Here is a 67,607-nt window from a genome sequence, read left to right on the forward strand (position 1 = left end):
TAAAATCTTTCTCCAGTTACTGCTTTCCTGAGCCACTTGGCATGAAATGTTAACTTGACTTCTACTTACTATTATCATAAAAACCACAGGGGTTTCTTCTTGCTGCTACTTGTTTTGTCAAAGATCCAGTAATTGGTAACATGTGAATTAACGTTTTGCAGTAACAGAAGAGTGCACCAACAAGGATGAGAAGTGGTGTTCTGAAAAGTCACTTGAGCATTTAAACCTACAGCAAGCATCAGGGCTAGGAAACCACAATCTTTAAGAAGCAATGAACTTTTACACATCAAATAGCTTACATTTCTCCTGGTGGTAACCACCTATGTGAATATTTACAACTAAAATGGAAACGTGATAAAAAATTAATAGTCATCGCAGATCCTTTTATGTGATGCTTATATTTTTGTAAATCTTTCCAGTAAATTCTGTTGTATCTTCATACTGGAAGAGTTTTATACTTGGTTTGCATGTTTTGCAATATTATGTACACTGCTTTGTTAGAATTTTAGTTATTGGCAACATGTTTAGCTTAGTTTGGTGCACTACAAATTATGTGTGTGCTCCATGATGTTGATTGTGACACATAGTGAACAACTAACCACACTAGAAAAAGAACGAAAAAGAAAAATCAGAATCAAAACACCCTGTAAAGTCTTAAGGTACTTTTTAAAAGATTGATGAATTCTCCAGCCTCCTGTGGGTTACCTCTAATATACGGGCTGGTGAATTACTTGGATCATCTTCTCCCTCGTATCCTTGACTTAATTGAGCTGTAGTGTGAGAAACATTCATTCAACAACTGCAGGCGCTGACGCGGCGGGGGAGCTCTTCAGCTGGGCTGGAAAGCGAGGACTGCAAGATTCAGAGATTGTTCAATACAGCCGCTAAGACACAGCAATGGATAAAGCCTTCTTGAAACCTCTGAGTCATTGGATAGATCTTTTGATTCGATATCTTTTTGAACTAGGGTCACCTATGGTTCCTTTGCAGCTCTCAGCCTCACCGTTGCATAAAAGAGGCCTTCAAATTTCACCCGTTTTGTCTGACGAGATCCTTCTTTCAGCGTTCATCCTTCATGACCACAATTCAATCATTTAAGATGACAAAAAACACCTAACAGTGGGTTCTCAATTGTAATGGAGTCATTTTTAGCTGGTATTGTTAGTAATAAAGTAAAAAAGGAACACAGGGTTTCAAATTAAAAGCAACCTGGTACTTTTAAGAAGCTATTCTAGATAACCAAATGAGCAGTGCCAAAGAAATGGAAGGAAATTTAAATTTTGTCCTTGCAAGATACTTTAATTCACTATTTATAGTAACACTGTAACATCAGGACTGTCAGAGAAAGAGCTCTGTAACTGAAAGTGGAAACTCTCTGGTTCCAGAGCTGGCCCTGCTTTGTGACAGTAAGCATATCGCTTAATTACGTTGCCTTGGTGTCCTCTGGTTTTGATGCTGGTATGAGAAGCACCTACGAGTAAGGCTGAATGTACCTATGCTACAGAAGAGAAGAGACGGAGCAACCAGTTCTCTTTCTGGCACGAAGCGCTCCCTGCGGCAGGTGGAGCTGGGGGACTGAGTGTGCAGTCCTCTTTGCCCCTCCGGTAAACCCAGTCCACACTGGTGACCCGAGAATCGCTGTAAACAGCGAACTTTGAACTGTTCATAGGGAGGATATTATAGAAAGCCAATAAACCATGGCTGGGATATGCAGTTAGCAGAGTGAATTTTTCCACAAAAACCTCAAAGAGATTTCCAGTGTAATGTTTTTAGCTTTGAAAATATAATCCAACTTTTTCATTTTTAGGTCTCTGACCGTTATCCTCTGGTCTCAGCAGAACAGCAGCAGCGTATTTAACAGCTTCATTAATGCCAGAGTAACAATTGTCTACTGCAGGAGTGGCTATCGCGTCAGGAATTTTTATACCAGAACTGCAGCAGCATCCTGATTCTTCAGAACTCGGGAGCAACTTTTGTAAAGGTACAAAATTAGTGAAAAGGATTATGTAATCTGAATCTAAAACAATACCAATATATTAAAAAAGAGAAAATGGGAGCCTGCGAGCTGGCTGCACTGCAGAACTGGTAGCATACGCAGAATGGTGTTAGTTACAGCTGCTCAGAGTAACTGTTTCATCCTCCACCCCTTCACAGGAAAGGCTACGGCAAAAGTGCAAGCTATTGGCTGGGCTGAGTAATTAATCCACAGGGAATGGCTTACCCAATGAGTCCACTTTGTACATAGATTTGAGTTATAACAGTATTTGAAATTATGTATTTTCATTTGTTTCCTTGCTACAACATGATCGTAAGTTACCTGCTGTGGATTTTTTTCAGTGCAATATTCAGAACCGTGTGTTTCCTATTTAAAATTGGCCAAATAATCCAGATGCCAGTTTCTGTTTTCTTTGTGATTAGTTGTGTTTATTACATTTATATATATAAATGTAGTATCTAAATATTCTCAGAGTTATCATACTAGATTTCAAAGCATGCACAAAGCAATAACGAAACTAAATTAAAAAAATTTACAGAATCTTGGAGTATTTGCTGATTTATAAAAGACAAAGATCACTAACTATGTGTGAATCACACAGGTGGGAAAAACAGATCATCTATCATGTTTCCTTCCTCTGGTTCTTGAAAACAGAAACTGGAGCTGGGTCAAGGGTGCACTGCAAGAAATGCATTTCTCTTTCAGAGACACTTACTTAGGGAAACAAAGAGAGAAATGCGAAGCTTTGCACATACTTACGAACTCTTTTCATCTTAATTATGAGCATCTGAGACCTTACAAATTTTTCAAGCATCAGGATGGTATAGTGATGTTATTTTATAGCAAGGCCTGTATAATTATAGTTAGAATTCACATGCCCATTTTCACATAGTCCCTAGGTACCTGGTTAATCAGTTGGGTCCCTTAGTGACTCTCTTCTAAGATTCGGGTTAGTTTCGGAAGTGTAACATTTCCAGAGCCTTCCCACCGTTCTGCCTATTAACATTTTTAAAATGACACTTTAATTTGGTATTTAATTATTGTCCAGCCTGGAAAGGAGGGAGCCAGGGTGGAGGGTTTGAGGCGGCTGCTGAGGGCTGCGGCTGGACCGGCCGCAGGGCCTTGCATCCTGGCACTTACCTGTCTTCATCCTCAGATCACCTGTCAGGTCGCAGCCAAGCTGTCTTTGTGCTCCCAAGATCTTGGCTTAAATATTATTTATGCCTTTTCTTGTAACTTGGCCAATCTGCATAGAACCCGGCTAGGGAAGTTGGGGTGTGCTTTATAAATCGCCTGTAAAGCTACAGCATGTGGCAGCAGCGTGAAGTTTTCCTCTGCCCCCTCTCCCCATCGCATATGGAGAAAAGACCAGTAAACGTGGGTAGAGCAGAGGCAAGGAGCTTTCATGCCCTGGCCCATTACATCACTTCGGCACTGCCCGCTGGTTATTTGCTCTCTATATCACTTCCCCCCAGGGGGCTCACAGAAATCAGCAGATCTCCCCCAGCAGAGCTACGAATCCCTAGTCCAATTCATTAAGGCGCAGCGGGACAGCCAGGGATTAATCAGAGGGGGAATGCTGTGAATTCCTGCGTGCTCTTTCTTTCCCCAGCGCAGCTGGTGGCGGGGACACTGCCAGATGAAAGCGGGGCTGTCAGCATCCATCAGCCTGGCTCCGGCGGCTGCATTCCAGGGGATGGACTGGCCTCAGCTGGTAGCTCCGGTGCCGCTTCCCTCTGCTAGGTTAGACGTGGGAGGAATCCAAATTCAAGTACACCTCGCTCTTCCAGCTTTTGATCTGTTTTTAGGAGTTACCAACTTCTCTAAGACAAAATGAGAATGGAGATATTTTTGAATGTTAGGCCACAGCATCACAGAAACCAGGGATAGGAGAATTTATTGACAGCCCATCTTCTTGCCACTTCGGAGTTGTTCTCTTTCTGATCTGAAATTTCCTAAATGAGGTTTCCGTGATGTAGCAGGGAAGCTATTCTTAAGGAGCTTTTTATGGGGAATTCTGTTTTCTCTAGGATGTCATTGTTCAGGTACAACTTAATGTAGTAGTTCTTCACAGTGGTAAAATACCCACTGATAGAGCTGAATTTTTCTTTTTTTTTCTTCACAGAATTCCACTATATGTATTAATCATCTTCTGTTCTTCAGCCCCCACACCATTGTCCACGTGTATTACCATTACATAGCTGTGCTGCGATCATACATAGGACTCACTGGGTGGGAGCCTGTGTTGTTTATTGTTGCATTTTTATCTGAAGAGTGCTCAACTGCATTGCAAACAGTAAACAAGTATCAGAAATACTGTGATAAATGAATGTTAGAACAGCACAGCACGAAGCAGTGGCCCAGCAGCCTCACTGCTAGGTCTTACCATAAAATCAGGCACTCATTAGGTCTGCCGTATTACTGGAAATGTGTCCCCCCAGGTTTCCTCCCATGAAGACAGTGATTCCCAGTAATCCCCTGCTGTGCTGACCGCCAGCGATCTGCCACATCACAGTCAGCAGCCTGCAGCTGGCCAGCAGAATCATTTTCTATACAATAATGATGGTCTGTGAGAAATGTTAAGGAAGGGGAAAAAATTGGAAACCATTGCTTTTAAGACAATTTAAGTTCAAGGGCCAGCCTGTGCCAAGACTAATCCCAAATGTGGCAAAAACTAATATGCCATCTTTTACGAATATGAGAATCAATTTATTTGTAACATAGTTTATAATACTATTAATTAAATTTGTGAGTACATATGATTTTAAGTAGTAGCATACTCATGTTAAAAGTCTTTATTTAGAAATTTGGGATTTAGGGATTTGTTTACATTTTAGCATATATAATTCCAAAAATCGTAATTCTCTTTCATTGCTATTTGCCATTCTTCAACTATTTTTTCTTTCCTTCTTTGATTTGAAAGGCAAGGCCATTTCAGGTCCACTTCAGCACCTGTCTTTGCAGAACAGAGCATTTACCACTTGGCCATGCAAACGGTTGTGCCAGGGTGGCACAAGGCTGGGGATAAGCAGTCAGAGATGGTAAAGAGGTTTTACCTTAAGCCAGTGCTGCTGTTAAAAACTGATTCATGAAACACAACTGGGGGGAGGGAGGTGGAAAAATGAGCATGGGGATGAAGGTGAATGACATGGGGGAAGAAATTCTTAAATCAGCATTGCCACTGGAAAAATCGTATTTTTATCCATTTCAACTGTATCCTTAGTGTCCTCAGGCTCCTGAACTTTGGATGTGAAGGGCTGAACAGGCCTATTTGCTATTCAGTACCTTTTCATGCTTTTCTGTGATTCTCTGAATATATTTATCTTGTACATGCATATGTAAAAGTCTGTTATTTTAGTTATTGTTTTCCTTCCCGACCTAAAGCTTGTATTCCTACTAGTAAAGACTTGCTGGAGACTAAGTAGGCATTGTTTAAACACTTCCCATCTAGCTCCACTGGGATGTTCAATCTGTCTTGCTAAAGAGAAAAAAAGATTTATCATTCTTAGGGTTTGTTTTTTTTTTTTTTTAGAATACCTGATTCTGACAATGAAAGCAATTTGTGTGGCTTAACTGTGATGCAGACACTTTCCTCCTGTTGTTTGAGTCATACTATCTTATTTTATCCAAGTTCTTAGAAATAACTCGCTGAAAGGTCAATCTTAGTTTAGTAATTGGGATTTTGGGGGTTTGGTAGGAACAATCTAGTTCCAAATAATTAACCTGGACAGCATGTCATTCAAGGAAGAAAAAAATAACTCTCTCATTTCTCTGCTTTCTTCTTACATCTCTGCACAGGTTACCAAGCCCTAGGGTCTCGGTGTGCAGTTGTACAGTGCATCTGTTCACCTGTTTATTCCTCTTGAGAGGTGAGGAATGAGCAGAACGTGTCTGAATTCCTTCTGCGCAGGATAGCTGAGCTGGGGGTAATAATTTACTGCAGATACAGACCGACAATAAATTGGTACGCCCCCAAGAGTCTGGAAGAAACAGAGGAGGAGCAGTGACTCATTTCTGAGTCATAGAGCCTCCCCGGATTTATCCTGGGATGATGTACTGTATGCACCACTCCTTGATCTGGTCTGTCTCGAAAGGACAACCGAGCCCTCAACAGCCCTGAATATAATTGTGGAAAAATAAATGCTAGCAGCAATCATTCCTTGGCAGGAGCAGACTTTATTATGTTCTGTAAGATCTTCCCTATATCAGGTCAGTATTTTGATAAGAAATGATGAAAAACACACAGGGCAGATTGGTTTGGCTGATCAGGCAGCCTGCAATCAGAACTTGTCAGATGACCCCTCTGCAACCCTTGGCACGAGTTACAGGAGCTGCTTTGGGGTGTATCAGGGATCAGTCAGAGGTCCTTACATTGTTAAAGTGGTGGGCAGCCATGCAGCAGCTGAGACAAGGCTTATTGTGCTTTTTCTTTCTCCTCGGTTTCTTCTAAAGGTTCTTTCTACTGAGAGCATTTTCAGTTTAGCATTGTTTCATGCCTGAGGCTGCATCAATCTCCCACCCAGCCCCGATCCCCGTGGCTGCCCGCCACGGGTGTGCTCAGGGACCTGCCCTTCTTCTCAGCACTGATTCCTAACGGCAGGGGAGTATGGAGGTTTCAGACCTCTGGCACAAACAAGGCGTCCTGTAATCAAAACCATCTGGGTTTATATGGGTCCTTTTGAATTGGGTGGAAACCACCACTTGAGAATACCAATTGTACCAGAAGCTCTCTCGGCCAAATAAAACTCATGTAAGGGATTTGTACCAGTCCTGTGCTCATTCGTGGGGTGTACGAGACGATAGGAGCAGAGGTATCTGGAAAGCCCTGCAGTATTCTGTGGTTGGGGCTCCGGTGTAATTACAGCAACTTCAGACCCTTGTACGGCACAGCATATAGGAACTGTAAAGCTTCCCTAAAGTCATGGTCCCTGTTCTTTGCCAAAGCACAAGAATAGAACCGCTGAAAATCTGGAGTTTAGACTTTGACAAAATCTGTTCTGAGGCGGGAGCAGTTCTAATTCCTTATAATCTTGTCAGGACTGTTTACACCATGTTTCCATCCTAGAGCTGTGGCTGCATTTGTCTTACCAGGCACCAAAATCAAGATTTGAACCCCTGTTTATGAAGTATTTTGGTTGAAGGCACTTTAATCTCTTTGCAGTGCTGACTACTAGCTGGCAGAATAGCTGTGCTAGTTGGACTGTGGACTGTTTGTTGCTAATTTTCACAGATTCTTCTTTTTACAGATCACAGAGACTTTGTGTGTGATTTGATGAGCAATCTAAAAGGAGGAGGTTGTATTCCCTCTTTTTTCTATTTTCCCTTTAGTCCAAGGCTTATGGTTCCACTTCCACTCTATTATTCAAAGCATCCCACTCATTAGACCTTTTGGTGAGCTGATTTAACTCCCCGTCTGGCAAGAAACTGTTAGCTTTGCAAGATAAAAAGTGTGCTTTCTGCTTGGTTAGCAGTTGGAGGGGCCCAACAAGCATCAGAGCCAGCACATGATAAGCTTCAGGAATGCATGGCTGTGAGGAAGAGGAATGGTTCCTCCCCCTTTAAGGATCAGAGAGCTATCAGATCAGCTCGCTCCATCTCCTGTAACTTCACCCTGAACCTCCCACCATGTTCCAAATTTGAACAGTCAACAGGTTAGGAAAAAGTGAACAGGCTTTCAAACTCAGACACTGGTGCAGGATGAGGGGACCAGCAAGCTAAAAACAACCACAGAAACTCAACTGACAGCACAAATGGGACAGGAGAGTTCTTATTTCTCTGTATCTGTCTAACAGACCTCTTTTGGCTTATTATATCTATTTCCTTGTGAAAGTTTTATGAATAATGTATCTTAAGTCCATTAAGTGTCAAGATATTTTGGCAGGGGTCCATCTGAATGACAGTTCTGTTTTAAAGATGATGAATGTCCACTGTAAAAAATTAATTCTTCTTCCTGTTGACTGAGATAGGTATTGATAACAGTCTGAGAAGATGAAGCCTTCAGTCACTAAATGGTCATAAACATTAAAAATGTATGTAAAGAAATAAATTTCTCTTATTTCTATTTCTTTTGCACACATCAAAGATGGTATACAATGAGAGGTTTGGGTTAAAGATTAGTGCTAAGTTTGATTTGAGACGATCTAATGAACTGTAATAGACACCATGCTGAACCATACAGCATCGCCAGTAGTGAATATACCTAGATAGAAAGGCAAAATTCATTAGAAACATCATTGCACAAGAAGGAATATTTATTTCTGTGACTTCTCTATCTTTCTGTCAAATGGAGTCATTTCATGGGCAATTCTTGCTTCCTGCTGTATGAGCAGTCCTCATTGCAGGTGCATAGGCAGTTCTAATCATCCTAACACTATTAGGCAGTAAGAAGCTCTCAGAAACAGTACAAGGATGTAACTCGACATTACATATATATATTCAAATAATTTTATTAAGCACAGTTTAGGAAGCTTGGCTGCTATTTTTTTAAAATAACTGAATGCAAAATAAGTTGCTACACCTATAAAAATAGCAGTTACAGATAGACCTCCCGATCGGAATGTTATTCACAACATTAGACTTGTGATCAATATCTGTGAGAGAGTGTTGCTACTAATAGTCATGCCCTGTAAACGTACATGGCGTTTGCTTCCTGCTAGCTCAGAACAGTTCATGCCCCAGTCATGTTGCAAAGTTTCTACTGGATTTTATCTTCAAGTACATACAGAAGAAACAAAGCCACTCGACTCATTGGAGAACAAAAAAATCCTCCACGTTCTTAGATTGCATAGCAGTATCATGTACTCACTGAAAGGAAATGACCACTAGCTCTGCCTTTGCCTTATGAGGTTATATTTTCATTCCAAGAAGACTTGCATTTATGCAACTATAAATTAGCAGATTAGAAACAGGAGGAAAGCTTTGCCTGCGTACGTGTTCCGCAGTATGTGGGGGGTTTATTGTAAATCAACAAACTGGTCCTCCAGACACAAATCTCTTTTTGAACGCAATTGTGAAGTTTGTATCTGGATCTGATGCTGCCACCTGGTGTCTAGGTGATGCTTTAGGCTGGCCCCAACCAGCAGGTGAGGGCAATCCCTGGCCACAGGGCTGTTGCCATCCTAGATCATATAAGGGCCTGGGGTAAGAGGACCAGGGATAAAACGGGCTTGTAAGCCTAGCTGCACCTAAGGATCAGCCGGATTATCTCCAACTCCACAAAACGCTGATTCCATCTACCATGCTGTCTGCAGCGGCCAGTGAGGAGGAACCTGGGTTGTGAAAGTTCTCAGCAGTAGCTCTGGTAGGGGGGAACTGGGATTCTTCTGTCTGGAGCAATCTGGCAAATTGTTATCTTCCCAGCAGCAGCAGGCAGGAGAGTGTCCCTGGAGGCAGGACGATCCCCACAGAGGGGTCCAGGGCTTTAGGATGGGTAAGCGCCAGAGTCAAAAGACATCTTTTAGGAAGCAGAGCCGGAGGACTTCACAGTAGCTTTCCATTTACGAGATCAGCTGTACAAAGTGAGCAGGACAAGAGAGACCCGGGCCCTGGAGGGTGGGACAGTTTGGCCAAGCTGGCGTGTAGGGTGGCTCTGCTGCCATTGCGCTCAGCTGCATCGCAGGGCGGCTGCGGTGGAGGGGCACTGCCTTTGATAACAGTGATTAATTACGCAGCCCTCCTGCTTTTTCTTGTGTCATAGCATGATATCGGTAAAGCTGTTTGTGTAGCCATGCTGTGAATTAGGTTAGAAACACCCACCACCCCCCTGTTTATTTTTAACATGGATGAATTCCTCATCCAGTTCACTCTGCAAAAACACTTGTACAAGAATTTGCACGGCCTCTTGACGAACCGGATGGGAAATCAGTCCAGCTGGAAAAACAAAAATCTACATCCCCATTCCGACAAAAAAAAATTATCTCCCGGCCAAATCAGTTCCTCAGTCTGTGCCATGCTGTGCAGAGACAGGACAAAGCACCCGTGTGAGGTACAGTTTAAGCAACCCAGCCTTTGAATGTGAGACACTCTAAGGCTACAAGTGGAAACAATTTCCTCTCCACCTCTTTTTCGTTCTCTCTCTCTCTCTTTCTTTCTTTCTCTGCAGCATGCCTTTTAGCTTGGTTTCACTATACAGCACGGCTTTACCAGCATGGAGCAGGGCTAATTCATATGCCCAGTGCTGGGGAGAGGAGAGGCTGCCTGAGCTGATGCTGCTGCCAACAGAATGTCTGGAACTGGGGCCAAGTAATCAGGTAAAATGCTTTCTGTCTGCCTATGCCAAGCAGTGTCTTTTTCTATTCTCCAAATATTTATGTCTTTGCAAAATAGATAAACATTGCAACAGTGGTCTCTTTAGCATTTATTTCCAGCACTTAATGTGAAGTTGCTGTTTCCATGCCCCTGAACCTCCTTCAATATGACTAATTCACACTGCGTGAGCTCCTTACTTGCCTAACCAGAGGCACGTAGCCCCATAATATGAGCAACAAACGCAGACAGAGAAGTGACGGGAAGTGGTGACAGGGACAGCTGCGCTGCTGCGTGTTTGCATACCTGCAATTGAAGTTCACGTCTCCTTAGTTCTCCTTTTCCTTTCTTTTTTCCTCCTTCCTCCTTTTCCGCAGTGGTTGACATAAGAAATTTGAGGTTTAAAAGGTACCTGTCTCTGAACTTTCCTAAAGTAACAAAAATGCAGGAGAAGTTCAGAGAGTTAACGTTAAATCTAAATTCAGCTGGTATATTACAGTTCAGTGTTTCCTCTACTATTTATTAATAATTTACACATTTAGTGTATCTTCTCATCTTAAAATTCTGAACTGCTCACTGATCTACACTAGCAAACATACCGTCACGTAAGAATTTTCCCAGTTAGGATTAGTAATTGAGGAGCTGAATTAATCAACATTGTGTGGTCTGTGGCAGCCAGGAGATAAATTCCCCAGTCCCCGTTACTTCTTTTACTTTCTGCAAAAAGCCTTCCTTTTATATTTTTAGAGCTTAGAGGATGGCATGTACAGAGCAAGTTACATCTAAATAGCACGCTCTCCAAAAAGTTTGCTATTTTCTTAATGTTCATGAATATTTCAGGAACTCATGCTAAGAGGTTTCGGTGCATTCCAGGACAATGATTTCAGGTTTCTGTTTTGCCTTAAGAGGAAACGTGGCTTACTGTGACACATTCTACATGGTTTGCATTATTCTTTTAGAGAGGGTTTATTACTGTTACAGAATCAGATGTCCTGAAAATATACTACCTTTTTTTTTTTTTTTTGTAAGAAGGAGTATATGTTCTTAACGCTTTCTCCCTGTTTTTCCATTCTTGTCATCAGTCCTTGACACAAGATGGGCATCATTTTTGGCTGTTGTGAGAGTAGAGTTCTCTCTAGAAATTCATGCATTCTCTTAAGTCATGAGCAATACCAGAATTAAGGAATAGAGTTTACTTTTCTCACCCTTTCATCTCATTGTTTTCCATTGCTTGAACCAGTTAATACGCTTGGATAAAATTTTGCAGTGACAGCAGTGCACAAGGTAACCAAATTAGTCTTTTTCAGCTGAAATGTCTGTGATTCTGTTGTAGAATAACTACAGTGATTTGCATGAGTATATATTATAGCATTTGGGAAACATTAGCTTAATCACAGTACAAGTTACATTTAAATATTTAAATATATCATTTCATTAGTAATCTGCTTCCTTTGCTTATATTGATGCATTTTTAATATACCATATGACCTCTTAAAAATAATACTCTGTTAACAAATACATTTGTTCCCTACAAGAACAATGTTCTCAGAAAACTGAATGAGCACTTAAATAACATATAAAATCCATGTCAGAGTTCAAGATCTGTGCTTATGCTGATTACTTTTACTTTAAAGAAAAGCCTGATAGCAGACTAAGGAAATTATTCTAATTTAAAAAACCAGAACGTGAGAAAAGCCAATATTAAAAAGTATCTGGGTCATTCCTACTTGTAGTTAGAGCAGAGAACTCAAGGACTGCTGAGAGACAAGCTCTAGCTAATCTCTCTATCATAATGTAACATGAACTTGCCTTGCAGCTGGTATAGGTGGGTTTGCACAAAAATACAGAGCTGCTAATTGGGACAGTCATTTTGCCAACTTTGCATCTGGGAGCAGAAAGGCAGAGGGCTGACTGATAATCCAAACTGCTGCATATGAATGTGAATCATTGCATTAAGATTAGAGGCAATGGATTATTTTTCCCTTAAGTTAGCCATTTCTTTCATTAACTATTTTAGACTCTGAGTAAAATGAGGACAGCCAAGATTCAGTAATACAAAGTCCTTTGACCACACTAAATGTTTCTGTTATTTAGCTCAGTTAAATGATGCTCGAATAGTCAATGACACAGAGACAGCAATTTACTACTCCAGTTACAAGGCACTTCCCTGCCCAGGGACATAGAGCTGTAATTCCTAATTACAGGTGGATTAATCTGTGACAACTGAGACAACTATTACTGCTAGCTGCCCTCTTCTGCCATGGATCACCTCCTCACAGGTTTGGGAGCTGTCTGCGCTTCTTGGCCAGCTCCATTTGCTGCCCAATATAGTGGTGTAATTTGAAATCAGTGACAGTTAATGTAAATATGCTGGGTTGTGAATTGGGACAGCTGAGGAGCAGAAGGTTCCTTGACTAGGATGTGTATCTACAGGGATGGAAACGTCCAAGGAACACAGCTCACAGCAATAATTGCTTTAGCCACCCCACCTCTAATCATCCGCTCTTGGAATAAGAGCCTGCACTTGGACTCAGATTAACAAGGAAACCATCTTTCTTTCTAAATTTTTTCCCTGTATAATACACTTACTTTTATTTAAGAGGACAATAAAACCTATCTTGCTAACTCTAATTCAGTCCCTGGTCTGTGGGGCAGCTTGCCTTGATTACATTGTACTAAATTACTCATCTTGGATATATGCTTCTCTTTATTTTCTCTGCCAAAAGCAAAAATATGATATTATTTGGCAAGAGGAATGTGTATCTAAAATGTCAAATTACAGCTCATAACTATTACGGGATAGTTTTGGCGATAGCCCTTTGTGATTGTTCCAAAACAGATGTCTCTTTCTAGGAGATCCTTAAAACTAATACATGCTTTATGTTTGGTTTTACGTGGTATTTTCAGAATGTCACACAAGGACACTAGCTGGGTGCATATATTGCTTTAGTTTAACTTTAAATTTCTAATTGCTCAAGACTTCCGAGTCTTCAAATTGCATTAACTGATAATTCTGCGTGTACACACAGCGCAAACATGAAGAATTGCAGATCGTTTTTTACTATAACCAATATAGCCAAGCTACGAAACTGCATGTTAACATAACAGAAGAATAAAATGATAAAGCTAGTCCATATTTGTCAACTTTTTCATCTGACGTTACAAGAGTTACCACTGAAACTTGTGCCTTTGCCATCTTAATTAACTAATACCAGCTTTTACTAAAATTGAATTAAAGCGTGTTGCTTGGTGTTACAGTTCTGAAGCAGGTACCACCATTACAAATGCTCAGCCCACGTGCATTCGTTCACTTCTCATGGGACTATGAAAAGTCTCCAGTGCTAAACTTAGAGTGGATTGAATTCATGGGAATATAAAGGCTCAACAGAGAAATGGTAAGAGGCTGTCAAAAAACCCTCCGGAATTCATTCTTTGTATTCTGAACAACGATAGGAGCAATTGAACCATGAAGATTTTACTATAAACAATTGTACAATTCAGCTAGCAGAAGGAATTTACTTTTGCTAATCTTACTGTCCTAAGATAGCGTACTGGACATCATTTTTAATATTAAAGTATCCATATCTATTAGTAATACAACTTTTTTCACTGGCTTTTGAGGAGGTTACAAACCTGGCGAAAGGCAGTCTCCCAGGATGGATGTATGCTTGAAGCTATTCTCGTGTTTCACTGCTGCTGTATGTTGTGCCTACTTGGATATACTGTTCTTTGGAGGCCCTGAACCCAACTGCGCCATGTTTGAGCTGGTATCGGTGATGTCCATCACTGGAGTGGATGAAAACAGACACGTAGGTAGAGAAATGCTAGACTGGAATGGTCTTTGTAAAGGAAAGCCATGATATTATGGTAGATGCCAGAAGTGGCGAGTTTTGGATAGGGTTTCATGTGGAGGTTCAACACAAGGCAAGAAGCCCTATGAGAGGTGGAGTGACCGTGGTTAAAGCCATCGCAGAAGTTTGATGCGAGAGGGGGGATTCAGTCTGAGGGACGGTGGCTGAGGAAAGGCCCAGCTATAGAGAGAGTCCTAAGAGAGAATAAAAAAGCAGAGCTCCAAGCTTGCATTTTCATGAGGACTGAGAAGAGGCAAGAAGTGGCAAAATGGTCCATGGGAAAGTTCTGAGAGGCTGAGCACAACTGAGGCTGAGCACAACTTTGGCTGATGATGCATGGTCCACTGCACACTGATCACACAAACTTACACTCGTCAAAAATATCAGGGGTGCCATTTGAATTGATGCGACAAATTTAGACCAGGCCAGCATGGTGTATTGTCAGCCCTCAACTGTGGATTAGCAAAACCTTCTGAGTGATCCGAGTTTTGTGGCTTCTGAATGGTGGCTTTTTTAAAATGGATTTTGTAGAGGTGGGAGGTAGTCATGTGGGGGTGGCGGGCATTAGGAGTGTTTTTGATGAGAGAAATTTTTTGGGCCTCCGGATGATTCCTCAATTAATAAAATAGAAGGATTCAAGTAGAGCTGTACTTACTGCCAGATGATCGTTATGTTATGGAAGAGGTTTGGATGGAAAAACTTGGAAATTCAGTGATAGACTAATGATGAATCTGCCCTAGACTTGTTCAGATATCCCGTTGCAGAAACTCTGCCTCTTGATGATTGGATTAATGGTTGAAAGAGACAGCTTGGCAGACTCGAATAAAAGGCTTTCCACAGATTTGCTTTGGAGGGCTTGAGCCTTTTAACCACATGGTAATTGCAAAGACTATAAATAAAATTTAAAAATCTAGTTTAAACAGTCTTTAATAAATTATTTTAATGCACTGTTATTGGATCCTCCTTCAGGATATCACAAGTCTGCACTTTCAGTCTGACAAGCTAAAATGTGCTCTCTGTCAAATTATCAGCTCGGTTCTGTCTCACATACTTAACGGAAGCCTTGATGTCCCTATTGAAGCTTCATCCTAATGCGAGGAAGGCTTTGTCATCTGATTGAAAGCATATCAGAGAAGAGCCATCAAGAGAGTTATCTGGGACTGTTCTCTCAATGTTTTTCAAATGCTGGTCCACACCCAATGAATTATGGCTTTTGCCTAGTTCCTTACTGAGACAGGCAGGACTTGGTGAGGAAACAGAGGACAGAGGGACAACTGAGTGGAGACAGTTGCTTTGAAGCAACTCTGAAGCTGGACATTGCCACCCACCCAGTGCTGCTGAGGAGTCCAGTAGGTACAGAGTGGCTGGGAGCAGGCGTTTGGGGCTGTACTGCACAGGTCTTCTGTTCTCAGCTATTTGTGGTCATTGTGTGCTTTAAGATTAAAATCCGGGTGGCTGGGTAATTCCCTTGCTAAATGTGTCTTCCTTTCTTTCTTGTCATATTGTCATCAAAGAAATTATGCGAGGAGTCCATGACTCCCAGCAGAGATGGAGCTGCGGGTTGCACATTTAAAGCCTGAAGAACAGCATGGGATCTCAGATCTAGCAGGCTGGGTGGCTTAAATAAAAGGTGTCATGCAGGGGAAAAAAAAAAAAAAATTAAGCCTAGCTCTGAGTTCCCAGATGTAGAAATAGTGGCAAAATTCAACTTTCCTGGTTCCTAATAAGTGGATGAATGTTTAGCCTTAAACTACAGTGGCGCTTGGAAATCACTCAAAATATTTACATTCTAGAGTGGGGCTTGCTTAAGATGAAATATTGCATACCTGTCCATTTTCTTCCTAATCCTACCTGCAATGGGCAGTTACAAGTTGTAGATCTCTGTCTACTCACCGATCTCAACCCCCCCACACTTTTTTTGATGTGTGCTGCACTAAGTTTTACATTTGAGTATCTTTATGAACCACCGAAAAGGCTTTTCTTACAAAGATAAAATGTTCCCCACCATCTGTGCACTAGAAATAACATAAAACGCCCTTTTCCTGTTCTATGAGAAAATTTTCCATGTTATCAGTATTTGTAAGAGAACAAAACCAGAAAGTTACCTATGCAAGCAGTTAGGAGCACTGAGAAGTAAGCAGTGGTTTTGAACGCTTTTAATCGCCTTTCCCCCGTAGCAGCAAACTACACGTTATTTATTACTAGGGGTAACTTTGTAATGCATTAGGTGTATTCCAAAAAAGCCAAGAAACTGCAGTCATAGCATTAAGCAACACCAATACCCACACTGAAAAATATAGCCTACAAACTGGAGACCAGAGCCAAAGCTTAATCCTCACACGCCGGTCGTTGTTATGTTGCATGCTATATTGTAAATAAAGTAGACAAGTACAAACAAGAGTTCAAAACATTATATCTGGCGGTTGATGACCATGATTTAATCAGCTTTTTGTCCACTACTATACTTTGTATTTTACATATGGGGTCAGAGTCCACTGTTGTGCTGGTGTAAACAACAATGCTACTAATATTAAAAAAACCTTGCCTCTGTAAAGCAAGAATGAAGCAGCTCAATACTGGAATTGTATGCAGCAACATAAGTCCAAATACCTGTGGTGGGGGGTTGGATTTTGGGGTGGTTTCGGTTGGGTTTGGTTTTTTTTTTTTTTAGCTTTCTAAAGCTGGAAATTATTACTGTGATCATGTCATTTGACTTCCTAATGCAGATCATAGATGTTCCTTTGTCAAGCCTCTCTGTTGTATTTGTAGCATATGTCCTTCTCTTACAGTTGGGTTTGGAAAATACCTCTAAATTCTAGGTTGTTTTTTTTTTTCCAAATTATTTCTCTTAACTGTCCAATTGAAATGAGACAACAGAGGAGAAAAAACACTGACACTTTCAGAGAGTTTGATCTCTGTGCAAACTGAGCATCCAAAGAAAGTTTTCTCAAAACTGTTGCAGTAACTCGTAGCACAGACACGTAGCACCAAGAATTAGGAGCTTGCGGAAACCCCGCTGAGCCCTTACCTACATCTGCAGGCAGCTAAACCCCTTTGAAAATCTGGGCTCTAGGCCCAACCCTGCAAAGAGTTCTCTGTGGAAAGACTCCTCCTCCTGCCTGGGGCTGGCTGTAGGATAGCTATTTTAATAGCTGAAGCTTTCAAAACAGCCTGAAGCAGTCAGGAAAAAATAATGTAATAAGCGGCAAGTAGATGAGTTCCCAGATGATTGATTCTGGAGACCTTACAAGTTGTGATTTGTAAACAGCTGAAAAGGAAAAGCGATGGCTAGAGATGTACTTTCTAATATGCTTTGCGCCAGTTTCTCTCTTGTGCGATTTTCTGTGTGGTCACTTTCTGGCAAAGGAGAGGTCCCAACTCACTATGGTATGTGCTCTATACGCCCTTTGGACGCGTGTCAAAAGTCACATGTGATTAATATCTCTAAACTTTGCGGTATTAAAGATGTAGGAATGTGGTAGAGATGGAAAGTGCCTTATAAATGTGAAGTATTGTTTCCTGTGTTTCTGTTATTTTACTTTTTTCACTTAGGATTTTTTTTATTATGGCAAGAGCTTAGCTCTACCTCTTGCATTTTTGTCCCAGAAATAAATTGATTGGAACAAATGGGACATTTAACAGAAGATTGCACCATGTAACTTTTGTAGAGTCATTAAGGTAGGTTTGATTTAGTGGCACTCATGGCTCCAAAGGTGTTCAGTCATATAGGTCCTTGCATTTGGATAACCGTGGGACCTGGAAGGATGGCCTGGACTTGTGAGAGTCTCCTAGTCAGCAGGGATTGCAGACTCTAAGGGAACCAACGCAATTCAAAAGCTCGTGCCATTTCCAACAGAGAAAATAGCAGAAGTTGTCACTCAGAATCAAACGTTAGATTAGTATTAGATATTTCAAAATAAGCCTTTTTAATAGCAATTTAATAGCAATTGCTCTATGTGGGTATTTTTTTTTTAAATGTCAGTATAAAGTATTTGGTATAAGCCACTAACAGGCTTTGATTTTGGAAGCACATCTGTGTGAATGATCCTCGTGGGTTCATAATGGGTACGCAGGACTTGTCCATTAAGAGCTATTTTTAACAATGAAGTCATAACTGTAATGTAAAAGTAAAGCTAAAACTAAACTAAAAGTTAAACTTGCAGCATTCTAGAAGATTAGACTGTCCCGCAGTCACAAAAGGTCTAAGGTTATCCCTGACGCCTATATTCCAACTTCTGTTATTAGCCTGATGGTCAGAGGAAGAGAATTTGTTAGCTTTGCAAATGAAGAAAAGATCACAGCGGTAAAACACAGAAGTAGCACGTGAGCTTGGTTTCATTTAGTTTTTCAAGACCAGCTTTGGAAGCCAAAGACTTAGTGCTAGAAAACCAACATAAGCATTTGGGGATCACTTCTGCAATCCTTTTCAGATGGATTCTGTTGTATCCAGGATCTTGATCGTAGTATCACATCTTACTACATCATCCAAAATACCTCATCAGATCGTTGGTTGGCCTCCAGCATTATATCTTTGCATGTCTCTGGCACCCTGGGGGCCCGACGCGTGAAATGCTCCTTTGAATGCATAAACCTGAAGGGCTGGGTTCTAGACTCAGGAGAGGAATTTGCCGCTTTGCTGGGGAAGGCTTGAGTTGCCAGCTGCGGTCCTTTTTCTGGTCATGGAAAGGGCACAAAGAAAACCAGTTAGGGGCAGTGACTGAGGCCTGATCTTGGGCAGGGGCACATAGCCTCCCTCTTTCTGAAGGGAACCTCTTCCTACACATCTATTGGCAAAACATCAAGTACAAGCAGTTCTTGTGCTTACCTCCTTGGGTTGACTATACATTGTATGGTCAAGGTCTGGATAACCCTTCCCGTCGTCTTTCCTTACAAGTCAAACCCTATGCCCTCTGCTTCTCTACTCTTCCTTGAATTTCTAGATTCATTTTTGATGCTGCTACCTGTGTCATTGTAACGCGCAAAGCTCCCATGAGGCTAGGCAAGGCAAATAAGCATACAGGCGTTGTCTGTATCCTGAACGAACTGAGCATGTTGCTGGACGCCTGGTAGGTTCGGCTACAGGGCTACCGCATTGCATTGCCAACACCTCTGCAATCTTACTATGATTTCTGTTGGGTTTTTTTGCATTTTTTTCTTCTAAACTTCTTTTCTTGTCACTGACTCTTTGCTTCTGATTATTATTGGTTTGTGCCTCTAAATATTTGACCCATCTTTCATTTTGATAGTTCCTGTCTGTATTTTTGTCACCAGTTGTTTCTTTCCTGGCTTATTTGTCGTCAAGGGGTGTTTTCAGCAGCTCCCCATCTCGTTTCAGCCGCAGACGACGGTATTCTGTGCTCTTCGTTGCACGTCTGACAGGGCAGCACAGCACGGATCCCCGTGCTATCCCCTGAGTAGCTGGGAGGCACTAATGCCAAAAACCAGAGCTGGTGGCGGGGGGTAGCGAACGCATCCCGGGTGATGTGCGGGAACGTGCGAGCGGGCAGACCGCCGCCGGCCGGGAGGCGAGCGGCTTCCAGGGACCGGGACCGGGACCGGGACCGGGACGCGGCCCCCGCGCGGCCGAGCGCTCCCAACCCTCCTCTAGGGCTTGGAGACGGACGAGGGGCAGCAGGACTCGGAAAACCGCCCGGCGTGACCTGCCGAGGTGAATCACAGCGGCGCGGAGGGAAGGACAAAGCCTCGCCTCAGAGCTGCGGGAGAAAACGGGAGACAACGCGGTAGCGCCCTTCGGCCGAGACGGACGCCGCCGTGCCGCCGCCGGGCGGGGGGCCGAGCCGCCGGGGCGGGAGGGGTGCGCGGGGCAGCCCAGCCCCTCACCTGCGGCGCCGGCGGCGGCGGTGAGGGCGAGCCGCGGCTCCCCCCCGCGCACCCGGCCCGGGGCTGCGGCGGCGGGGCGGCACCGGGCGACCCCGGCCCCTCGGGGAGCCGGGCGGGGGGGGGGGGGGGGGGGCCAGGCCGGGCCCGGCGGCGGGGCTGCAGGACCGGGGAGGGGCGGCGGAGGCGGCGTCATGTGACCCGCTGCCAGCTCCTTTAAAGCAGCCACATGCAGCCGAGCAGCGGCCACAATCACGGCTGGCGGCGGCGGAGCGGGAGCCGGCTGCCGGCTGGCCCGGGCAATCAGTGCGGAGCCTGCCCGCCCGTCCCCCGCGCCGCCTGCCCCGGCCCCCCGCTTGGGGAGCGGGGGGCTAGCGCCGGGCGAAGATGGCTGGGGCCATCATCGAGAACATGAGCACCAAAAAGCTGTGCATTGTCGGGGGGATCCTGCTGGTTTTCCAAGTCATCGCCTTTCTGGTGGGAGGTCTGATCGGTGAGTGCTGAAGGTGCAAACTTTCTCTTCCTCCTCTCCTCGCTCGTGTTGTTTAGCTACTTGTTACAGTATCGCTGACTCGCTCCTATGATCTAATTAGCCCTGCCATTGTAGTTAAGAAAACACGGCTCCCTGGGCCTCTTTGTGCACATTTCACTCTAGTGCCTGCAAGAAAAGAAGGGGCAGAGAAAAGTTTTTTTGGCCTGGTTTCAGTCTGTACTTAAAGAAAGAGGAAGGGGGAAAATCTTCAGTATGGCGACTGATCGCGCAGGGAAGCCTTGCATTGCAAAGTTGGCTTTTTTAAACATATTTTTATTTTTTAAAAAATTCTTCCTCCACTCTTTTCCTACCTCTGCCCCTCCCCGTTTCTCGGCCTCCGGACCGACCGCAGGAGGAAACCTCGCCGCTTGCGATAATGATAAAAAAAATAAATTAAAAAAAAAAAAAAAAAGGAAAATTAATGGGCGCTGCTCCGGGCGAGGCCAGGACTGGTTTCGTGGTCGGGGGGGCGCGTTTGGGGGCTGCCCCCCCTCCGGCAGCCGCTCCCCGCGCCCGGCCCCGCTCCCCCCGCGCCGCCGCCCTCCCGCTTTTGTCCCGGGTCGTTTCTCCTGGGGGGGCCCCCCCTCCCCGAGCCGCTGCCAGGAGGCGCTTGAAACCCCGCGGGGTCGGCTTGGGTTTGTTCCTGCTCACGGAAAACCCGGGTGGCTGCGGGGGGGGGGGTGTCTTAAACCGCCCCCCCCCCGCCCCGGCCCCCCGCCGTGCTCCGCAGCCCCCCGCGCCCAGCCGCGGGGGACGCCCGCGTCCCCTCACCCGCGCTGGAAGCTTCCCGGGTGGCACCCAGCCTTCCCCGGGCCGCTCCCCCACGCCGGCGGGTCAGCCCGACTTCTCGCATGCAAATCTCCTCGCCTAAAACTTTTTAAGCCCAGATTGCGTTTCTTTCTTTATTAGCTGGCAGGGAGCGTTACAAAATCCTCGGGGAAGCGCCGGCATAGGATGTAACCTTTGGCAGCAAACTTGCAGTCGGGGTTTGCCATCCCTCTGCCTCCGGGGATTTTGATTTTTGCCTGGGGAAGGAGCTGGGGGATGGAAGGAGAAAGATGGAGGAGAGCAGGGTTTTGGGGCAGTCCCTGGAATTTTTTTTTTTTTTTTTTTTTACTAGAAAGCAGCTGAGTTATGCGCCGGCTCCCTGTAATGATCCTCGTATGTATCTGGCTACTTTGGCCATTTCCAGTGCTGAGATGTTCGGGAAGGGCTGGGCTGCCCTGCGGAGGAATTCCCGCCCCCAACCCTCCCCCTCGGGCGAGGGCTGGCTCCCCAGGGACTTGCTCCCCTTCCTCTGGTGCAGGCTCGTATGCGGGGCTGTTGGGATTTTCAGTAACGACTGTGGGTAGCTGAAGTCACGGTGCTCTGAAAGGGCAGCGGGAAAATTTGTCGCACTTTTTATTTGGGAGAATAAAGTTGGGCTGTTCTCGCGGTGGTCTTTATTTGAGAGATATTGAAGAAATACCTACAGCCATTCCTCAGACAGCAGATTCGGTGTTTCTAATGCACGTTAACGCTTCGCATTTGTAGCCTCTCTAATTATCTGTTCTTAAGAGCCATAGGAGTTCTACTAAACATAATTTTCAAAAACTTTCGTTTCCCTCATTCTCTTGCTTCAATTCCTCATCTTATTCACAAAGGAGGCGGTGGCAAACACTGGATTAAAACCCAGTTTTTCTAGTCCTGTGGGCCTGAACCAACGCTGAAGATTATTGGGATTGTCTTTTTTTTTTCCTTCCTTTTTTTTTTTTTTTTCTTTAAGAGCTGGTTCAAGAGCAGGTTACTGAACCCGGTGCTGATTCATTAGATAAAAAGTCTTGGCCTGTGTTGTGCAGAGAAGCCAGACTTGGTGTTCATCTTAAAAGTGTTTTTCTAGTAGCTTCTTGCTTCTAAGTTTAAAAACATAAGTTGCTTGTACAAAAGGAAGGTGTCGATTGGAAAGCCCCGTTTCTGTTGTCATCTGGGGAGGAGTGTGATAAACAGATATGTTTATGTTTAGTTTCGCAGGGAATAAACACAAATGTTTTTGTTCAGATTGGTACGGATTGGGAGATGAAAGAATTTAGATGCTGTTAGTTCAGTCTTCCATCTTGCCTATTGCCTGCCTCACCGGCTGCTGCCGCCGAGCACCCACGGTGGGGGCCCCGTCCTGGGTGGGGGGGCCCCGTCCTGGGTGGGGGGGCCCCGTCCTGGGTGGGGGGCACAAGCTGATGCTGGGAAGCTGCAGGGGCAGGTCTGCTGGGCAGGGTCTGCTGGGGCCGAGCAGCTCTTCTGCCTACAGCGATTCGAGGGCGAGTCTCAACGTCTTGCACAAACTCAGAGTAACTTCGTACCCCTGGAGTAAGTGCATCTTCTATCTGCCGGGGAGTCCTAGGGGGTTATTGTGGGCAAACTTTCTTTAATTGCTGGAAAACCCCACTTCTGATCTTTTAGCAGATAAAACTGTACTCATCAATCACCCAAACTGGTTTTTCCTCTGCAGTATTTACCACTTCTGATGCATTCAAGGATTTAAGAGGCTCATTCCCCTCTTCAGTCCAGTGGCTGTGGGGCAGCTGTGCTGACGGGCTCCAGCAGCTCCCAGCCAGCCCTCCTAGGAGCTGGAAGCCTAAGTGTATATGGTGCCTGTGAAACAACTGTGAGTTCCTACGTGTCAGCTAGGTGTGGTCCCCAACACCTGGCACAGTGACACACAAGCAGGGCATCGCAGCCCGGGGGTCTGCATGCAGCTCTTCCCAGGAACTAGCTCTGGAGCATGCCTTGCAGTTGGTGCCCTGATGTCCCTGGAAGATCTGAGCTAGTGGCTTGCGACCGATCCCTTGGATCACAGCTGGGGCCTGCAGCTCGGGGTCCTTGACCCTTTATTTAGTCCCTAGCACGTGGCATTTTGGAGGAGGCATCTGATGAGAAATGGGTCGGCGGCCGGCATTCTTCTGCAGCATGCCTGGAGAGAGCGGGTGGGGAGCAAAGCAGTGCTATGAGTACTCACGCTGCCGATAGCTCTGGCAGCAATGACACGGGACTGCTGCTTTTCAGAGAGGTGTGACACAAGGTGGGATGGGAGCTGAGGTGTCACTGAAATAGCGTTCCTGGTCTGGTTTGATCCAGTGTACCAAACAGACACCAAGAATCTAGTTATTTTAGTTTATTCAGGTCTAGACAAACCAAAATATGTACACAACTGGAACACAGCTACAAAGCTAAACCAGCTTTTCCTTTAGCAGTCAGTTAGGTCATATTTCAAAACAATGACTAAGTGCTCTATTTTAACAGATTACTTGTGCAAGTCCAAAACACACAAATGCAACGCATTGGTACCTGATATGACAACGACAACAAAGCTTCATTTTTCTGAAATTGGGGTTTTCTGCCAGTGGTGGTTCTCTAGCTAGTTTTCGAACAGTCAACTGCATAATGTCTGAGTTTTAATACGGCTTGCACATTTCCAACAGCTCTTTTATTTAGAAGCAGGAGTCTTATCAGCTCTCACATGGATTTTGCTCAGAACTGAATGTTGGCAAAGCATGAGATATAAATGTATGGGAGTCATTCCCTTACCAGGGTGAAGCTCCTGTGGCAGTCTAAGGGAGCTTTGCAAAGCTAGGGAGTGAGAAAATGCCTCAAAAGAGAATTTTATTGAGCCGTTTCTTTGTTGTCATGCTATGGTAATGAACTGTTGGCTCCAGACTACTGGGACTGTCACTGCTTCAAACCCTCCTGTTTTCAAACCCTGCAGAATTTCTGGTGTCTGCTTCACTCCGTGGTAAACATCTTGTTTAAAGGTTATGCTTCTGGATTGTGTGTGTTATGTGTACAGTTAGGATGTATCAGTACTAGATAAAACATGATCCATAATTTAGTCATAATAAAACCCCATCTTCACTACCCCGCTGTAAGTGATAGCATACACGTATTATAGGAGAATGGGATAAAACAGGAATGGTTTCTGTTATCATTCAAGGCAGCATTAATGTTTGTGAGAAATTAGGCTAATGCTAATTTACAGTCATGCGGGCATTCCCAGGAGCTCTCGCATACTATGCATATGTATGCTCTCTGCCTTTTCAATATACGGTGTGGGTTTAGCCAGGTATCTGGCATCCTGGCTGTCTCCAGGGGTGCCACCAGGCTTGTACAGGCTTTGAGTTGTGCTAACCAGCCACAGTGGAGCCAGGTTAGCTGGTGACTGCCTTGGGCTCGGCCGGAGGACAAACCTTCCCACAGCTGGACCAGCTGCAGCATCCCTCTGGCCGTGCTTGTTACTGGGCGTTTTGACCAGGGCGTTCTGACGGAGGTCACACCACAACTGCTGCTCTAGGGCCAAAGGTGAGCCAGGACGCCGTCTGTCCTCTCCTTTGGACTGCTGGCCAGGTGGTAGAAATTTTGTGTGTATGGAAATCTGACTTGGCTCTAGTGTGGGTTCAATGCCTCTTTGTTTTCTTTAAACGAAACTTTTGATTACAAATTATCTTCCTCTGTATACCTTTTGGGAAGCTGTTGATGGTGTTCCTCTTTCTAATTTCCTTTGCATCCTGGAATTCTTTTATATATACGGTATTTTAAAAAGAAGAAAAAAAAAAAAAAAGAAAGAAAACGGACTTTACTGCTCAAATCTGTCCAGAGTTTGTGGAGAGAGCGGGAAATTTTGTGTTAATCGAGTCCCAAAGTATGGGGCACTTTTCGAAATGCTCCGTAGCTCTGCAGCTCCCACAGAGCACTGGAGAACGCTGAGCCTCCTGGGTGCTGCTGGCGCCCAGGCAGGGCTTCATGTGTCTCGGTGGGCTTTGTGCCGCTGCCTGACCACCACAAAAGCTGGGCAGATGTACAAACCTGCAGCCTCTGACTCTGGCATGCTTGCTAGCTTGTGCTCCCCTGAATGGTCTGGTCTGTTCTAACGACCCAGGGTCAAGAAATTACCCCACCTTCCCTGCGGCTTTCTCTCTCCATTACTTTAGTCAAGCAAAGCGATGTGCCCCTGGTTTTCCAGTCCCACGGGAGGCTGTAGCAAAGAGCAAAGCTGCTGGGCAGGTGGGCAAGCTGCAATGGAGGGCACAGGAGGAAATCGGACAGCAGAGCTCTCTGGAGCAATATCCCTGCTTCAAAACTGTGATTTTTTTGTTCCTTTAGAGAAGTTATTGAAAAGACAACTTTTCAATAACTTATTTTATGTGAGTTACTTCTAGGACTACAAGGACACCTTGTCCCAAGTCACAGATTATCTTGGTTTCAGTTCAAATGAGCTGACTGAATGCAGGAGAAGCTCTCTGTCGTGAAGACAAAGTCCAGGAGCAGGCATACATACAGTTAAGTACTGAAAGGCCTGTGCCCAACCATACGCTTTACAAACTTAACTGATTGGAAAAGTGGAGGTATTTATTTAGCACATGAGTCTTCTGGGACGAGGGGGATGCCTTTAAGAAGGTGCAGGTTCACTGCTCCCTTGCCTCGGCTTAAGGTTGAAAAAACAGAATTGTTTTGACTGGAGCAAATAAAACTCTTACTTGTGTGTCTCGCCCAGAGAGATAATGAGTCATGTGTATAAATGGCTGAGCAGCTATCAACAATTCCAGTTCATTATCTAAATGTCTGATTTGGCTTCTGAGCAGAGAGTTTCCAGGATTTAATTTTCTTTCCTGGGATTTCATTACCTTCTTAGGGCTGAACTGATCTTTTGACAGGAGAGACGCTCTGATTTCTAAGGTATGTGCATGCAGCCTGCTAGGGAAGAGTGTCTGTGGGCTCCAGGACAAAGACCATTTTTATGTGCCTGACTTTCTTTCATCACCGGCCTCTCCAGAAGATGGGCAAGCTGTGCTGAATAGGTCGGTGCTGTACCGTGGACATGAATGCCAATAGACTGCTCTGTATAGACACATTCCTTTAGTGCTGCAGCCTTGGCAGAAGCACTGGGAGCCGATGAAAAAGCAGACATGAAAGGTCATGTCTATTTAGTTTAGGTCTGCTCAATTCTTCTTTTTAAGAGCTGTAACTGTAGCTGAATGGGCAAATGTGCCAGAGATGGCGAGTTCCCAGGCAGAAATGTCCATGCTGGGGGCCTGAGGAGCGGGCAGCGAGGCTGTAAATCCTCCGAGGCACTAGTTTTTTTGCTCTTCTCACAGTTGCATCACTTCCGAACTACAGTTAACTTGGGAGAGGTGCATCAGGGAAACTGTGCCTTGTACTTTACGTAAAGACGGTCCTCTTGCTGCTTCTCTTTTCTACTGTGTTGGTACTAACTACGCAGGCTTGGTTTTAAACATGACCAAGAGGTGGTCGTGCTGCCTTTCGGCGCTTTGCAAGGGATAACGATTAAGCAGGAAGTCTTTTTTCGTTAGTAAATAACCTTTATGGTCTTTGAAGTCAAGTTATAACTCTCCGATAGCCTCGGAAAGCCTTTGAAGGGCACAAGGTGTCCATCTGCTCCAGGACTGCCTGCTGCTGGCCCCAGCCTGGGGAAATGCCCGAGGATCTGATCCCTCCTATTCAAATGCAGATGAAATTCTTTACATATCTGAGTATTGGCGGTTTCAGGGTATCTTGTTATCTGTAGTGGTCGGCTTGGAGACTTTCAGGCTGTCGCTCAGGAGAAAAGCTGCTGGATAACATCGGGTCATACTGCTATTTTAGACCTCTGTTTGCAGGGATTTAATATCTTGGCTGGGCGTAGCAGGAAATGCATTTCACCCGAGTTGAAAATTGACAAAGGATGACTTGGAAGAAGATCAAACTGTCTGTGGCGATTAGTAAATCAGTTCTACTTTATTTCCCCCCCCCCTTTCTTTTAAATAAAATATTTTTGAATATATATTTCTGCATTTATGGGATTTGTACTGCTAGTGTTCCCTTCATTTGCATTTGTTGCTGCTGTTGCATATGTATATGAATCATGGGGGTCATTCATTCAGTTCTCCAGCAAATATACTTGTACTCTACTGCCTCATAAGGTTTTATTGCTTTGTGACTTGCCTGGGGCTGAGGGAATAATCCCTTATCTGTGAGAGCAAGATTGTTCCCCAGAAGCCCTTTGGTTGGTGTTCGGTGGCAGCAGCCTTGCAGGGTGCTTGGACTCCGGTTCCCACAGTGGGGATCCTGACTGCACTTTCAGGTTTAAAGGCTCTGGGCACAGCTGCTCCTCTGGCTCTTTGAGAACTGATTTATTGTAGAAAATCTCCAGTTTGTGCTGCTCTAAAGAGGCCATGCTTGCACGGACGACTTTTCTGCTAGCACGGCCCAAAGCTGCAAAAGTAGCATTGAAGAACAAACCTTGAGCAAAAAAAAACCAGCCACCCCTCCAACATGAATACACATAGATCTCTCTAGCTACTGCATGGTTATAGGAAGCTAAGAAAGCATAGAAATTCCTCAAAACCACAGTAAGACTGTTCTGCTGGCTGTAGTGCTTGGTTAGGGACCTCCAAATCCTGACAGCTCATGTCCCACCCCAGGCTGCTATAAGATGGTAGGTTTGAGTTTGGCAGAGGTCTGGTCTGCCGTCTGTGCCACCAAATATCATCTTTCATCCAGCCATGCTCTGAACCGGGTCAGGACTACCATCACCCTCCAAATGAGGTGGGAAAGCCAGTGCTGCCCAAGCCAATCCTGTCGCTAGAGGAGGTACGTGCACAGCCCAGTCCTGGCTTGTTCTTCACGTCCAAAGCAGGAGACCTGAATGCAGAACACGAACTTGGGTCAGCAATCTCCCAAACTAGGCTTTGGTAGTTTGGACAGGTTCCTTTTCATGGTCTGAAACAAAAAAAGACAGAAACCTGTAGCATTTAAAAATCTACTGGAGACAACACAAATAAGGGTGTTCAGCTGCAATACTATGTCTGGCAATTCCCACTGTAAATAAGGATGGAAATGGTGCCCTGGGGATTTAAAGGACTATGGGCTTCTATGAATAGGTAGTGGCTTTTTTGTTTGGTTTGGTTTGGTTTTTTTAAAGATTAATTAGATTATTTAAATGTACAGCAATTCTGCATATAAAAGCTGCTGCAGTATTCAGAAAAAGGCTTTCACGTAGCTTGTGAAATAGTAACTAGTAATAAAAAATAGTAATTTAAAGACTGCGTTAGTGGTCACTCTCATTAACTTATTAAACTGGTAGCATCAAGGTCAGGAAAGAGGAAGGTAGAAAAGAAAACTTCCATGCTGAAATAAATATATATTTATAAATAATAAGTATATGTAATGTTATTCAGGTTCTCACTGTTCTAGTTGGAAAAGCTCAGTCCGTCGATGATAAATTAGCTTGTTTATTCCTATCCTGCTGTCGGTTAGTGTAATGAAGCAGAAGTCCATTGTGTGTGCTCGTTGGGTAGTGATGGCTCTGCACCGAAGGGGGTAATTGAGTAGAAAAGCAGAATGCTCCTGGTGCATGGGAGAAGTTAACACCACATGAGGTCAGTAGGATTCAAGCTTTAATCAATGTAGACACAATGCAATTGAGATTTTCTAAAGGGCTTGTTTATACTGTGAGAGCAAGGGTCAGTAGTTAATTTGAAATGCTGTAGGTGTTCTAGATGAGAAGGTACAAAATATATATCATAGAGGTAAGTATTCATGTGGGAGAAGAGGGGGATGTTATTCTTGTAACTGGGCTGAATGCCTTGTTTGCAGGAGTATGGAGGAGGGAAGAAGGAAGGAATTATTTGAGGGTTTATCACAGGAGCTTTTTAAAGATCTGCTTAATTTATTGAAATTAATAAACTGAGTGATGGTGGCTCTTACGCAAATCTAGGCATATGTAATATTGTAAAATGAAACTATTGAAAAATTGAGCTCGCTTATCTCATAGTAAATATTCCTTTTTTTTTTTTTTTTTTTTAACCTAAAGAGTTAAGTCTAAATACAGTGAAACAGTTGTGGGGTTTTTTTTCTCTGAGGAATGGTTCCTGAGTTAAGCCCCTTTGCAGGCAGGATCTTATTTTCTGCTTTTCTTCTCAGAAAAGAAATGGGCAATGAATGCTTACATGTTAATGGAGATAGATTGCTTCAAGGACAGTATAGCTGAAACTAAAGGAAAGCTATTATTGCTGTACTAGAGAGATGTTAAAGCCTTACCGGCTTAACCCCCATCAACGTTTCAACTGGGACTTCAAGAATTAAAAAAAAAAAAAAATTAGTTCTACAGCTGCTTTGTGCTATTTGCTAGCATCTTTCAGGGTAGGGCCAGTGGGCTATGAATGGTGCTAGAGTTTGTCTAAATGAGTGTCTCTGTTCCATTTGCCCTCGCCCATCCCCAGGTACCATCACTACCATGCTTTGCAGGAGAGGTAAGCCCAAGAGATAGGTAGGAACAAGTTTTGCTTGTGGCACAAAGATGTGAAAGGGTATTTATTAAAGATTTACAGCCATTTGGAGAAAGTAGGCTTTATTTTCTTCTTTCTTAAAACCATTAGGTCTTCTTCGTTTTTTCTTGTAGAAATTTGATGGTGAAATGTCATTTTTCCCATGTTTGAAGATTTATTAAAGGTTCATTGCCACTAAAAAGCTTCCTTACTCTACTGGGTTTTGCTTTCTCTTTTTGTATTCTACCTCAACTAAGCTTTGGGCCCCTAAGTTTTCTGTAGGGCAGCCAAGCATCAGCTGTAAACGCACCCAAAAGTGGGAGGGAGTGAGTTGGGTGGAGAACAGCAGAAACATCTGTGGAGGTGAGGGAAGAGCAAGGCCTGGGACACAGTATGCAGGAGAACTGGGAGCTCTAGGGAAAACCAGCTGTGACTTTTCCGAGATGAAAAGTGAACTATGTTGGTGGTCGAATTGTGTCATGTCCATACGATGTGCTCCATGGCAGATGCTCTCATGCAACCACCAAATAAGTGGATTGTAAACGCAGTTGCTGCTTGGCGCGGAGAGGCTTCACCCTTGCAGGCAAGAGCAGGATTTCCCAATGCCTCTCTTGATCCAGTGTACGATTTCACAGAATGGTAAGACTTTGTCTGTCTGATCTCCTGGGTTGTAGAAGCAGCTTTAAAAACTGTTTTGAGGAATGAAGCGTGGCTATTTGATGTGGGGCGAAGATTCAGGGCATTTGGAGGGGAGAGAGTGAAGAAAGTGGCAACTAAAAATCTGAAGAAGTGGAATATATGCTCATTAGGACTCATTGCGTGCACATGATCCAGCTGGCAGTAATCTCTACCGCATGTAAACTCAACTTTGACTGCTATATAGTAACTTAATATTTAGTCTGTATGTGAAATGATAAAAATGGGGATGAGGGGGCAGCAAGAGCAGCACATCAGCATCCCAGGAGCAGTAACCACCTTGAAGACCTGGTGGGATAATGCCCTGAGTGCTCTGCTCTGACCTCCTGGCTGAACCCTGCCATGAGCAGGAGGTTGGATGAGAGACTTCCTGAGGTCCCATCCCATCCAGAGTAACTCTGGTTCCTCAGCATCAAACAGTTCTATTCCCTTTGAACCAAAGCAGCATATTTCTGTAATATGAAGCTCTAGCTTTTGTTTGAAAAATTATGTTAACAAAATCAAGGTTGGGATGCTGTGATCAATTACTTATACTTGTATTGATTGGGGGAATCGGTTTTTACTTTCATTTTTAAGTAACCATACTAGGAGGATTAAGTCTCAACTAAAACTTTTGCCAGCTCCCTCACCCCTCAAAATACTCCGTTTGTTTCACTTAGTTGGCCACAGTGTTACACTCATCTTGAGCGGAATTAAAACTTTCCATTCTGAGGATTTCCCAAAGCCAGACTTTAGAGCATAGTGGCAACCGGGATCTAACCCAGTGGCTCAAGAAAGCAAGACACCTGTGATGGACAGGCCTGGATCCCCCGTGTTCCTTCAGAGTACCCCACTATTTACCAGTTTGCTGGGTATTTGGGGCAGGATGCTCAGTTTCTTCAGCAAATACTGTAGGGTTTTGCTATGGAAAATATAGGGGGGCAGAAGCAGCACTGGATGGCTCAGGGTGTCTCGACCGTGTGTTGAATCACTTCAGCTGTTTGCTTCCAATCGTACTCTGTTTAGTCCATGTGAAGTGAAAGAATTTCAATTCCATTTGAGATGTAGGAGAGAAATCCTCTGTATCTTGGCAATGAGGATGGTCACCAATGCTGAGAAACCAAATCATGACATCTTTTGGTGAATCAGGTCATAAGATCTTTGACCTGTCTGACCAGTAGATGTAAGGTATGCTGAGATGTCTCCTTCAACTCCTCTTATTTGGAGTTATTCTATAACACTCATCTTCTTAGTTTTAGGTGAAACACTGCTACCAATTCAACATGAGACTGAGTAGTTTTGGATCATTCAAAACTGAAAGCAGTTCAACTTCTGTCCATCCCCCTGCCATAAATATCTCTTTTTTAACTGTTGCTGTTTCCTGGGGACATAGCTTGAGAAAATCCATATGCTTGAGCCAATGTACCATTGGCTATGTGCTACTTTCAATATGAAAAGTCTCACTGAAAGCCTTGCTGGAAATTATATGCAAGAGTTGCTTCAGTGTGTAAGACAGCTGAAATGGCTTTGAAAGTTCATCAGAAGTCCTCTCTGGGAAGCAGTGACCATGCTGCTGAAGGCACCTGGCTCTCCCGGGGGCTCGCTGGCTAAAGCTGCTGCAAGGAGCTGTGCTTCCATGGCAGAGAATGGCAGGGTCTGCAGTGAACCCATGTAATTTGGGATAACCTTGGGGCTTTTGCAGTGAGCTAGGCACCTCCAAAGCCTCTTCTGGAGGAGATGGAGTGGGCGGCTTCCCCGTTCCCCAGCAGCATGTGGGGTGGCTGTGTCAGCCGGTCACCACATACCTTTAAGGTAAGTGTGTTTATAGCATATATGCAAAGAAGCTTCAAAGAGGGTAAACTGTATTCACTCCCCAAACTAGTATGAAAACCAGTGAACTGCAAAGGTGAGGTTGCTCAGACTCTGTTGGGTTTATTTTCATGTCTGTGCTTGCCTGGGTTTTTAAGGAAGATTTAATGAAGGTTTGTCCCATCAGAGTTAAGGAGGGCTCTGGTGGTGACAGTCACCTCCTGCCCGCTTCCCACGGGCACAGGCACGCCAGCTCCTTGGAGATCATGGCTGTTGCTCTGAAAGCGTTTGCTGTGAATCATCCTGTCTCTAAACTTGTCTGTGGGAAGTTTTTTCTCTTAAGTAGGGGGGTTGGAAGTATCCACTGACAGTGCTAGCAGCTCCGCTGGCCTTGTGCCTATGGCTTTTGGCATCCAGCACTGCTGAGGTTGAACCCCTTGGAGTGAGGGGTCTCTGCCCAGTGCCTGCGCACAGCCCCTGGAGCCAGGGCTCCTGCATGGGGGCTCCCCAGGCAGCCCCAACCCAAGCTCGCAGGGTTGGCTCCTGGAGAGCCGTGTTCCAGACCAGCTCTGCAGAACCCTGCTGATAAAAGCCCTGCTCCTTGGTTACCCTGCTAACCCCTCCAAATGGTACCTGCATTACTGCAGTGCTTCCCTTTACAGCGAGCAGACTGGAACATGGGCTGAGGCTTATCCACTGTAATATGCACAAACGGCTATTTAATTATTTACAGGCTGACATATATCATTTAATATATAAAGCTGAACCATCTACCAGCCCACAGGCAGAATGACTGAAAGCAGCCTGCTTGGCACCACGTTTTAACTGAAATCCCTCGGTGCTAGCTTTGTTTTGCATAGCACTTTGTAATACTGTTAGTTGACTTGGCTGCAGTTTCACAAAGCATTTTTTTCCACTTGGTTCAACACTCACTTGAATTTAATGGGACTGGAGCCAAACAAGTAATGCAAGCCAAGTGCCGACGTTTGTTTGGTGTGCAGTTCCCAACAAGGAATATATATAGTAATTGTCTCTTGCTCCTCAAAGCTGTAACTTTGGCAGAGGGGATACTTGAGTTAGCACGCCAAGGATTTAAAATCATAATCAGTCAGTGATGAAAACATGTATTTATGGCTATAATGAGTTGCATCAAAGCAAGAAACATTCATCTTCTCTGTAGAAGTAACAATGTCTCTTAATTCAGAAATGCCTACCTTTAAATCACACACAGATCTGTCAAAGTGAAACAGCTCTGAGAGCTTGGCCTGAACGTCCGGCTTATTTCACAACAATATCCCTAATATTCACTTACAGCTGTAATTTTAGCCACGGTTACTAGGTTCTGCATCGAGGCATGATAAAGGAACCTTGCACCAGTTTATGCACGTATGGCACATCGTTAAAGCATTCTGTAATCCTGGACTTGCAGTTAGATTTCTTGTTTGTTTGTTGAATGCTTTATTTTATTCTATTTTGCTGTTCCTTTCTGGCATATCAATGATTTGTTCTTTTGGGGGGCTGCTGTAATGTATGAGCTATGGTTCCCAGAGGACTGCTGGATGTAGCGAGGGTTTGAGATGCAGCAGTGCTACATATCTCTGATGCACTTAGGCTGTGGATTGATAGTGAGAGCAGGTGTGAATCTGGAAGTATTCCTGCTTAAGCAAATCCCTTTCCTTTTAGCCTACCCTTTATGCCAGCATCACTGCTACTTTTCAGCTGGAAGAAACTTATTGCTGTAAAAAAAATTTGAAAAAATGTAGTTTATAAACAACTGCTTTTTAATAACTTCCTCCCGACTTGCACGTTGAGTCATGTCTCCCCTGTCTGTAGGAAGGAGTGCAGATGTCATCTTTCTAACGAGGTGGCATGTTAGTGAAGATGCTACGCAGGGTTCCTGGCTTGGATCCCAAAAAGCAACAGAGCTGCTGTTGTGATGCTGTGCCCAAATGACAAGGGAGCCAGGTCTGAATCATCTGGGTGTAGCGCGTGCGGATGTCAGCGTGCTGAGCCTGCCCAAACCTTGCGCCGCTCGGGAACCCTGAGCTGGCTCTGCCCCGCACGGGGCTGGGGGTGGCTGGGTGGGTGTTGCTCAGTTTGGGTTTGTTTTTCTCACTGAAATACTTGCAGTTTGTAGGTAGAGTGTTATTGCTTGCTGCTGGAGGTTTTTAGCGGGCTCTGATCTGTTTGGGAAGTCCTGGACCATCTGTCAGAATGAGGATGGTGACAATGTGAAAGCAGCCTTCTACAGGAGCCCGCGGGCTGGCCAGCTTACCCCCAATTTTACGTGACTGCCCCAGCACCTTTTCTCTGGAGACTTCGACATTAAGTCATCTGTTGTTCTATATGCCTGGATATCTGTTATTCTATATGCTACTTCTGTTTTAACTCATAGTATAGGAAAGTTTCAATGCCTATCACTTGCATTAGAGCATTTTTACATTGTTAGGTTAGATTTGTGCTTAAATTTTTGAATTTCAAGTCCTATTTTCATTTTTAAAAGGGCTGGATAGTTTGGGGTTTTTCATAAATGTCATTTCACAAGAAACTTGTATGACATAACTTTAATTTCTTCAAATTATAGTGAAAACAGAAATTAAGTAAAACTCTTTAACAGCTTAGAAAGAAAGAGTTAACCTACTCCATCTGCTTCCCAAAACCTGCAAAGCTGGAAGGAATTCATTACAGCCTGTCCAATAGTACCTTGCTGGTAATATTTCAGAAAATAGGACAGTTCTGGTTTAATTGCAGTGAAATGTATTGGGTGTTAACATGTGTTGAGCTGGGTGTTGTACAAAAAAATACTTCTTTCTATGACAAAAAAGGAATAGATCCATAAGGGACAGGGGAATTACTGACCTTCTGGTCGCTGGACTTTCTGACCCATGGAAGCCCTTCTGATCATACTGGGGAGATGAGGAACTGGAGCATCTCCAGCTCTGCTCGCCTCCCTAGTTTGCCAGTTCTGTGATGCATTAAAATAGCATTAAAATATTTATTTCCCAAATGATATTGGAAAGAGGGCAGAAGAGCTGTCATAGGAAGTCTTTGCATGGAAGAACTATGTTAGAAATGTATTTGAGTTTTTAAAAGCCTTTTCTTTCTCTCAGAATTGAAGGTGTTTTATGCTGAAATTCTGGCTGAATGTAGAATGTATTTCTTTTCTGCTTTCATCCCTATTTGTACTTCAGAATTTCTGACTGTTTCCTCCACAATGTAAAGCCTGAGCTGTATAAATCCTCCATAGCTTTAATTATCTCATCTGGGATGTTATACATTATCCTGATACAATAAAAATTAGTATCCTGTACACGTGCCCAAAGCCTCGCCGCCTGCTGTGGTGATGGGGGCAGTGCAGAGTATGGGGAGCACTTCAGAGCCAAGATCTCTATTAAGCTTCTTTTCTCCCAATATCTTAAAAACCCCTGTGGCTAGGGGAAAAAGAGAGACAAATCTTTGGTTGTAATAATCATTAGTTCACACCTGATTTATAGCAAAAGGAAGAAATACCTTCATGCAAAATGTTTCTCTACATTTAGCAGCAGTGGGCGAGCACGGATCTTTGGAGCATAATGGAGGTGGCCAGCTTGCCTGCTGTTTTCCATGTAGGGAGTTTTGGTGAGGCTGAGATGGCTCCCACAGCAAGTTTGTGGACAGCAGGTGTGGGTGATGGCCCTGGGCTGGGTTAGATGCTGAGTGGTGCTGGTCTATCCCTTTACAAGGATTCAGGCTAACTTGCATCCCTTGTTTGGGCACGCTCCCTTGGCAGCTGTGTGATGGAGGCAGGACCGGCTCCGCTAGCAGTGTGATTAGAGAAGCAGCAAAAGCACTGCTGCCTCCAGCAGCGATGGCAAAAATCCATGAGAATGGTCCATTGGCGATGGTGCTTGTGGGTGATAACCTCACAGGATAGAAACTTGTTTGCATTTAGCTCGGTTTTCTGAAGATGCTTTGCTTACCTTACTAATTTGAGCTATGTTGGGATGAGGATATACCCCCACATAAAGTGGGAGTGTGAAGTGGAAGTGGCACTAATGCCATGCTGCCGCGAGGCTCATCATCCCTGTGGAAGATGAGACAGTTATGGCCCAGGGAGGGCTGTACCACCTTCTTCACTTGGCATACTGCAGATCAGGTCACCGGTGGGTGTGAAAGTAAGTACAGAAAAATTAATGCAGCAATATCCAGTTTATCAGTGCTGGGAGCATTTTAAAAGCCTTTCTGCCCAAGAAAACGTGTGGCTGTGCGTGGTTTGAACCACTGCGGTAAGCCCTGCTCTGCTCTGCTCTGCTCTGCAGGACCACAAGGTCTAGGATTAGTTCATCTAGGTTTGTGATATCCACATGTTTTGCAAGTGGATTTGTTCGAGTGAGCAAACTAGAAAAGCGTATGCACAGAAAAAGATGCCAGTAACTTTCCGTGTGATTTTGGTGTAACTGAGGTATCTGAGACTGATCCGGCAGATTCCCACTGCTTCAGCTAATCCTGATTTGATCCCACTGCAAAGTCAGTCATATGTCTGTAGACGTAATAAACTTAATTACTTAACTGCAAGATCAAGGAGCTGTGAAGGAGAATCATTTGATGCATTTGTTTTAAATTGCCTTCAAATAGTTGAATGGGGAGCTGCATATTTTGATGGGGAAACCACTATGTAAGATATCTAAAGATGCTAAAAATGTGCTTCTCTTCCATTTGCAGCTCCCAGCCCCACTACAGCTGTTCCTTACGTGTCAGTGAAATGCATTGATATAAGAAAAAACCACCACAAAACCAAGTGGCTAACGCCCTGGGGACCCAACCACTGCGAGAAGATCAAAGACTTCGACGAGGCGATGAGCAGGCAGATAGAAGCCAATGATATCGTGTTTGCCGTGCACGTTCCCCTCCCCAACAAGGAGATGAGCCCTTGGTTCCAGTTCATGCTTTTCATCATGCAGCTGGACATCGCATTCAAGATGGACAATGACCTAAGTAAGTCCCTCTCCATCGTTTGTTAGATGCTGACTGTGGTCTAATTTCCCAAGGTGTTTCTCTTAAAGTTGCTTTTTTCTCGCACCATATGTTAACTGCTACAGTGCCTCCATACAGTGAGGTGATACAGGAGCATGTTCTAAAGGTGAGAATCGGTAATGAGACATTTCAATATGTATCTTTGCAGGGAAAGCTGTTCATGCTGCACTAGCAAGTAGCTAAGCAGATGATGAGCAGGTTCCCCGTTTTAAAGTACGTAAACCATCAGCAACTACACTAGTTTAAATCCAGCAATTCACTTTCACAGCATATGCTCCTGGGTTTCATATTGTTTTCCAAAATATTCCAGGATGCTGAGTGCACAGCAACAGTTTGCAGTCGATAATACAGCCCAGCCCTTTCCTGCTTCTTTCCTTCTGCTTCTACATGTTCCCATCCCGTCCCTTGCGCTGCCTCTGCATGTGCCTGGCCCCGTGCTGAGCTGCATCGTGCAGCCTCCTCAGCACAAACTTGAGTTTGGCTGGGCGAGCTTTCTGACCGGTTAGCAGGTGGACTTGGTTGCTGCCATACAAGTAGCACCAGGGCCACCACTGAAAATCTGCTGGAGCAGGTGAGGAGTGGGGATGTCCCTACTGGAGGCAGCATGTCTGCCGGAGCAGCAGCATCACCTCGCTCTGCTCTAGTTTGCTCTAGTTTCAATCTGTGTGGAGGTGGTGAAATGCAGAGTCATGAGATTTTTTTTATTATTATTATTATTTTTATAAATGTCTCTGCCCCAGAAATCCTTTATACAAAGACTTGAACTGGTTACTCGTTTCCCAGTGCTGAAGACTTTAAGCCATGGTATTTTGCTCTATGTTTGCCAGATGCTTTTGTGTGATGAGTTTCTAAACTGTGACCCAAAGTACTTAGTAAATGAAGTTATTGATCCATAAGTTTACATGAGGAGCTCATAAGAAGGATTGCTCATGTCTGAGTTCTTAAACACGCGCTCTCCATTGGGCACCAGTTGCAGAAGAGTTGATGTTTATTTACTGAGCCTTTGTCATAATAACAACTTCAACTTCTTTAGTTTGAGGTTGGTTGTTGGTGAACTGAAATAGTTTCCCTACCTTCCATCAATTGTTGTGAGATACATTTTTTGCTAGGATTTGATACATGCAGATGGAAAGTACCTTCTGGCCTTGAAACTGCAGTGGTCCAAATTAACTGGAAAACTGTACAGGTACAGGAACCATGGAAGAAGCTGTTTTACTGGGATTCACCCTTAGTGCCTGGAAGAAGATAAAAAATAAATAATGAAAAAAACAAAACAAAACAAAATCCCAAACAACAAAAAAACCAAACTCAAAAATAGCCCTGCAAAAAAAATCTGCAAAATGATGTTGGGAGCAGCAAGGGCAAGACTGATCTGCCCTTACTGAAAGAAAAGTTGTATGTGTGTTTGCATGTTTTAAAGTGTTTGGGGAAAAAGCCTTCTCTCTAACAATTATAACCTAATGATGACTAAACAATTTACTTTTCAAGCTGGTCTGCACTGGGGCTTCTGTAGCTCTTTCTCTGGCTGCAGCTGGTCTGTTGGTCTGGCTCCAGTGTTCACAAGACCAGGTGGTGGATCAGTTCAGGGAGCAAATCTGTTTCAGAAACTGGCTGCTGGGTTGGGGATGTGGACTAGGAAATGTGCGTGCTGGTGCTGGGGGAGCTGGCAGCCTGCACCCCAGGGATGGCAGCCAGGGCACTGCAGATCTGCTGAAGCTTTTATGACAGCTTTACATTTCCTTTACTGCCTTGCCTGCTCAGCGTGGACCTGTTCCTTCCTAGCCATTTAATGTATCGTCATTAAGATAAGTTAAAAATGAGATTGTATAAAGCTTACATATGTATTCTTATCCCTGTAATTACCTCTCAAAATCAGAGAGTAGCTTTGTAACTTTATTAAGGCCTCAACTTCTTAGACTTCACTAGATGATTGCATTTAGAGAAATAACTCTTTGTTCCAAGGCTTTTAAAGTCAAACCGCTGAGCTGGAGTCAGTAACTGGCTGAGCACCTGGGAGCAGGTTGCTAAAATGCTAAACAAGCTTTTGACGGTAATTTCTCCTGTAAGTGCAGAGAGCCTTTTCTTCAGGTCATTATTTGTGCTGTTCAGTGACCAAGTCCTTCAAAGATGGGAACTTTTTTTGAGGTTTAAAAGCAGAAAAGCTTGTCTTGGGCCGCCCTCTGGGTAATAAAAGCAAGGTTTGGGGGTGAGCTGTACCACTTCTGCAGCTGGGAAAGACTCCATTTCTGGTCATTATCAGTTCAGTTGCTGCTGGTGGTTTTTGTTTATAAGAAGCATTTGGAGACGAGGGACATTAATACTTCTTATGGTATGAGCTTACTTGGCACATCTTGAAGGTTTTCTTTCATTGACTGAAGAAAGTATTTTAAAATGCTATTTTCCTACGCTTTGTGCCAAGCTGAAGGCAGATGTAAATTAAGTGTAAAATCTAAGAAACTAGTAACACATTGCTTGCTAGATTATGTCGTAACAGATGAAATAAAAATAAATCTTGTTAAGCCAAAATAATTACATATGTGTCTCTATCTTGCTGCTAACTTTGCATTAGTGTTAAGAGCTTCATTGATTAGACAATTGGAATTAGCTCCTCAAAAGAGCCAACACTAAAGATGTGAAATAACCTCATCTCTTCTTTTAAATCAACAATTTGAATTTCTTTGCTCAAGCTTTAATCCAAGATCTCAAAGACAGCAGTCACCCTGTTAATGCCAACACGGGCTGGTGCCAAACCAGGGATGGCTCCTGGAAGGCATCGCAGCTGTTAAAGCCTCTGCCAGTCACTGTCGTAATGACTGACTTGAAGCTGCCTCAGATCATCTAGGAAAGCAGCACCGCCTGGTTACTGCAAATGCTCTTATTCTCCTGAAGAAGCTGGTTGCCTGTCTCCCTGAGGAAACATCTTCGTCTCTGGTGGCTCCCAAAACCCCGCAGCGTGATCCGAAGACGTTAAAGTCAATGCGAGCCGTGCAAGGGTCCTGGGCTCAGTTGCTCTCCCCTTCTTGGTCTTCACAGGGATGCTGCCAAGCCACATCTCAAACTGTCGCCTGCTTTTCTTTGCAAGGGCATGTGGTCGTCCTCTTCCCCTGCAATCTGTAAGCAAGGCCAATGCACAGAACAAAAACTTACATCCGCCGCGAGTCTGTGGGCTCGGGTTTTCCGGGGGCGCTGGCTGCTGCAGCCCTCCTGGGAGAGAGAGGGATGCTGCGGGGCGGGGGCGGCGAGGCTGCCCGTAGGGAGACGTCGGGGTGACTCACGGGCCTGACGCAGGCGCTTCCCCTCACCTCCGGAGAGACAGAGTCAGGCCTGTGTGTCAGCCCTCCTCATCCAGCCAGCAAGGGTTTTCCTGGGGCGGAGGGAAAGGGCAGCCCTCGCAAGGTGCCCTGGGGAGCAGGGGAGCTGCCGGCAGCTTTGCAGGGGCTGGGCACCCCAAAAGGCCCGTGGGATCTGCACCCTTCAGAGGAGAAACCAGCCTTGATTACATTTGCCTTGGGAACTTGCTCTGAACTTGCAAAATGCAGATGTTTAGAAAGGTTTTTGAAAAGCAGATGTTTTTGAAATGCAGATGTTTAGAAGCTGAGCTGCTTCCCTTGTGTTTACCCTTCACGGAAAGCTGAGAGAGACTCAGACTTGCTGTTTCTCTGAGGAAAAGGCTATTTCTGTGCCCAAGCTGTTCTTGTCCTTTTTTGATGCATTGTGCATTCAATTATTAAAAAACCCTTTCCAGAACAGGGAAAGGCGGTGGCAGAGAAATGAGATGAAGCTACCTTAAAACCACCTGTACCTCAATTGCAAAAGCTGCAATGGGAAAGCTTCGCGCCTCTCACAAGGACAGCAACACCTGAAAGTAGGATCCGCTCCCACTGTGGTGTAAAATGTCCTGTTTGCAGGGACTGCGGGAAGCCCTCCAGCACTCACACCGCTGCAGACACGGGGCAGCGGCCGGAGCCACCCACCCCTGCCATCCATCTGTGGGGCAGCCTGCTGCCGGCTGCATCCCCAGGGGAGCAGCGGCCATCCTGTGGTTTCCAGCCATCAGAGATCTCCTGTGCACAAAAGGCTTCTTTTGAAGCTGAAGCGTTACTCCATTACTGCGCAATTAGGTCTGGTTCCCATCACTGGATTTGAGGAACGCCGGGCGCTTTCAGGGGAGGGATGAAGGCTGTTCAGCTCATCGAGGACTTCTCCAAATAACCCCTGCCCTCGGAAGGACGGTCCCTGCTCCCAGACAGGACAGGTGGCTGAGCTGGCCGCTGGAGCCACCTGTCCTTTGCCCGCACCTTTCTCCTGGGAGCAGAGCGGCACTGCGGCCGTCCGTGGATGGGGTTGCTGGTAGCAAGTGTGCAAATCCCCTTTCCTTGGCAGGTTAGGCAGTCACATCTCTGTTCCCTGCACACCAGATTCACTTTAAAATTCATTCCTGCTTCGCTTTAGTTGTTGCTTCTTGGCACATCTTGCTGCTGGGCTGTCATGGGCAGGATACCTTGGAGAAGGGTGGGAGGATGTGCTGTGATCTTGGATCTTGGAGGGGATTTATCTTTTTTTTTTTTTAATTATTATTTATTTATTTATTTATTGGGTTGGTCTGCTGCCATGGGCCTGGGCCATTTGCATTTGGCAAGCTGCGATGTTCTTAACAGGGAACATCAGTCCTTCTCTCTGAGCTGCTTTGCAGCATGACCTTCTACGTGCTAAGAAATAATTCACTGGTATCTGTCCTCAGCTGGAGCAGGGATCTGGAGGCTGCTTGCTCCCTGACAGCCACAGGCTTCAGGAGCCCCCAGAGCTGGGCTCTTCCTGCCTCGGTTTCACCTTGTGGAAAAGTAAACCCGAAATTGCTTAGTATTGGATTTACATCTAGGAATGCAATGTCCCTGCGGAGTACAAAGTGATGGTTGCACTGTGCTGGGCATTGGATAATGATGCCTTTATTTATCACATGGCATAACAGTATGGAGGGGCCTTTACAAATTTTCAGCCTAAAAAAAAAAACCCAACCACTTGTTTTCTTCTCTTTTTATATCTAGTGAACTTAAAATGTTAGTCAGTGAGAATGACTTCCAGTTTCTTTGCAGTTGGAAAGCAATTGTGTACAGTCGGATGGCTGAGCACTGCGGGCTCCTGTTCAGATTCATCCAATTTTGGTCTCTTTGGTAGGTTTTGTAATTTTAGAGAGCTGGTGAAGCATGGAAGTGTAATGCAAATAATTTTAGCATTTCTTCTGTTTGCATATGCTTCTTTCCAGACAGCTGTATTAGTATGCAGCTGGCACAGAGCCATCTTCTGAAACAACTTCTCTATTTTTAGACTATTGTAATGTGAGTGAAGATATCCTGTGCTAATATCATACTATGAAGTGAGTCATGGAAAAGATCTCGGACACTGAAGGTCTGACAGTAAAATGCCAATGTGAAAAAATACACTGGCAGTGCTCGGAGCATGAGCGGTACCGGGGAGTCCCTCGCTGTAGGGGGGATCACAGCTCTGACCTGCTTCGGAGCATCTCATAGCCCTGCGAATGGAGCGTCACTGAGAAAGCTCAAAGCTGGGAACTCCAGCCAGGAGTGTGTCTTCTCCTCGTTGGTCATCCCTGGAATGCATAATCATCTAAACGAACCTGTCTTTATTTCTGTAGGGTTTTTAATACAATCCTATGATACTAGGAGGTTGTCATTCAGTGCTCGAGCTGCTAATATCAGAGGGAATTTAACAGGCTCCAAATTATCTAGATGTTATCTACAAGATGTGTGAAGGCAAGATTAATCTGGAGCATGCCATGAGGAGATGCTCTGACATGGTCCTTGTGAGATGAAGTTTTCTGCATTGGGCAATTTCATCACTTGGTACTGAATAAGAGAGAAATTTTTACCTGCTTATTTCTACCTTTTATTGTTTGGAAACTCTGGAGAATCTTGATTAGCATGCATGGAGGAACTGAATAATTGCTTTCCTCGAACATGTTAGCATCTGGGAGGCTGAGCACAGGTTTGCAGTAGCTTTTTCTCTTCCTTCCTTGCATGTATTCTTCCTCTTCTGCTGTGGCTCAGCCTTGAATAATTAAAACACTCTGGTCTCTCTCAGCACTTCCAGAAGTAAAAACTGGCTTGACTGTCAGTCTCTTGCCTCCTGTTCGCTCCTTTCATCCACTGTTTTGACGGTAAACAACACTGTTTTAAAAGACCTTTCTTTTATCTTGAAGCCAAGTATGGTGGAACATCAGCTGCTGCTTCTCTCCTTCTTCCCCTCAGGCACGTATGCATGCATAGGCACATAGCCTGCCCTTGGTTTTCAGAGGACTTCAGGAGTGTTAATGCTGTGCATGAAAAGGGCACACACACCCAAATTGTCTGTTCACCATCTGACATTTTGGTATTAACACCAATGTCATGAATCTTCTTAAAATTCAGTTCTCTGCCAAACGGTGTGTCACTGTCCTTATTTGTTCCTCTTGGACAATGGGGACTGCTAATGAAAGGCTGAGTGGACTGGCGTAGGAGGATCAGTTTGCTGTCCTGAAATACATATACGTGTGTGTGCGTATACATATATATGTATTTTATATTGACAGTCTTGACAGGTCTTTGTACAAAACTCTATTGTAATGGGAGATGTTACCCCAACACAGAGACTGATGGAAGTTCAGAGGGAGATTGTAATCCACTGGTCTGGAAAAGCACACACTAGTGTATCTTCTGCCTTCTGGTTTTCATACTCCATGGCAGCAGCAACATTTGGATTGCAAAGATGAAATAATGAAAGCTGTTTTTGTTGGATTTAATCCTAAGCATTCCAGTTGGTTTTATGGCTTCTGAAATGAAGTTTGTAGTTCTTTTTAGCCAGGCCAAGTTTAACCTTATGTTCCCATTTATCTGTTTTGCTGGTCTTCTAAATAGTGGATCCGAGATGGCAAATTCATGTTTCATGGAAACCTAACTAATGGCTGCTGTGGAAAGGAACTTGATATCAATCTGGATGGTATAGATCACGTGCAAAAAAAAATGCTCAGAAAAATCTTGATGCATCCACATTAAGGCATAGCAGAGCCACCTCCAAACACTGTATAAATAGCAAGTCTAAACCACAGATACCATCCACGCCCCTTCCCATCATTTTGGATGAGTATGCCACCACATATTCCCAACAAAAATATAACTGAAAAAGATGACAAATATATGGGATATGCAGCGCTTGAAAGACTCATGCTTACTCGTTGACACGAAACAGCCTCCCTTCAGAATTCTGAAGACCAGATTTTTTTCAGGCTGAACTTCAAAGCTCATCAAGTATTGATGTGTCTTTGCAGCCCGTTCCCATGTGCGAGCTGCTGCTGTGAGAGCAGGCAAGCCCTGTTGTCATACAGGCTGTTCCTGGTGAAAAGCTATGGGCGTTGGCATCGCGTACAGCTTCCGCATCGATGCAGGACAGAGCACATACGGTGTCTGCCTATGCAGTGACGCAGCCCTGAAGGAATGTGTGTGTGTGTGTGTGTGAGCTTAGATCTGCAGAGGCATTTCTGGCCTCCTGAGCTCAGGAGCGTGCCACACTGCGCTTCCAGGGAGCTTGCAAGTGTGAGCTGTTTGCAGTGAGAGCATGGTACTTTGACACCGACACAAGAAGTGGTTCTGTAGCCATCTTCCAACTCTTTTCCAACAGCTGCAGTTCTCAGAGTTTGATAATCTATGAAAAGAGGCTAGGTTGTAGCATGCACATGCTTGTTTCAGAATGTGTTCCTCTTTCAGAGCCTTCCCTGGGATCTCTGCCTTGTAAATAGGAGGATTTTACATCTGGTAGAGCTGGTACAGACTTGCCTGGGGTTTTTAAAGCACATTTATGTGTTGTTGCTTGGCAGGCTTCAGCTGTAACTCTCGATTTCATGAACTTGCTCAGTTATGGCACCTAAATCAGTCTGTTCCAGCCCCATTTCCTTCTTGCAGCAATGACCTCTTGGCAGTATCCTAGCAAGAGCATATTTAAAAGCAGTTACACCACATACTCGTACTGTGAACGTGTCCAGGAGGTGATGAGCTGACTGTTTCCACACAAATTTGATGTGGTGACCTTACCTGGGCATATAAACCCTGTGTGTGTTTACTGACATGCAAGTTGGTACATCTGTAAAGGCAGAAACAAGCCAGTGCTGCTGTGGGGTGTGCGCGTGGAGGGGAGGGCTTCAAAAGTCTTATGTAGAATGACTTAAGTTAAACAGTACATGTAGAAAACATCAGCTCTATCCTTATTTCTGAGGTTATAGGCCATCCCTTTTTCCAGCAAGGCCAGCATAGCTAAACTTTGATTTTTTTATTTTCTTTTTAAAGGAACTTTGTGTAGTGTTTTCTTATTACTCTGGGAACCCTGGCTTATGTTTTAAGAGTAGAGGATCTCAGGTATGGGCAATTGTGAAGAGATTTGGACTTTTGGTGATGCATTTTGACTTCTCCTTTTTTGTTTCTTTCATTTAAAATCTCTCTGATAGAAAACATCTTTGTTAAGGGGCATATTCTAGACCTTTTTATTCAAGATGTTGGGCTTCAATGTTTGTGGATGACGAACCTACAGCCAGAAGAAACCCAAGGTTACATTGATAGATGCCTTCTGCTATCATGTCTAAATGAACAAAATGTACCGTTAGTTGCATGGTTTCTCCTTTATACGGTTCATCTAACTATGTATACAGTATACACAGTTGTATAGTTCATCTTTTTTGTGGTTTTCTGTAACAATGCTATTTCAATGTCAATTTAAAGCAAATCCGATGATGCAATATAGTCGCTTCCTGAAGCGCAAGGACCTATTGCACACCTTTGCATTACCTGCAGAAAGTCTACGTTGGAGCCTGTCTTATTGTCCCTCTGCCAACCCGCAGCGAATAGGCTGCTGGATGGCTTTCTGGCTTAGTGTCTGTCTCTGCAGCTGTCTAGGTTCCAGTTTCATATGAATTATTGTTTCTACTGTTATATAAATAAATAATGCTCTTCACCCACAACTGTAATATAAGCTGTAAGTCATGGTATGTTAGAAAGATATCAGACCTCTACAACCAGTAGAAGTTTTTTCTTCTTTACTAGAGAGGACACTGATGTTTTGAAAAAGGTAATTTGATCTGTATTGTTTGAAATGCAAAAATTGCCATTCCCCTCCATAGCTGTGTGCCTCTCAGAGGTCCTTTCAGTGTCTAGAGGCTCTCCCACCCTTCTGACATTCTGTACCGTTCCTCTCTAACAAGCCTGATGTTTCCTTACTCTTGCAGAAGAAAACGCAGAAATTACCCTGGATGTGTCATTAGCATATCGCGATGACATGTTTGATGATTGGGAAGAAATAGCACATGCAATAGAGATCAGGAAGCTGAAATGCACGTTTGGCTCACCAAAAGTAAGGTGTTTTGATGATGCTGGTGGTGGGGAGGTGTGGGAGTGTGGTGGGAGTTGTCCTCTTCCTTTCCTTAATGATGCTTCCTAGAAGCTCTGAGTTGTTCAATCATAACTTTCAAATGTGTCAGCTTTCTCTTGGCTCAAAATCTTTGAAAACCTGATGAGCTCCACACGCAAGTGGTTCTGTTTGGTGATACAAGAGAAGGGGATGAAGTCAAAGGTAGACTTAAAACTGTAAGGAAGAAAAGGTGTGAGGTCAACACACAGATCCAGGTGCAAGCAGAATTGTCCTCTGCAGTTGTGATCAGGCTGGATCTTGAATGCTTTGAGATCTGTATATGCCAAACCATCCTAGAGAACTTAGACCTTTCCATCTTGTGCTTCTGTGATGGGCAAAACCTTGTTCTTCAGGAGTGGCGAGGAAATAGCCCACCAGGGACACTGCAGCACCCAAAGAACCTGGAGAGGTGGGGCTAAGAGTTTCTTAAAATAACTTCTTAATGCCTGAAGCTACAAAGCTTAGGAGCGGAGAGCACAGCTAGCAGCTGAGAACAGAGCATCTTGTTTAAAGATGTTGCTTTTTGTGCTGAGACTCTAATTCCTGTGCTTAAATTAATCTGGTGTCTCTCTACCATGTTTTTCAGCTGTTTCTTGTTCTCCCATTTCACAGTCCCTTTCAGCAACCCACTTATGTCTTCAGTAACACCTATACTCTTCCATACAGCCACATATACACAGTAAATACATATGAAGCACAGAGGAGAGTATTGCTAGTAAAACAGGACTTAAGAAACTCCACATCAAGACGTGTGTGAGAGCGTTGCGTATTTTGTTTTGGCTCAAGTTGTGCTTGCTGAGGGAGGAAGCTTGGATCCCAAAGCAGCCTTTCATCTTGAAAGGCTCCCTTGACTTTAAATATATTTAAGAGCCTGAGACATGAACCTGGCTTGAGGTTCAAACTCTAGTGACTCAATGACCCAAAACAATCAAAAATGTGAGCAAAAATGTCCCCAAACTGCTGGCATTGTCCAGACTTGCACAGACTCTCCCCAGGCAAAGGCTGGTATTAGCAAACTGGCTCTCGGTGCTAGCAATGGTCCCAGCTGTGTTCAGCATTAGGGCTTTTGCAGACCCTCACTGTGGAGGGCATGCTGGTCCATCTGAGACTGACTGCCGTCTTGGTGCTCTATGCCCTTTTGCTAGACCCTGGAGTCTGAAGGCCGTCACTATGACTGTGACTTCCTTCCCTTCATGGAGATCGGCAGCGTGGCTCACAAGTACTACCTCATCAACATCCGTCTCCCCGTGAACGAGAGAAAGGGAATTAACGTGGGCATTGGGGAAATCAAGGATATCCGCCTTGTGGTAAGTGTCTGTCTTGCTTCTGTCCACGCTTACCACCTCCCAGGAGAGTGGCTGTGCCCTGCGATGCTGCAGTCAGCAAGGGCATCTCCGCTGGGGCTGCTGCAGCTCCTTTTTTCATCTCCTCTTTTATCCACAGCACATGTCCTACCCTTCATCACAGGTAGCTCCTGCCTGCAAATGTGCCTTTCTTCCTTCCTGAGGGATGCCCTCTTTGACTGCTGTCTTCTGGGGAGCCCTCCCCAAGCCTTGAGCAGTGCCACCTCCCTCCTGCGCTGCCTGGTGACCACCGCCAGAGCTGGGTTCTTCCCACGGCTCCAAGAGCTCCCCTCTGTCCTCTCCTCCCTGCTGCACTCTGGCTCGGGCGCAGAGTCCTCCACCTGATTAAGCCCTGCATCTCGCAGATAGGAGCTAAGGAGGAACAGAACAGCAGGATTCGGGGCAGGGCGGGGGAACCTGGTCTGTCTTGGAGTTGGCCATCACCATGCAGATGTTTGGGATGGCTGTCAGCTATCCCTGCTCCTGCCCTCTGTTGAGGCTTGGTGGCCATGGGTCCTTTTCCCAGCTGGAAAACCTCCCACCACTGTCCCTCTCAGCAGAAGCAGTGAGCCAGCCAGCTGTGGTGGCTGCAGACGGCAGTGGGAGGGCATGTGTCTGGAGAAATGCATTAATTTGGCTGATGCGTTTCCCACCAGTGGTGACTTTGCTTCACGAGTATCTTGTTACTTGTCTGAGAGCAATTCTGCCAGTTTTTTCCATGCTGTGTCAGAGTGCGCCTCTCTTGACTGGTCTCTACCTCGCAATGGGAAGCTGCATGTGTTGGCATTTGTTTTCAGGACTTTTGAAGCCTTCTCAGATGTCCTGGGTGCTAAGTACGCACCTGCTCCCTTTCCTGCATTGGGCAAACCACGTCTTTCAAAGAGCAGTTGCATCTACGTGTGCTTATATGTACTGCCATGTATGTGCCTCTCCCGTAAGCTCCTGTAAGAAGCAGCATGGAGTAATGATGTTAAACCCTGTACAGCTGTTGCATTCCACTTTGGTTTTCCCTAGGGCATTCATCAAAATGGAGGCTTTACAAAAGTGTGGTTTGCCATGAAGACCTTCCTCACCCCCAGCGTTTTAATTATCATGGTCTGGTACTGGAGACGGATCATGCTGATGACACGTGCTCCTGTCCTGCTGGAGAAGTGAGTAGGGGCTCGCATGCTGGGTAAGGTGACCCTCAAGCAAGAGGACCCTGACCAAGGCAGTCACTGCTCCCAGGCAGAGCCCGTGTCTGGGGAGACAGGGATGGTCTCTTCTCTGTCCCCTCCCTCCACCCAGGCACACTGGGAGCAGGAGAAATCCGTAGTTTCTCTTTTCTTTCCCATTAAACCCATAGAGAATGAGTAGCTGCATTTGCCTGTGACTGCTCAGAGAGGCCTAGCCCCAGAGGGTTTGCTGGCAGGAGGTGATACCGCACTGCCACTGCCCAAACAGTGCCAGATTTTCTTCTGTTGCTCTTCATGCACAGCTTTGGCTTCTGGGGCTCTGTGTCCTTGCCTTGCAAGCTGGAAAGAGATGGTGTTTCTGCCTCTCCAGGGTCATCTTTGCTCTGGGAATTTCCATGACGTTCATTAACATCCCCGTAGAGTGGTTTTCCATCGGATTTGACTGGACTTGGATGTTGCTCTTTGGAGACATTCGACAAGGCATTTTCTATGCCATGCTCCTGTCATTTTGGATCATCTTCTGCGGAGAGCACATGATGGTGGGTATGACACAGAAGGGAAGGTGGTTTCCAGCCCCACTTGCAGAGATACCTGGCGACTCCCTTGTACTTGTTGAGTGTTGGAGACAATGCTGTGGGGACTTGCTCCAGGTGAGAGGACTTCAGGCTAACTTGCTTTTCCTTTTTCTCCTCCTTCTCCTCCCCACCTCTTGACCTTCTGATTAGGACCAGAATGAGCGGAATCGTCTCTCAGGGTACTGGAAGCAGGTTGGACCCATAGCTGTTGGCTCCTTCTGCCTCTTCATCTTTGACATGTGCGAGAGGTAGGTGCGGCGCTGCTCCCAGGGCAAGCCTTCCCTGCGCACCTCCTGCAGCAGGGACCAGCAGTTTAACCCCTGTGGCTGGATGCACAGCCCCATCTCATGAAGTGAGGAGAGGCTCCTGTCAGTGCACTGAAGCATGCTGGTGTTGCGCAGCAGCATATCTTGTCCCATAGGGTTGTAAAGAAACGCTTCCCACCTTGTCTCCTCCTTGCCCACATGGGAAAGCAGTGTGACTGCCTCTTTCCAGGCTGCAGAGCAGGTTCGGGGCTCTCTGAGCTTGTTGGCTTCTGTGGCAGCTCAGTGTTTTCTCTCCTCTTTGCAGGGGAGTGCAGCTGAAGAACCCCTTCTACAGCATCTGGACCACCGAAGTTGGCACAGAGCTGGCTGTATCCTTCCACCCGGCTTGGGGCAGGCTCGGTCTCTTATTAGGAGAGGGAGGTGTGGGGAAACCCTTCTCCTTTTGGCAGGCTGGGGCTGTGAGGGGGGGCTCGGGTGCTGTGGGAGATGCCAGTGTTGTTTGGAAGAAGCAGTCCTGGTAGGTTTGGTGCTGGGTACTGCCAGGGACTGGTGCTGTGCTTGGGGAAGTCACTGGAGAACTGAACTTCTCCTCAAGATGTCTGAGATTTGGAGGGAAGCACAGGGGATTTAGGTCCTGGATGTCATAACGATAACCCTAGAGCCAGTGCTGCTCCAGCAGCATCCGCTTTGCTTTCCCCTGCTGGCCCCAGCTGTGATGGCATCTGCTCCGGGGCCCTCCATTTGCTGCCATTACTCAGGCACATGTTGCTGAGGCATTTCCATGAATTTCCCTTTCAGGTCCCACTGGAAGGGCTTGCTTTCACTGCCATTAATTTTGATTACTGGGCTGAGATAAGCTAATGCAATTAGTCCCCCTTCCGCAGCATCCAGCCCTCTTGCAGAAGCCTCTCTGAAGATCATGCTGGTCGGCGATGGCTTCCCAAATCTCCTCTGCAGATTTCGAATGGGCAGGCGTTTTGGTGGGTTATCCCTCCTCACTGATGTGCCAAGCGCTGTGGGATATCAGAACCTGTGCTCCTCACTGAGCCAGGGGGCTCACCCAGCGCTGCCTGAGTCACGGGCAGGCTGCTGTCCTGAGTGATTGCTGCTGGCTAGAATTTAATTATGATCTTTGGGATGATATTAAAATAAGTGAATCGCCTGAATAATGTTTTCTATTATCTCTGTTTAGCTCATTTTCTGTTAACTAGCGCTGCCCAGATGGCCTTTATTATAGTCGCAGGAATCTGCTTGTGTCTCTATTTTCTCTTCCTGTGTTTTATGGTCTTCCAAGTGTTCAGAAACATCAGTGGAAAGCAGTCAAGCCTCCCAGCCATGAGCAAGGCTCGCCGCCTTCATTACGAGGTAATGTCCCTCCTTGTTGCACAGATTCCTTATTTTTAAAATGCATTTTTGATCTTAAAATCTATACTGAGACCTTCTCTATCCATATAGCCCTGAATTGGAAGATCTGATCTGTTATTGGCTTTCTCGCGTTGCTCAAATCCCCTAAATGCCTTTTTGTTTGACTGTTGTGAAGTTTCTTCTTTATTTGGGTCTTTAGTCCCAATAAAGTATTTTAAACTGTCAGGAGGGTATGTAAGCTAGCTCTCCTTTTCTATGAGTAGTTGCCATCTCCCAGCTTGCTGAACAGTGTTGGAGGACAGAAGAAAACTGGCCAAACTACCATTTAAATTACTATGGAGTGTAAGCCCATCAGCTCCCTGTACCTCCATTTCTCCTTCTGTAATGTTAATGACTGTATTTAATGGAAAGTGTTGCTAAGACCACCCTGTTTTTCCATGGCGTGAATCCAGATTCTCGGGATTGTCTTTTCCTAACCTAGTTGCAGGAGGGAAACTGTCCTGCTAGGATCAAAATGCGACATGTTCAGCTCATTATCCCTATTTTTAGCCCATGATTTTGTATGTTGTTTCTGTCCTAGCTAGCTTTATCTGCTGTAAAACACAAGGCGCTCACTTTAAGTGCTTAAGCTGAGAGTGCCTGTTGTTTCCATGGGTCTGTAAACATCTATCACCAATGTTGTTCTGTTAAATGATGGTCACTTCTGATTTAAACAGGCCAGTTATCACCCACCAGGAACGTACATAAAAAACAGAAAATCAGACTTGTGAGAATTTGAACAAGATATTGAGCATTTTTTCCATCTTTCCCTTTAGCAAGAGGCACAACACTTCAGCTTGTATTGTAGAGCTCCTGCAGCCATGCTCTAAATACAAGCATCTAGCAAGCATGAATCTGGTCTGGAAGAGTTAAATTAATAGTTATTTGTTGTCGCAGTGTGGCATAGTAATTACGCACACACTGACATTTCCACCAAAATTCCAGAAACAGGTTAAAAAAAACAACACACACAAAAACAAAACCAAAAGAATTTGTAAGTAAAAATGTAAAACTAGTGAAAGCAAGTATGGTATGCAGTCAGATTCCCAACCAAGTGATCTTGAGCCATAGTTTGTCTTATAATTTACATTCTTCTGTAATAGCCAGCATAGTTTTGACAAGTGTTGAGAATCGCTGCAGTTTCCAGCCAGCCAGACCGTGGAGGTGAGGATTAGTCTGGTACCAGTACCCGCGCTGTAGAAACACCGACTCATCTCACTAAACTGGAAGCTCTCCACAGATGTTTGTTTAAAAAAAGCTACGAGCTATCAGGCTGGCTGGTGGATGAAACCCATGGCTTACGCTGACATGCCCCCTCTTCCACGTTAACTCTTGGTATATCAGTCACAAAAGCAAATGTAATGGAAAGCAAGAGCTGTCCAGACATGCACACCCCGCTCGGAGCATCCGGGAGGAATGCAGACGTGTGGGGAGCGGAGAATATGGGCTGTCGTGAACACGGTGCAGAGGAGTGGGTGGAGGTTGTTTTGCTTTGGGGTTTCGTGGGTTGGACCCTTTTTTTTTCTTTGCCCTTTTTTTTTTTTTATACTTGTGTCTTGTATATGCTAAAAACAAAAATGGATTTTGTGGATTCTGTTAATGTGACCAGTGACATTTCTCTCTAAACAGGGGCTGATTTTTAGGTTCAAGTTCCTGATGCTCATTACCCTGACTTGTGCAGCAATGACAGTCATCTTCTTCATCGTGAGCCAGGTGAGTGACGAAACTCGGCTCCATCTGAGAACATCAGCTTCTGATTCCCTAACCACTAATGACGTCAGCTCACTTGCTGTTCAGACAAGGCATGCCTGTTGTAAGCAGATTTGATAATAAGTTGCTTTTTAAGAAGTTGTTTTCATTTATTTGAAACACTGCTATAAGATTGCTTAGGCTGAAGCTTCCACAAAGGCCTTTGGCTCACGGTAAGGTTTGGGGCTGCGCAGTTTGAAATATCAGCCAACACGGTTTAGTCATTTCTGAGAACTCAGCAAGAGGAAAATCTTCTGTTCACATTGAAAAAATCCAGTGGCTTTGTATGCCCACAGGGAAATAACAGAATTCAATATTCCCTGGGTTGACTTTGCAACGCTGCTGTTTCCAACACTATCTATACCTATTTATTCTGAGCTCCAATGCAGTCTCTGTACAAATGAGCTTATATCGCTACTTAAATGTACTTTGATGGTTTACTCTAAGTGACTTTTAAGATTGCATCTGTTTCAAAGATGTCATTTCTGGTTGTTCCTAAGCATAGGCAGCTGGTAGCTTCGGGAGAGCCATGGGTACAGCCTCGCAAGTCCAGTATTGCAGAATTACAGGTGCAGGAGCAGTTTCTGCCTCAATGCACTACTTACACTTTGGGGTACGTGGTGGGTCCCAGCGCAAAATATAGCGGCAGATGATTTTGCTCTTAAAAATCTGTTAGGCTGAAGCAATGGTTTGAGAAATATCACTTGGCAATTGGATTCATCATTGAGTGCTGATGACCATAACCATTACTGCGTACGGGCGTAATGCAAACAATTCTGTCCAGCTACTCTTTTCCAGGTAGTTTAGCTTTTGTCTTTCTACCTTATGTCTTTTTCTTTAACGGAAAGCCAACATTTCAGTGTGAACAGTCTGCGTATCTTCAAGTAATATTAATATTGATGATTAAAGTACTATTAATATTGATAATATTTTCATAAATCTTGACAAATGTCTGCATGTCTAAGGCTAATGCTGTCAGCCTAGGCCCCTCTTGTAAGACAGAAGCAGCAAGCAGGCACCCAGCACATTAGCTCTTCGCATTATTCATGCTGGTTTTCCTTCTATAAAAGGTCTATTTATAGAAGTCTAATGTTTTCAGATGTAACTAGTTGTCTCCTAGGTACTGCCCTTTATGTGGCAATCTTTGCTGAACACATCAGTTATGACAGGGACATATTGCAGAATATGAGAGATTTTGTCATATTTAAGAATGATAAATCAAAGTTAAAGAAATCCTGATGCAATCATTTTGTGAGGACCATTTTTTTCCTGCAGATTAAGGCTAAAGAGGAGAATCCTAGCCTGACTTCTCCCTCACTGAATCTGTTATACTCTGTTTACTCAGTCCTGTTGAACTGACACTGTTCTTACTGATTTACTCCAAGCTAATGTTTTAGGGGGGTCACTTCTGTATGTTTACAGAATTTGGTCTTACTGACCGGCCCATGCACGTCTGCTTTCTCCCGGGCAGGTGACTGAAGGCCACTGGAAGTGGGGGGACATAACAATACAAGCGAACAGCGCCTTCTTCACCGGCATCTACGGGATGTGGAACCTCTATGTCTTTGCCCTAATGTTCCTGTACGCGCCATCACACAAGAATTACGGTGAAGACCAGTCAAATGGTAAATTCCTCTAAATGATCTGAAGGCTGTCATGGGAAGAAAGCGATATAAAGCGGGTGATACCTTTTGTGCTTTTTTTTTTTTTTTTTTTTTTGGCCAAAGTACATGTTCAGCACATTGAAATGTTATGCAAATGATGGTTTGGTTTTCCTAGCAGACATTTTAATTAATGACGAGGTTAGATGGGTTTGAGTACTTAGCCAAGGCTGTCTAAAACCCTCTAGATGTTTTTTGTACTTTTTAGCGTTGCCCAGTTGTAATTGTGTAGCTCAAATGGAGGAATGAGGAAAGGAGAAAATAGAAATCCGGGCAAGTGGAGAATGGCAATGCTGGTGGTTTCATCTATCAGTAGTCTTCAGTAGCACAGACATAGTCCTTTACTGATATGCTTGTATTTAAATAACTGTAAATAAAAGCATTTATAGAAATGTTGCATAGTCCATAGCTCAGGTAGTTCCTGAGAGCCTGAAGGGAATAAAATGAATCTTTTGCTTTCTAATTGTCAAATATTTTATTGTGATACCAGGCTAACAAAATAACTTTGTTTTTCAGGTGACCTGGGAGTAAACAGTGGAGAAGAGCTTCAGCTCACCACCACCATCACCCACGTGGATGGGCCAACGGAGGTTTATAAGCTGGCTCGCAAGGACGCTCAGGAGTAATGCTGAGATGGCCTCAGCTGGGACCCAGACTGGGGTGGAGAGCAGAGGACAACACAACACCCTCTGGGAGGAGACCTCTGTGACCTAACTTGCTTCTCGAGCACCCCATATCTAGTGTATTTTCACAGAGCAGTGACACCGAGCAGAACATTTGTAAACTCTTTAATATGGTGTAGTTATTTCTGGGGGGAGGGATATGTATATTGTGTTACTCTCAAGCACGTAAAAACCTGCTAGAAAAGCATTAAGGTTGCAAAGTCGCACATTTAGAAGTTAGGAAGGGGCAGAGCTGACATTGGGAAGTTTTTATTTGGCTACCGTGTGCCTGTGCATAAAGGTGGTGCAGGGAGCTCAGCTGGTGGGCACGTATTCAGTACTTCAAGTTTTCTTCTTGTGTGCAACTTCAAACAAGGTGTTGGTTGGGGGGGAAATGAAGCTTCATTTTAAAAACATTTAATTCCACCATCTGTAATTGTATTGAACCTTGTTTGATGTCTTTAGTACAGCCCTGCAACTCCGCAACAAACCTCTGTCACTTGAATGAAACACAGCTGGGGAAGGGAGTAGACTGTAATATATAAGATATAGCAGAAGCAGCAACATGTTTTCTCAGTAGGTTTTAGAGCTGTTTGTTAAATATAGGGGAATGTAAAAACTGAATGCCTGAGCTGAGTTGCAGGAGAAAGGAGTGCTCCTGTCCTGAGCTACCAGAGGTAGCAGTCTTGCAGCCAGCTCCTGCCTATTCTCAGCCCCTTTGGCTTCCCTTGCTTTTGTTGTCCTCCTCCATCTTTTTTGTTACGGCTTCTTCATTTTTATGCTGCTTTTGTGCCATGGGGAGAAGAGAAAGGCCACGGGAGGGATGGTGCATTCTCAGTTCCCGCGCTTGTGAGCCAGGCAATCCTGCTCCTCCTTCCACTGCCAGGATGGAGCATGCTTGGCAGAGCTGGGTTCTTCCAGGGATTATCGGACTTGAAAAAAATCCGCTTGTCATGCACTAATGTGGATATTTGCTTTTCAGAGCAAAAGCAGACAATGAGGTCACTCACCCCCATGCTGCGCCTGGGTGGGTCTGGCTGTGAGACTGTTGGCAGTGCGAGGGGACTGGGAACTGATCTGGGGTGGAGGCTTAAACTGGACCGTGCTGGGGACCAGTTAAGAGAAGTGTTAATGGTGTGTGCGGGAAGAAGCATGGCCAGAAGGGTCTGTGTTGTTCAGGGCACACCTTCCAGGGCCTGGAAGATCTAGAGGGCCTTGTTAGCTGGCACTAGTAAATATCTGTGTTAACTACTAGTAAGTGTAACTCAGTCTCCCAGTTTTGTCCCTAAAAGATAAGAACCTGCTGCTGCTGTTTGTTGCTGAAGGGTCAGAGATTAGGGAGAGAGGGGAAGCTTCCAAAGCTGCTGACAGGCAGTCATCGCGGGTCAGGTACTGGTAGAAGCGCTGTCCTGGAAAAAGGGACACATTGTCCTTGGATTCTTAAAACTTCTGAAATTGCACATCAATTGTTAGAGTATTAAGGCTGCAAAATGAAAGTATAATTGGGAAATACCAGAAGTGAGATCACCTATGAAACCTTAATCCATCTCTAGCCAATGTATGCATTATGACATGCAATTAAAGCTCATTGCATGCTGGCTTTTCAGTCACATTCAGGATTGTATGAGAGTTTGGGGCTCTGGGCAGGAGCTGAGGCTATGCAGCTAGGGCTCTGGTTTGCACCAGGAGGTGCTGGTTCATCCCGATTCCCACCCCAGCAAACAGCTGCCTGTCCCTGGCTGCCCCGTGCACCCGCTCTGCTGTTTGCACGGGGCTGCAGCTCCAGGCGGCCAGCTCAGTTCGGCTCTAACCATCCCTGTCACCATTTCAAGCATGTTAGTAACCAAATACAGCACCAACTTTCCTTGCCTTTTGCTTTCCTTTCCCCATGTTTTTTGAGCCAAGTCAATACTTCAGCTGGGGTAAGGCATTCAAATAGTTCCTCCTTATTTTCCCAGTCCACCAGGGAATGGGGTCAGAAGGCTCAGCTGCGTGCCCCGTCTCCTCACCAGCCTTTCCCCAGAAGGGATTTCTCACTGGGGCTGCTGACTGCGTCAAACGAGTCGCACCAGGAGGTGCTGGGCTGTTATGATCTGGCCGGTAAGAACGGCACTCTGTAAAGTAGCATTTAAAATACCATTTATTAGAGCTCAACACTGTGAAGAAAGAGACGGTAACATAGATAAACTTGCATCCTTTTGGTTGCTGGGAACCTCAAGTTGTGCACCATCGGACGGGTCTCCGACCAGGGTGCGGCATGCCGGGCAGACCCTGTCTGCAGAAGGGCTGCTCAGTTTTTCTTAATTGGAGCTACTATAGGATTTTCTTAAAAGAAAGCAATTCTGTTCATTGTTCTGTTCGCCCTCACTGGGATCCCCAGCTCCCCCCGCCCCTGGCAGCGTCTCAGCCGAGACACAGGGTCAGAGCTGAGGAGCGCTGAATGCATCGCTCCGGGTGAAGTCACTCGTGTGCTGCTATGTCTGAGCGTGTGAAGTCACTGTAGCACAGAAAAAGTGCTGAACATTACTTAAGGAGGTAGCTTTGGGTGATTTTGGATACTTGAACTGGAACACTAATAATTTTTTGTAAGTTTGGGTTTTTTTTTGTAAAGTGGGATGACAATGCCCCTTTACTGGAAGGAAATGTGGTTTAAAAGGAAAAAAAATAACAAAGAAAAAGAAGGGGGCATACTTACTGTATGTGGAATAAGTGCTGGGACCGCACCTTCAACACGGGTGGCAAAATGTAACTTGTTAGCAATTTACATTAGGAAAGTAAGTGCTAGTAGGTCCAAGCAAAGTTCCTACTTGCAGTAGTTGTTCCATTACAAAGTGAATTAAATTAACGCACACCATCATAACTCTGGCATGTTCCTGGCTGAGTGCTTGACTTTGCAACTTTAACATCCTTTTTACCTTGGGTTCTTACGTGATATTTATGTTGTTCCGATAGATGTGTCCATGGTTTCTTTTACAGCTTAGTATAGCATTGCATTTTGTAAAGGCTCCTTACAAATGGGGAATTGCAGCTTTAAAACCAAATTTTGTGTCAAACACTAACAATTTGTTTACGGGGCGTGTGTATGTGTGCGTGTATGTGTGTGTGTGTGGTTTTTTTATTTCTTAATTCCTAAGCCCTACTCATATGTCTCAGAAATAGTCCCTGGGTCTTATTAAAATATATCCTTTTTTGTTTAGGTTGAGTTCAGTTTTTACAGAATGCTTTAAGCAACCTGGAAAACGTGTAGTTTTGTTAATTTAAATAAAATATACAATATTGTGGATTTGTCGTCGGCCTGGTTCAGTGACTGAGAAATCATAGCTCTTCTGCTGTGATCTTGTTTGCTTTTATTTGGTCTTTTACTTCAGGCACTTGCAAGTCGCACAACGTGTTGCTGGGGAAAATGGTTGACTCATTTGGACAATTTTCTCACGCATCTCTCTCCAAATGCTTCGCAGTGCAGAAACATGGTACTTCAATGCTAATGGGTTTTTGACCTTTAAAACCTTTACTTTAGGACTAATTGTTAGCAGAGCCATCTCTGCCTTGCCTCTGGAGCGCTGGTTGCAGCTCCTGCTGCAGAGGTTACAGCTCCCCTTGCCCATGGGACTGGAGTGTTGAGCTCCCCTCCGTTGGGTTTTCCATAGGGCTCTGTCCCCTGGACCTGCCTGTCCCTGCTCGCCAGCCCTGGAGTTGTCACGGCTTTGCTGTGAACTTTGCATGTTGGCTGTTAGCCCACCGTGACATCAAGATTCGGGTGTCCTCTATCTGCCGCCACATTCAAAGGTGCTGCCTCCCGCTGCTTGGAGCCCACTCTCCCCCACGTCGTCTTTCTCTCTATTATCCAGGAAAAAAAAAAGGTTTCCCAGGACTTGCGCTTAAGGAGTAACGGAAAATTTGATAACAACAGATTAATTTCAATATCAACAGTTTGAAGTTCCCATTGTAATAGGGGCTGCCTTGATAAAATGGCACATGAGAGAGGAACTGGGCTGCTGAGTTTTAGGCAGAGCCTGTGGCTCTGTTTCTGCTGCAGTCTGTGTTGGCTATGGCTTCTCTGCCATGGTGAGAAACTAGGGCTGCTCAAAGACAAACTAGAGGCAGCACAGCACGTTCAGGATCTAATGAATTTCAAAAGAGCAAATTCATGAATTTTAAATAACTGTAAAACCACTGCCACCCTCCTACACGGCTTCTCTTCCCAGGTTTCTTATTTTTAGACTCCTTGCTGGCTGGGGTGCAGCCCTGCCCTGGCAGGCCTTTGCTGCCCTCTGCTGCCAGCAGAACGTGGCTTTCATCCAGATTAGGAAAAAAAAAAAATAAATCCCTCACCTCTAAAAATGTGGGAAATTTGCTTATGTGTAGAAGTTCCTATTACCTGCCAAGTGCTGCTCGGGGTCAGAGCTGTCCCAGGAGCTTCGTGCTTCTGTGCCACTGAGCAAGGACACGGTGGGAACTGGAGAGGAATGGGAAAAACTGCCTAGAAAGTTTCTTTAAGAGGCTATCTGGTATTGCTACGAGCAGCCAAAGCGAGTAGGAGAAGGGAAAAGGGTTACAATGGACCTTTGTGGGTGAGCCGGGGACCACAGTTCTTGAGGTTAGCAAATGGCCTTTGGTTGGGACAGTTTGACTGTTTTTCTTATTAGACAGCTTTCTGTGTTTTTTTAGGACAAGTCTGGGACCAGAGTCTCTTTCTGCTCTAAAACTGATTTGTGACTGAAGAGCAAAGCAAGGAGCTGCAGCAGACTCCAAAGCAGCCTTGCCTGCCATTCCTTTGCTCCCAGTCGTGCCGGCGCAAGGTGAGGCATAAGCGTGCAGCGCTGGGCTGACCTGCCTTCAAACAAACCTCAGCGTTGGGTGACAGTGATGCCCGGAGCTCCCTTTGCTCCCTCCCTCCTGGGGGACCCATCGACAGCAGAGGAGCCATGAGAAGTCTACACTGTGACACTTGCAATGATGTTCTGGGAAGCACTGGGGGAACTGGGCTTGTGACCCTGGTGCCCATCCCTCTGAAAGGGTACGTTAGATCTAGGAAAGGCACAGGGAAGGGTGACAAAAATGACTGAAAATTATATGGCTGTGTCTCACCACATGCCTGCTGGCCACAAGCTCCAGCAGCAAGGCTTGTGGGACAGATCTGGCCCATGTTTTCCAGCTTAAAAATGGAAGAAGCAACTTGTGACTGGGTGGGTTTGAGCGTCCCAGCAGCAGCCTGACATTGCCCCCAGGTCCGATGGTGCTGATAAGCACTGGCTCGGGAGAGGGAGGTCCTGGCGTTTTCTCCTTGTCCCTTTTAAACCCGCTCCCAGCAGTCCCCAGACAATTAGTAAATTGTGGGACACTGAAACATGTCCCCTCTCTCACCACAAATCCTGTAGCCCAAGGCTATTGTATGGGATTTCATTATGATGAAAATAAAGCATTGGCTGTATTGCTGGGGAAAGAATTGCAGGAGACTGAACTGTAGGAGATGAGATGTACAGAGCTGGGGACTGCTGCTCACGTCCACTCCGGTTCTTGTTATAAATGACTGTCACTCCTGCTCTCAAAGATGTGACACAGTCGGTGCATTTTTATTGAGGTAAAATAAGCAATAAGCAGCAACAGATTTATTTTTGGAAAGATTTTGCTCTGTGGTTGGCACACAGACATGCGTCACAGGTCTGCTTTCCTACTTAGCACCTGACATTACACTGTACAAGAGCCGATGGCTCTTTGAGATTTTCCCTTGTCAGAGACTATTATAGGAAATCAATACATGTCAGGCTTTAGATCTAGAGTTTTAAATAAAATACAAGCTCTTATCATGGCTATAATTGTTGTCACCTTCTGCATCTCCATCTCTGACATGTGTAAGAGGTAAGTCTGGAGCTGGTGCTGCACAGGGCGAGCCTTCCCCGAGCAGGGCCAGAGGCTCAGCCGCCTCCAGCTGCCAGCGCTGCTCGAGCAGCACCCGCTCTGCTTCCCCCCAGCCCCAGCTACGATGGCGTCTGCTCCGGGGCCCTCCGTTTGCTGCCATTACTCGGGCACACGTTGCTGAGGCATTTCCATGAATTTCCCTTTCAGGTCCTGCTGGAAAGGCTTGCTTTCACTGCCATTAATTTTGATTACTGGGCTGAGATAAGCTAATGCAATTAGTCCCCCTTCCGCAGCATCCAGCCCTCTTGCAGAAGCCTCTCTGAAGATCATGTTGGTCGGCGATGGCTTCCCAAATCTCCTCTGCAGATTTTGAATGGGCAGGCGTTTTGGTGGGTTATCCCTCCTCGCTGATGTGCCAAGCGCTGGGGGATATCAGAGCCCGTGCTCCCCGCTCGGTCACGGGCAGGCTGCAAGTCAGGTGTTTGTTTCTGACTCGGCTGAGCAGACGTGTGATGGCTCCATGCAGTGAATTCCTTGCTGAGACTGTTTAAATATTGTCCTATCCTTTAGCTCTTTCATTATCTCAAGTCAAGGAAAGTTTATATCCCTTATAATAGCAAATATTTGTCTTGTCTTCTGTTTTTTTCCATCCTCGTTTTGTTGTGCTTAAAGCCCTCCAGAGTTTCCAGAGGAAGCGCACTCTTCCAGGTGCAGACAAGGCTCACTCATGAGATGGATGTTATGGCTCAAAAACAGGTAAGCCACTCTGGAACATTTTCTAATAAATATTTTACAGGCTGAACTGCACTGCCAAGTATTGGCATTACTAGGAAGAGACATTCTTTCTGATAAGCAATATGCACCAGTGACACACATCCTCTGGTTTCATAATAATTTATGTAATTCCAGAGGAAAATCCTTTTTCTGCCTTCAGCTGCTGTCTCCTCCCTCTCCACAGGAATCAGTGACATTCAAAGCAATATTAAGAAGATGGCTGTACTGGCCGTGAATATCAAGCTCTATCTCCCACAAGAAAAGGAAAGCCTTGGTGGGCTCCAGAGGAAAAGCAGTAGAAATGGAGCACAGTGAAGAGAAAGCAGGACGAGTGCCCGTCCCCAAGCCTTCGGGTGCCGTGCTCCCTGCTGTACCCCAGGACACTTGGACATCTCCTAGCAAGACCCTGAGGGCCTTTGGGGCTGTTAGTGCTGTGCTGTGCCTCAGTGGTACCCAAAAGTTGGACATGTTAACTTCAGGAGGTCAGAACTGGAGTTTGCAGAACTTCCTCTGTAGTAGTATAGGAAGTAACATACATTGGTTTCTAATTCAGAATTGCCTGAAGAGCTCATGTTCTGGCCCGGTTTCAGCCTGGCTGCTGCTCACTGTTGCGGTCTGGGTAAGGATATGTTGTATGGGAATCCCCATGGGAGCTGAGGGCTGTCAAACCTTAAATGAAGCCTGTTTCTAGGGTGCCCCGTCCGTGCTGAGGAACAGGCACCCCTCACTCATCCTCCCTGCCAGGAGCAAGCGTGGGGGAGGCAGCAGCAGGGGCTGTATGTGTGGGCCTAAAGCAAGGCTCCCCCTCCACCCCAAAAGCATTGACCTGCATGATTTCAGCCAGGTAGCTCCAGGATGAAGTTAAGAGCAGACCCTGAACACTCTCTCCTCTCCAAAGGAAACCGATGAATTTTGGTGGGGTGTCCCCCATGCTTGCTAAGCAACGGGAAAGGGGGATTTACCACCCTAAACGTGGATAGAAAAGCAGTGAGGAGCACTGCCTGGGCTTGGTAACCCAGGAAAGTACGTTCTTGTGCAATCTCTGCAAGTCCCAAGGGAGTCCTGACATAACAGAAACAATCTGTGGCAAAATCACTACCGAAAAGAGATCTGATCATCTTCATCCATCCCTTCTGCAGGTCCCCACCACTGTCCTGCACCAGCTTGCAGCTCCAGACATTCCCCAGGTAGTTTTTCGGGGCAGCAGCAGGAGCAGGCAAAGCAGCACACAGCGCCTCTCCCCTGCTCCCTCTGCGCTCTGCCTTCCAGGGGGGAGGCTCTCGCAAACAGCTGATTTCCTTTTAAAATTTACATTTAAAATTTCTCTGGTTGCTGTCAGCTCCAGCCAAAGCAAATCCTGACCGACAGCAGGGCATTGAGCCAGCATCTCGTGGCCATGTCCCTCCTCGATCAGTCTGTCCTACCCAAGACAGAGGTACTGCACAGGACATGTCTCTCTCCTCTCTACCCTTTCTCCAAGGAGGCTGGAGACCTTCCCACTCTTTTGCCTCTGCTAAGTTGACTCACAGCTTCTTTCCTACTGTACTCCGTGGAGAAGAGTCAGAAATCCTTCCCTGAACACAGGAGGCTGTTGGCTTTTCATCTCGCCTTACTTATCAAACAAATAACTCTTGGAAAGAGCTGCCTTCTAGCTCGTGCTGGTCTGGGCTCGGTTCTGCGCCCAGCTAGGTAGCACGTGGCTGAGCCCTGCTCAGCTGCCTAACGCAGGCAAAACACAGCTGGCAGGCTGGGCTCCGCCGTTGAGAGAAACCTGCCAAAAAAGGGCAAAATCCCAGGCACAACCTCCTAATTGGGTTCAGATGGACAGCGGCTGAGGAATGGTAATCCACCCAAAACCTTAGAAGGCTTGGAAAATGTCTGAAAATGGGATGTCTGCCTTTGAGCAAACATGGCTAGCTGAGATAGCGAATAAGCTACTAAATACTAGTTAGCATTTCATTGTGGCTAATAAATACCTCATAAACACCAGAAATTATGTTTTATAAATCACCTCTGGAAATCCCCATTGTGGATAGGATTCAGGCAAAATGAATGACTTGCAGGTTATTAGGCTGAGTAAGTCATCCTGCCTGGAGAGACAAGAACCGTAAAAGCAGCCACATGAGGGACAAGAATTGTTTTCCAGCAAAGGGAAGGTGAGAGGTGATTAAATTCTCCCCTGAGCCACTTGCAGCAGACAGAGAAAGGCATGTGGGATTCTGTGCCTGCTACCGACAGCCACTTGTGGGTTTGCCAGCACTCAAAACCACAGCAAAGGCGGGTGAGAAATGGAAACTCTTTCAAGTGGACACAAGCAGCGCCTGGATTAAAAAGGGCTTTTGTGGCAACTTTTGTCATGGTCTAGCCATGTTTTCATCTGGGCTGATGCTTGCAGGCACTCGTGCCATAGCCCAAAGGACTCAGGGAAGTGAAGCCTTTGCACAGGGCAAGTCTCCACTCTTGGAGAGAAATCTTTTCATTTCCCCAAATAAATCCCTGCGGGAGAGTAAATACACAGGACACTTTCACCGCCAAACGCATGTAGTCAGAACAGCCCAGGCACCATTATAGCACCCTGTGGATTTAGGAATCCCTAAGGACACAGTCCTGGAAAGCTGGATAAGCTGCAATGCCCTGACTTCACAGGCTTGTGCAGGTTTGGGCACAAGCACTAGATCTGGGTCTTGCTTAAATGGTTTTAATGGAAAACTACATGCAAAGAGTAGCAAACACAGGTTCGAGCCATTGGCTGCCCAAGAGAAGGAGCACCTTCAGCTTGCCAAAGCATGGTGGATCCTGCACTGGGGTTGGGAACGTGAGGGAGGGATTCAGGAACCAGCGCTATGGCTGCTCCAAAAATCAGATGGCAAATGTGGTCAGCTCGGGAGTCAGCAGTTCCCAGCAAGGACCTCAGGAACAGCTTTTGTGTTGCAGCAGGTGGAAACATGGACTTTAAAGAGAGAATATTTGAGAGGAGGTGGGGAGAGTCAGGAGAGAAATGGGCACGAGTCAGCCGATGGTGCCAGATACCTTGAAGTGGGATGTTTTGGGATTACATTGGGATTTTAAAACTAAGATGTTTCAGGATTGCAGAGGCCTTAAAAAAGCAAAGCGAAAAGGTGTGCTGAATGAAAGCCTGTAGAAAATTGCTGCTGACATGACCAGACAGATCTCCACGAGTTCCTATGCAGTGATACCTGCACAGGAGCACACTGCTGCCAGCACGCCTGGGCCTCCGGGCATGCATGTCGTGCATCGCTGAGCAGGACCACGCCTGTCCTCTGCACTTCTTCTGGGCACCTTGCCACCACAGCAATGTCCCTCCTGACGTTTCAGTACGTCAGGCATTTGGTTTTGCTCATAGTCTAACACATGTAACCTTATGTGGTTACCCAGCGGGCACCTTGTATTTACACCTATGGAACTGAGCACAGGTTTATTGAGATGACTAATTAACAACAGGAGAAAATCTCCTGAATAGCATCAGCTCTCCACATAGTTATGATTCAACAGCTGTGATTACAGCATTAATGATTCTCTAATGTTATAGAAGTACAGTTTATTAGAACTAACGTCCATCCCTTTGTATTAAGCATGAAGCAATGTTGATTAGTGTACTGTTAGAGATCTGTTTTATTCCCCTATTTTAATTTTCCTCATTATTATTATTATTATTATTATTATTATATCATTATTTCAGACAGGAACTTTCAAAGTAGCTCAGTGCAACTGGGTGCCTTACTGGCTTTAGAGGCTTTTTTTTTGAAGGTCTCAGTTATAGTTCCCCTCACTTTTGGATGGCTTTTGATCCAAGTTCTACCCTGGGTGTTTCTGAGTACCTTGCAAAACTTGGGTGTTCTGCTTATATGTTGTGCACCTGAGCTGAGAATCAGCCCTAATCTTTATCAGCAGCTGACTTGGAGATATCTTGCTTCTGCATCTAAAACAGCTGGCCCAGTAGTTGAGCATCTGCTTTCATTTTCCCCTAGTAAATAATGCAGTAAATGATGACAGGACTTGACAGGACCTCATGTTAAGACTGAAGCTCCTTGAGAAAATCCTCTGGGCTTTTTGTGTTGGACAAAAAGTCCAGAGCAGTATGAAATAGGTCTAAAGACCTTTTTTTTTTTTTCAGACTGGGATAGGAGGCAGGCATTGCAAGGCTGCTCAGTAAGGATAGAAGTGGATTCAAGATGGATGGGAGAATACCATGGAGTTGGTGAGGCAGCAAGTATCAGAGAAATAAGAAATGATAACCTGGGAAATCACAAATGGTTTTGGAAGAATAAGCTTGGGGAAGGACTGAGAAATCTTCCTTCACAAGTGCTCACTAACACTTAGGCGCTGCTGTACCTCCCAAAGTGAGATTTGGCTACAGACAGAAATTGCTTAAGTGCTTAACTAAGAGACAGAAACACAAATAGGAATGATAGCGCTGCAGTAGCCCTCCGCATGGCAGATGCAGGCTTGGTAACAGATGCAACAATACTGGGAGTGGGCCAGCCAGGAATTTTTCTATCAAAGTATCCACGTGCAGTGGGAAAGAACTGGGGCCACCAGAGGTCAGGATGTGAACGGGTTGTATGTAATCCAGATACGACCCCAAGCATAAGGGGTTCATGAGATGCATTAACTTTTAGTAGGCTAAATATATACAGCAGGAAGACAAGAGATGTGACAGCAGGAAGATGTGGAAGCACAATGAGGGCAAACAGGGCAGGAGAGACAGGCAGGAAAGCTTCTCAATGCCACCAGGACCCTTTCATTGTTTTTTTTCCTCAAAGAAAGGAGAGTACCCAGAAAGGGAAGCGTTGCCTCTTCAGCCATCAGAAATTTGCCTGCTAATACATGAGCAGCAGTCTCAGAGCCTGACACAAGGATATGCCTGTGCCAATGGATTCTGGACTTACCAAATACTACCCTGATGGTGATCTGGGATAGCACAGCCCTGCTGTGGGTGGCTAATTAGCAGCAGTACCAATGCATCTCTGTCTTATCTGCAGATGCTCAGTTGTTATTCCTTAGTTTCTCAGCAGCACCTGAGCCATGGGGGGATTGCAGCTGCTGCTGCGCTGACAGGGAAGGGTGTCACAGCGCTAACCACCTCCTCATGTAAAACCAGTTTGGTTCCTGGCGCAGATCTGCTCTTCCCGAGTCACTGCTCAGAACAAAGACGGGCACACGTCCAATAACGCAGGCACTGGTGTGGGCAAAAACTTCCTCCAGCATCAGAAAGAATGAAAACTATTCACAGGACTCAAGTAAAGGGCGAGCTCCTGTTAAACATGTGGCCACACTCACACCAACACATTTCTCCACAAGAAGCAGTGGTGTGTGCCCTGCCCGGCTTCCCTCGGATGTGGGAACCTGCCTTTCCTCTGCAGCACAGCCTTTTTAGCATGCCTTCAGATGGGGACTAGGTACCAAAATTAAACCCACCC

At 45.2% G+C, this 67,607-nt stretch overlaps 1 protein-coding gene across 2 annotated transcripts; it reads left to right on the forward strand.

Moving 5' to 3' along the window:
* The first annotated feature begins 19,557 nt into the window (after window positions 1–19,557).
* On the forward strand, window positions 19,558–58,814 carry WLS (Wnt ligand secretion mediator). Of its 2 annotated transcripts, none has more exons than XM_087733372.1 (12): window positions 19,558–19,759; window positions 36,940–37,212; window positions 46,517–46,641; window positions 47,844–48,005; window positions 49,056–49,192; window positions 49,587–49,755; window positions 49,942–50,039; window positions 50,362–50,425; window positions 51,279–51,422; window positions 53,091–53,174; window positions 54,682–54,835; window positions 55,388–58,814. In XM_087733372.1, the coding sequence occupies exons 1-12, from the start codon at window positions 19,573–19,575 to the stop codon at window positions 55,495–55,497; spliced, it is 1,707 nt and encodes a 568-aa protein (XP_087589498.1). In that variant the 5' UTR covers window positions 19,558–19,572; the 3' UTR covers window positions 55,498–58,814. The 2 variants fall into 2 exon arrangements, with proteins under 2 accessions (XP_087589498.1, XP_009459468.1); XM_009461193.2 differs by lacking the exon at window positions 19,558–19,759 and adding an exon at window positions 20,164–20,422.
* The last annotated feature ends 8,793 nt before the right edge of the window (window positions 58,815–67,607 follow it).

The sequence above is a fragment of the Nipponia nippon genome, unplaced genomic scaffold, assembly GCF_047370975.1.
Source record: "Nipponia nippon isolate SJK-2023a ecotype South Korea unplaced genomic scaffold, ASM4737097v1 scaffold_5, whole genome shotgun sequence".
Classification (NCBI taxonomy): Eukaryota; Metazoa; Chordata; class Aves; order Pelecaniformes; family Threskiornithidae; genus Nipponia; species Nipponia nippon.

What these genes read in the sequence shown, in the direction of transcription:
- WLS (XM_087733372.1), top strand. Translation starts at nt 19,573, where the DNA reads ATGTGCGGGAACGTGCGAGCGGGCAGACCGCCGCCGGCCGGGAGGCGA. An exon ending in TCAAGGATATCCGCCTTGTG is followed by an intron (nt 48,006 to 49,055) that starts GTAAGTGTCTGT and finishes GGTTTTCCCTAG; the next exon opens with GGCATTCATCAAAATGGAGG. An exon ending in CGGTGAAGACCAGTCAAATG is followed by an intron (nt 54,836 to 55,387) that starts GTAAATTCCTCT and finishes TTTGTTTTTCAG; the next exon opens with GTGACCTGGGAGTAAACAGT.